General features: G+C 45.1%; 1 protein-coding gene across 1 annotated transcript; it reads right to left on the bottom strand.

The window, feature by feature from the left end:
- Positions 1-28,788: 28,788 nt before the first annotated feature.
- LOC148478417 (torsin-1A-like) lies at positions 28,789-70,379 on the bottom strand. The gene is made up of 5 exons (XM_088455447.1): positions 70,097-70,379; positions 51,348-51,613; positions 47,272-47,447; positions 46,042-46,169; positions 28,789-29,180 (listed from the first exon to the last, which is right to left on the bottom strand). The coding sequence occupies exons 1-5, from the start codon at positions 70,353-70,355 to the stop codon at positions 28,900-28,902; spliced, it is 1,110 nt and encodes a 369-aa protein (XP_088311573.1). The 5' UTR covers positions 70,356-70,379; the 3' UTR covers positions 28,789-28,899.
- Positions 70,380-72,089: the final 1,710 nt, after the last annotated feature.

The raw sequence follows: 72,089 nt of genomic DNA, 5'->3' as shown, positions 1-72,089 counted from the left end.
TGTGGGCCAGACTCAGATGGTACGCCTTCACCTGCAGGAGGAAGGGTGACAGCAGAGAGTTAGTTACTGGGCACTGGCACACTCAGAGTACACAGGGAGACAAGAGAACATGGAGTAGTAACAAGAATAACTGCAATGCAATGGTGGGAGATTCCCTAAAGATGTCCCAAGTTATAAACAAATACATCCCATACACAGGAGGCACTCCAGGAGATATTTCAATATTGAATAAAGACAGACACTCCTCAAGAGATATATATATAATTGGAATATATCTGTTTTATCTGGAGATTTTCATGCCTTTGTTCACATTTCTTAGTTAGCTTATTTTATGGACTTGTCTATTAACAATTATCTATATTTCATTTACAATTATAATGGATTGTGTTTCTGCAAGGTCATTTGTATTACAAGAAATCAATTTTTCCTTACTCAATATTGTGTATAAATTGTGACACTTGAGAAGTAATATAAGATGTAAATGTCAGTGTAATAAGTATTATATTGGTATGACAAAGAGACATATAAATGCTAGGACATAAGGAAAGTGTAAGTGGCCATAACAACACTAAAAGCACTTACCTCAGGTATTGCCAGGTGTTTTCTTGACATAGGGAACATGGCCTCAGGTACTGCCAGGTGTTTTCTTGGCATAGGGGCCATGACCTCAGGTACTGCCAGGTGTTTTCTTGGCATAGGGACCACGGTTTCAGGTACTGCCCGGTCTTTTCTTGGCATAGGGACCACAACCTCAGGTACTGCCAGGTATTTTCTTGGCATAGGGACCACAGCCTCAGGTACTGCCAGGTCTTTTCTTGGTATAGGGACCACAACCTCAGGTACTACCAGGTAGTTTCTTGGCATAGGGACCACGGCCTCAGGTACTGCCAGGTCTTTTCTTGGCATAGGAACCACGGATGACAATTTAGGCAGCAAAGCCCTAAAAAGAGAAAACAGACACATTTGCACCTAAAGGACTCCATGAGACTGTAACAATAACAAAGATGAGTATAATATAATAATGTACATATAGCTACATATTATGGTGTATTAACATTTATATAGTAATAGCTAAAATAAAACTTCATAATAATCTATTCTTATCTATAAATGACACTAATTCTCATCACTTTACATTTCTATCCATAAGTCACATTGTTACTTATTGTTCATGTGATATCTGCACAAAGTACTTACTCAGAGCGTCTCATAGGACCAGTGTTACTGGAACTGGGCGCTTTGTCCTTATGGTCCTTATGGGCTGGCTCTATGGAAAAGAATACAGAAATAGTACAGTTACTACTATGTCTGGTATATGTTTTGTGTCAGTTAGTCAATGGATTATAGTTTGGAAGTGTAAACCCCTATTTGTTCCTATTGTTCCTGGTCAGTTGCTTCCTTTGCCTAATCTGTAACTGTAAAGACCAGCATATGTACATACCTCCCAACCACCAGCATGGTAACTTGTGGTGTAACTACAATCTGTATTGCTGGGATAAGTGATGATGCAGATTGTTAGTGCACAACTATGATAAACTGACCCCTCAATCTTTTCATTACAAGATATATTTCATTATAAGAATACCTGGAGGATGAGGGTCTTTCAGCTGCACTTTGTCCTCTCTTGTAGCCTCAGGGATTTTGTGAGGGGTACATACACGGTTCCTCTCCACCTGCAGGAGGAAGGGTAAACAGCAGAGTGTTAGTTACTGGGCATCAGCACACTCAGAGAAAACAGGGAGACAGGAGTTTTGTGGATGTCCTCACACAGACATGTAATACCACAGGTGTAGCTTTTATGACTGGGGGCTCTATTTACTACAATCTGCATTTGTAATGCAGATTGTAGTGTGATATTACAAACTGAATTCGCATTGCGAATTCAGGCAATATCACAGGGATTGACTACAAATCCCTTGCAGGGACAGAGCTTGCGATAAAGCTCTGTCCCTGCGAATCACCTCCGCACACTTATCACGGTATTTTCTCAAAAATACCATGACAAGTGCCGACGCATGTGCCGACCGACTGCCACTAAGCCCCGCCCCTGGTGCTAAGCCCCACCCCCCATGATCATGGACCACCCCCACGACCCCCCCTCCCTTAATTACACTTACCTACAGTCATCGGTGCTCCGGTGATATCCTCCGTGGCTCCGGTTAGCTGACATCCCATACTGCACTGGGACTCAGTCAGGTGACGACCGGGCACCAGTGCAGGCTGGGAGACCAGTTGACCAGAGGGAGGACATCATGGGAGGGGACTCAGGTAAGTTGTTTTTTTTTACTTTTTTTTTACTATTTTTTTAGCAGAGATCAGCTTGCAGTCTGTTTAGACCACACAGCTGATCACTGGGGCTGGCTCCGGGCTCTGCTCTGCCCGTTAGAGCAGAGCAGGAGTTCGGTAACTGGGGGACACTCTGGATAACGCCACCTCCAGGTGGCGTTATCATCACAGAGCTTTTACCAGTATTTTTTCACAATTTATTTTTAGTAACTTTGGCCAGATCGCATTTTCCATTACAATTATGGGAAATGTGATCTGTTTACTAAAAATAAGTGATAATTAGGGCTTGGAGTAGGAGTTTACGAATTCTACTTCAATTGCCCTGTAGTAACTTTAGGTGTTATTAAAAAATGTGAATAGGGTGTGAAAATAAATAGAGCCCTGATTGAGCCTGTAGTAGATATTTTTTACATATTTTAATCGGCAGCTGAATTTCCAATAGAAAGTAAAAGATCACATTCCAACCAATCTTCTAATAAAACTGATTTGAATGTTCCTAATGTTTGTTTTATTTAATAATAAATCCCTTGTTCCCACACAGTTATGCCCAGTAACATAGATATATATACAATTACCCCTTGAGGGCTGCTCACCAGTGTTTTGATGTACTTGGCCTTGCTCCCGTAGGTGAGTGTGCTGCGAGAGTCTTCATAGGCAGCATCCGCAGGGCTGATGTGTGTGATCATCACCATTCTGCTCCTGCCACTCAGTGCGCCCTGTGATAGATAAAGCTCTGGTTATAGGGGAGATCACTGAGGAGTCCTTACACATTGTAATGAGCAGTTTAAAGATCTACTATTATTGCTTTATACTATGCAGTGGTCGAAGTGGGGCGGTATACGGCGGTATGACATACCGCCACTTCCCGGCCCCACTTCATTTTAGATGTAGAAGAGAATGCACCAGCGCTGGGATCCAGTATGGGATCCCAGCGCTGGAACAGCGGTGGCAATGTGTTAAGATGTGTTATAGATTGTAAGCTTGTGAGCAGGGCCTTCCTACCTATATATCTGTCTGTTATTACCCAGTTTTGTTCTATTAATGTTTACAATTGTAAAGCGCAACAGAATATGCTGCGCTATATAAGAAACTATTAATAAATAAATAATAAATGTGTCCCGCAGGGGACACATCTCAATCGGGGCAGTGGAGGCGCTGACATGTAGCCGGGACAAAGTACCTGGTCCTGGCTGCACTGTAAGCACCACGTACTGGGCGGCTGCCAGTCAATCACGAGGCTCGCAGCCGCCAGCCAATCGCAGGGCTCGCAGCCGTCAGCCAATGAGAAGCTGCCAAATGGCAGCTTCTCAGTGGCTCGCAGCTGCACCAATGAGAAGCTGCCAAATGGCAACTTCTCATTGGCTCGCAGCAGTGCCAGATAAACTGCAGTGAAGACCCAAGGATCCCGGTGGCTCCACTTCAGCAGCGCAGGTAAGAGAGAATTAGAGAGAGGGGAGGGTGTGAGAGAGGGGCAGACAGAGGCAGGCTAGCTATAGTAGGGGGTGAAAGAGAGGGAATCAGTAAGGGCAGGGTGTGAAAGAGGGGAGCAGGCAGGGAGAAGTGTGGGGGTGGGGTTAGAAGTACAATGGGGTGATATGGAAGCAGGGGCCCATGGGGGGGGGGAGATTCAATCTCCATACCCCCACCTCTAAATTACCACTTTGAGCACTGATACTATGTTTGTGAGAAACAAATGATTGCACTAATTACTAATATCATGGTTGATTGCAGCCATTGTGAGAGATAAAACAACAGAACAATTTGTTAGGAACAATATTCCTGATGACTGTGATTCCAGCATAGATGCTGTGGCCACACCCTCTTTACACAGGACCTCAGCATTTACAATAAGCTGTGGCCACACCCCCATACACTAGAGCACACCCCTTTAGTATCAGGGCATAATAAAGTATTTTAATGGCCCTGTTTGATAACTCACATTCATATTCCTTAATGCTTGTATCCCAAAAGGATATCTAAGAAGTGACTAATGCTACTTATATATCAGCCCCTGGGTGTATCTATAATGGGTGCAGGGAATACGGTATACATGTCCAGTGGTCTCACACCGCACACCCTGTACCCATAACTTATACTTAACACTCTACTAATGCTGTAATCACCAATGTAGTCACCAGAAAATGACATGGGTGCCATATTTCCAAAGTCCTGCACATGCCCAGTAGAGAAAGCGCAGTGCCAGAGTATAATTATATGTGTCTGTAAGAGAAGGGGGAGGCCTGCATGGAGACTGTACACGGGGACCTTCTCTCTTATCACTGTCCCTGACATCAGGTACAGCTGTATGATCATATGTGTGTAGGAAATCTCATAGTAATAACATACCTTTAGCAGCCAGGTCAGTTTGCTGTCCCGATAATTGATATGGCCGCCTGGTCTCTTGCGTAGCGCCGTAATGCAGTTCCTTAGGGCCAGAAGGGAGCGGTTTATATAGCCACTTTCTCTCAGGGTTTGGCCAGTGTTCTTAGTCTGATATAGACACAGAGAAGATAATGAGAACACATCTGATCAGTCACAGTGTGGATGTGGTACAAACACAAACTATTGTATAATAAAAAAATGTTCACAATTTACTTCAATTGTGTCCTAAGACAGTGACTCCCATTCACCTTAGTTTTAGTTAGTGATATTGGCCGAAATGCTTTTCTCACTGCATGTAATTTATCCCAAGCTACTAAAGAATAAATTTGGTTTATGTTATTACTTAAAAAATGACTTTAATCAATATTGTATATAAATTGTTATGAGTAAGGTCTCAGTGGGGGGGTCACAGAAATAAATGTATGTAACAAAGGGGGAGGTGGCCGGTAACAGATTGGGAATCACCGCTGTAAGGGGAGAAAGGCCACACTTATGGCTCTATTTATTAACATTATTTTTACTAAAATAAAGTGAAAAAGGGTGTTTTCACACCCTTTTCACATTATTTTAGTATCACCAGTAGTTATTACATGGCAATTGGAGTAGAATTAGTAAAATTCTACTCCAACCCCTAGTATCACTTATTTTTAGTAAAGCAGATCGCATTTCCCATAACTGTAATGGGAAATGTGATCCGACAACAGTTACTAAAAATAAATTGTAAAAAAATACCGGGGGAAGCCCTGTGATAATAACGCCACCTGGAGGTGGCGTTATCCAGGGTCTCCCCCGGTTACTGGGCTCCCACTCTGCTCTAACGGGGAGAGCAGAGGCGGGAGTCGGTACCAGTAATCAGCTATGTGCTCTAAGCAGACCGCAAGCTGATTGCTGTAATAAAAAAGAAAAAAAAATTAAACATTTTTTTTTTACTTACCTGAATCCAGGGACCGGTGATCGGGCCTCCGGTGATGGCTCCTCTCCGGTCAGCTGGTCTCCCATAGTACACTGGGGCCCGATCATCAGGTGATCGGGCCCCAGTGCAGTATGGGACATCACCTGATCGGGAAGCCCGGAGAAGATCATCGGAGGCCAGGAGGATGCAGGTAAGTGTAATGAAGGGAGGGGGGGGTCGCGGGGGTCCACGATCATGGGGGCGGGGCTTAGCGCCGGGGGCAGGGCTTAGCGTCGGTGGGGGGGTAGTAGCGGTGGTCAGACGGCGCATGCGCGGGCTCTTAGTCGCTGTATTTTTTCCGAAAATACCGCAACTAGAGTGCGGATGGGATCTGCAGGGACAGAGCTTTATCGCAAGCTCTGTCCCTGCAAGGGATTTATAGTAAATCCCTGTGATATTGCCTGAATTCGCAATGCGAATTCACTCGGTAATATCACACTACAATCCGCATTCAATATGCGGATTGTAGTAAATAGAGCCCTTAGGGAGTTATACAGATACAAGAAAAAAGAGCTATAAACATGAAAGGCTCTGTTATATCTCCTTCACTACAAAAAGATGCAAAAACAAATGATAACGTTCATAAGAGCTATAATCAAAGGAAAGAGCTTACATTACATGTCACCTCAGACTACAGGACAAGGACTGCCCTAGGACTACTTATCTCTCTGATAATTATACACATAACAGATGTCATTTACATTGTACAGTGCAGATTTGGTCTCGTCATGCACCTACATTTGTGCAATCAGGGCCGTAAACAGCTCTGGGTGGACTATCTGTGCTCACTGGTGCAAAACCAAAGCATTTAGCATAGTGCAGCTTTAGTAAAGTTTTACATTTCTGAAAATATATTGTATGTTCCTATTTTTTATTGTGTGGGTTCTCTCTGGGTGCTCTGGTTTTCTCCAAAATGAATGGACGTGTGTGTGCGTCTGTGTTAGAGTACATATACTGTAAGCTGCAATAGGCCAGGTACTGGTGTGACAGACAAATGTTCTCTCTATAGAGTAGACAGTGACGACTAGTGGTGAAGCATGAACACTGCAGAAGGATAGCAAACTCTTACAATTTTTACCTCTTTTGGTGCATACACACGATCAGATTTTTCCTTCAGATATGAACGATAACGATTTAAAAATCGTTCAGTCGTTCATATCTGAAGGAAAATCGTTCATATCTGACATGCCTGAACGATGGACGATCAACGATGCGCGTTCCCGTTTGTCAGATAACGATATCTGACATCTGATGGGTTTGCAGTCAGACTTGGACGATTCCATTCATTTTAATGCAGTCAAAAATCGTTCAATCGTTCAAATCGTTCAAAACTTTGGTAAAATCGTTCAAATCGTTTAATCGTTCAGTCGTTCATCTGACAAATCTGACAAGTCTGACAAATCTGACCGTGTGTACTCTCCATAAGGCATTGCAGGGGAAATACAAAGAAATGATAATGATATGTAAAATACAAGTGATACCTGGCATGCTCGCTCTGATCCCGCCAGGTCTACCATGTACAGCCGGCCCGTGCACACTCCATCATTGCTCGTCTGCTTTACGGTGACTTGTACAACAGCATGGGAGCGGGATGAGTTCTTATTGGCAGCTGTGGCTGCCTTAGAGCGGCGCTTATTCCCTTTAGTCAGTAATGCGATGGTCTGAAAAAGAAAGTAATATAGATGCACCAACACTCTTATGGTTACACAAAACAACTCATAAAGTTACACTTGCCCATGTGTTATAGCTACAGCAGGGTCACTACACCAGCGATCACATAGTCATGGGCTCTGCTTATTCATTCACACATTAATAGGTTCTTTACAGACAGCAACACATATTAGTCTGTACTTATATAACCTATTGTCATTTGTATCCCCCTTGTTCTCTGCTGCAGAACCCTTGCGGTGCCTTATAAATAAAAGATGATAATAATAATAATAGAGACAGGGGTGACTAGTGGTGAAGCATGGACGCTGCATAAGGGCATAGTTGCCTACCTTTAATACTCTCTTCCCAGGAGAAGCCCAGGTAAGAGAAGCAGCAGGGGGCCGACAGGGGCGGGGCTTGACGATTTGCGTCATTAAGCCCCGCCCCCTCATGGTAAAATTGCCGCGATTGGGTACAATTTACATAGGAGGCGGGGCTAAATGCTGTGATTCATGCAGATTCATGGCTTAAGCCCCGCCCCCTTCACGGAGACCCGCGATCACCGCGGGTATTCTCATTCTGCCCACTTCCTGCGGGAGAAATGCCTACCCTTCCGGGGGTGCGGGGGGTTACCTGAAAAATCGTGAGCCTCCCGCGAAAACCGGGAGGGTAGGCATGTATGCATAAGGGTAGCACAGACTAATGATAGTCACCTCTTCAGGACTGCTGGGGAAGAACTCTGCAATCCCTTCTATCCTGGTGTTGCCGTAGGGATCCTCTCTAAGGTTCAAACATCCAGAGGACGGTCTTAGCAGATCCCGAATGGTTTCATTGTAGACCTGAAAATGTAATGAAGGAATAATCACTCTCTGCAATACAAGGAATAATCACTGTCTGCAATACAAGCACGACAAGTGTGTAATCCACATTTACTCTCTGGAAAGGGCTTGTGTTACTTGTGGTTCTCCAGATGCTGTATATAAAGAAGAAGGTATTTTCGGGCTCATCTTAGCTTCTAGTTCTGCACCAGTCCCCACGCACTCTCAAAAAAGCAGAGTAGGGGGTCTCATTTGCCCCCTCAAACTTTGTTACGGAGCCTGGTGACTACTAGTTATACCCAATTACACATATAGGGGGATCATTTACAGTTGGCCGCATATGTGCTCAGAATGTACATAAAGAGGACTCATAAAAAAGCTTATTTCATGCATTTGTTGGGCCAGAATCATCTCAAGATGCATCCAGCTGAAATACAGCATTTGCTGCAGGTGTATGTCAGGTGTAATAAGTGTGTATAGCGCACAATAACACAGAGATGGTGTAGAGATGTGGATTGATAGTGTTATTAGTATATTATAAAGTAGCATTACCCTATTTTTACATAATTAATAAATGCTTAAGTGGCATGTTCCATATAGTGTACACAGATACAGCGATTACAGATACTATTATTTTAATTACTCTCTCCTTCTGCCTGTTACCATCTTACCCACCTCCTCAGTCTCTCCCTCTCATCAGGCACTGTCCCCTCTGCATTCAAGCATGCCCATATTACCCCAATCCTTAAAAAACCTATCCTTGATCCTAGCACTCTCTCCAAATTAATACCCATCTATCTCCTCCCTTTTGCCTCCAAACTCCTTGAGCGTATTGTAAATAAACACATTAGCATGTTTCTTTCCTCCCACTCCCTGCTTGACCCATTTTAGTCTGGCTTCCGTTCTCTCCACTCCACTGAAATTGCCTTCATAAAAGTCAGCAACGACCTCCTTGCTGCCAAGTCCAAGGGCCACTACTCTCTTCTCATGCTCCTTGACCTCTCTGCTGCTTTCACACTGTGGCCCACCCTCTCCTGCTGCAAGTCCTTCACTCCCTTGGTCTACATGATACTGACCTCTCCTGGCTGTCCTCCTACCTCTCTGACTGCTCCTTCTATCTCCTCTCATGACTCCACTTTCCCTCTACTTCCACTAACAGTAGGTGCCTCCAAAGGTTCTGTTCTAGGACCTCTCCTATTTTCCCTGTATATGTCCTCTCTAGGTGAACTCATCAGCTCTTTTGGCCTCCAACATCATCTCTATGCTGATAATACTCAGATCTACCTCTCCTCCCCTGACCTCCACCCCCCCCCCTCACTTCTCACTCATATCTCCAACTGTCTGTCTGCTATCTGTTGCTGGATGTCCCAGCGCTTTCTTCAACTTAATATGTCTAAGACTGAGCTGATCATCTTCTCACCATCCCGCATAATCTCACTACCCACAATATCATTATTTATGGATATTGTTGTTTCTGTTGTTTCTACATTCAATTAAGTAATGTGAATATATTGCCGTGACTCCATATAACATAGCCGGGATTCTAACAAATCTACTACTATCAGCTGATGGGGTAGATGCACAATCAGCCAATCAGAGGACAGCGCTGCTAACAGTTATCATCACTCTGTGTAGTTGCATCCGACCCTCCAGCTCCGGCAATAGACACATAACCCCAAATCTGCCTTTACGTCATGTCTAATTGTGCTGCAATTTACTTGGCCTATGTATACTCGCCGCTGCCCGTACATGCGCAGTATGTAAATACATATCTTATGCCAACCCCCAGAGTTCCATTCACCTCTTAATAAGACACATAGAGTATAAACCAAGCACATATTCCTCACATACTTACCTCAGCATAGGACACTGACACTGAGAATATATTCTGCCCTCTCTGCACCTCGATGGTCTTATATAGATCTTTCAGAGCGTGAAATATCACTCCAGACTCATGGCCATTGCCCATCATAGTAAAGGTCTTCCCGGTGCCTGTGATAAATATAAAGGTATTAGGCATACACTCACTGACGTTATAAGAAAGAATGGCAGATATGTAATTATACAATGTGTCATGTCAGTAATGAACAGTGACAGACATCATGTGACTAAGCCAATATTCATCAGGATGTTGCTCATCAGGTCACTCTCTCAGGGATGTCACCGCTTGTTAGTGAATGGGTAGATTGTGCACTATTGTATATTTGTTCTGCCCATAAAATGCTGCCTCCACATTTGGTGATGGGTGCACCTATTCCCTGGTCAGTGAGAGTTAGAAGCAACGGTAACCACAGCCTATCACATACTGACAATGTAACTGGTAACTGGAAACATAATTTAAGAAAATCTTCTCTATATAAAAATCTAAAATATGCACATTTGGGAGCTTTAACAACATTGTGACATAGTTATGTGACCCAATACAATTTACCAGTACAGCTATAGTGTAATATATTGTTAGACTATAGACCAAATCTATAATAATATTTTGGTAAATGAGATTTACCTTCTAACTACCACACATGTCACCATTCTCCTGCTATTACCATGCCCCAAATAGAAGAGTTATCCTCAAGAACTATGACTTGTGCCGTTATTGGATGTTTGAAATTTAAATGTTCATCTATTATCCTGTATCTGTCATCACTATACTGAGGATTCAGTGCTCAGACCCGGATTGTGCCATGTACCTAATGCCTCACTTTCTGGAACCACCTGGATAATTACACAGCCCATAAGGAAACTACTAGCTCACAATTACTAACAGTACAGATGGTCACATGTTTTACCACCACTCATTTCACCAGCTCACTACTTTTACACATACAATATAAACAATTAGACGTATGTATTAATAACATTAATGTTACCTGTAGGGCCATATGCAAATATAGCAGCACTGTACCCCGAGATGATATCATCCACTAGGTTCTTCATGGTGGACTGATAGACATGCTCCTGAAATGAGACCCATTTATTGATGCTACATAAGCAATCATGAAATAATGTAACAATATGCCCTATAGTGAATAAGGAGAAATGACAGCTGTACAGGCATTACTGGCTGATGCTACAGTCACATATAATGATAAATTGTTCTCATGCGCTATTTTATTCCCTTACAAGATGAGCAGCGCTGCCCTATGTATAATGGGTGTAGGGTGTGTGGTGCACATGGGCACCTGAATCCAGGGGGGCCCTCACCGCACTCCATACACCCATTGTATGTACTTACCATGCAGCTGCCTCAAAAGAAATCTACCTTGTGGCACCATTTTCCCAGATATGTACAGTATGCCTGCACAATAGGCTCTGGCACAGTACCAGGGGGATGCAATCCCCGAAGCCGGCTGACGTAATCCCTACAGCCGGCTTCCCGACTGCTTTTTCCTGGCAAGGGTTAAATGACAGGCATCTAAATCTAGATGCCTGTCATTTTTCCGACGCTGGACGCAGCGAGCGGACAGCCGCGGGGGGGGGGGAGGGTTAGGTTTAGGGCACCCGGGGGGGACTTAGGGTTAGGCACCCCCCCGGGAGGGTTAGAGTTAGGCTAGGGGAAGGGGGGGTTAGGGTTAGGCACCCCCGGGGGGAGGTTAGGGTCAGGCACCCCTCCGGGGGACTTAGGGTTAGGCAGCGGGGAAGGGGGGGGGGTTAGGTTTAGGCACTTAGAAGGGGGATTAGGGTTAGGCACAGGGGGAGGTTAGGGTTAGGCACCCCTAAGGAGGGTTAGGGGGGTTAGGTTAGTAAGTACTTACATAGGGACGATCGGGATTTCCAGCGCTGTCGGGCTGCTGCTGCCGGGATCTCTCCAGCTGTCTGCCTCACGCTGCCAGGAATTGAACTGCTGGCCATGTGGCCGGCGGTATTTCATACCGCTTCCTTACCAGGGACTACACCTTGCATACAATGGTTTGGGGGGGGACCCATTCAGAGACAGCACACAGGAACCCTCCTCTCATAGAATCTCCCTGAGTACTGTGTTATATATACTATTAACTTTTATTATTCTTTATAAATAGCTCAGGATTACAATCACCTGGGTAGCTGCCTGATGAAACACCTCATTAAAGGTGAACGTCCTCTCCCTGGTCCTGCAGCAACGCAGGACATCATCAGGATCCTCGCCAGGGTCCTGCAGTAGTACTGTCTGTAAGGAAAAAGAAGACACATGGTCACTATATGTCACCAGGCTGTACAAGCACCTCTGCGGCTGGGACAGAAGATCTTATGTCCAGTTTGTATTAATGTATAAAAGCAAAGTCACACATGGGAACGTGATCTGGGATTATAGAGTCATGTTTGTCAGCATTATTGGATTGTCCCTCAACTAGTTTGCTACCTATTGTGGAACTACAGATCTCAGCATACCCTCCTTATTGGAAGGAAATTCCATATGTTACTGTCCATAAATTATTCCCTACTGAACTGAGAGCCCTGGATTGGGCAGATAGGGTGAGATGGAAGATGTCCGGCCCCTCTGCAGTATACACATAGATACATCTTCTCCTCACACTATCTTCAGGGGATATAGCTATAGCTGGTGCAGCCTAGGGGGGTGTGACCATGCAGATAAATAGGAAGCCACAAGCAGAGAGCTCACCACTCCCTACTGGTCTGAGGGGTAACACCCCTGTCTGACAAACATATTCAGCTGGTAACTAAAGGTGCCTACACACTTGGCGATGTGCTGCCAATCCGTCGATGTGTACGATTTCTCTTGAAACTCCCCCGGCAGTCCTGCTCATGATTTGGCACATGATTTCCGATGCGTCGGATTCGACCAGATCAGGTAAAATATTGCCAAGTGTGTAGGCACCTTAAGAAGGAGGAGCAGCTTAGGAGCCCTGCAATGGTGTTTTGCAGCAGGCCCAGCATTTGCATAGTCCAGCAATGGTCCATGATTTCCCCATTTCTTGTACAGAGGGTAACACCTGGCACTATCTGTGCAGCTGGTCATTACTCTGATTTGCTTATGGGTATATGGGGACTGTGGATAGCGTATAAATATGTAGATATTATATTTATAAACACATATATATATATATATATATATACAATGTAAAAAATCTAAGTAAATATGCTGTAAAGTAAAATAATGTCCTTTAAACAACAAATAAATCTAAGAATAATGTATTGATAAGAAAACAATTTTATAATTAACTGTGTTAAATACTAAACTAATTCAGTTGTTTAAACTAAAATAATGTTATTAGCATTTTCTTACCTGTGGCCCGAGCTGGTGTACAATGCATCGGGCGCTGCTCTTGGCCTCTGTCCTATTAAATGGACGGATGCGCAGAGCGACCTGTGAAATAATGAAACAGACATAAGAACAATGCAGGATTATTAACACCAAAATAATCTCCCAAACCAGCCTATTCTGTGCTGAGAGAAAGGATAATTGTCTTGGTCTGACTTGGTTATGTGTAATAAATAAAGGACTATTTTACAGCTGGAGCCAGATGCAATCCCCAATCAGTGAGATGAATCAGTAGCTCTGGATTATGATAGCATCAGAAATCCGCAGGTAGGATAACTGGCTGCAGGAATAAAGTCACCAACCAATCAGCTCCTAACTGTCACTTTACAGGCTGTGTTAGAAAAATGACAGTTTGGAGCTGATTGGTTGGTGCTATTTATCTCCAATTTTATCTCTCTCCAAGCTTTATTAACTCTCCCCCTAAGTGCCTAATTAATCATTAATGAGGGTGTCCCAGAGGTTCTGAACCTATTTTTTACCTTAATTTTTACCTGCTCAAGGAGCCCCGGAAAAATACTTGCGTTGACTTTTACACTCGAAAATAGGTTTTCGGACCTAATTGAATTCCCCCCATAGTGGCAAAAACAAAATCCACTAATATAAAGCAAACCAAAGAGTGATATAGATGCACTTCCCCTGGTATAACAGCATTTAACAATATTTTGCTTTTATTTTAAATAACTTGAAATCAGAACTTTAACATAATTATTAGAAAGCCTGGAAAGCTACTAAGTAAAACACATATTAATATTACATTGTAAATAATATAAATACAGAGAAAATGGGAGTTTTTAAAACTAATGTATCTGACTCTATCCTGAAATTATATGAAATCATATAGCAGTGACCTATTATCATTACCCATCAGTAATACAGTGAGCCCATGGCTCTATAAGAGATACTTACAGTCATTTGATGGTCCTTAGGATGGTTATTTCCCGCCTTCTTCATCTTAAAATCATTTTATCCACTCAGAAATGAGAAGAGAAATATCTGTACTGTCACTAGTCCAGCAATATCAGATATGACACAGGAAGCATCCAGCTGCCTTATTATACCCATCATACCTCCAATAGTGACATCATCAGCTGCCACTATGACATCACTAGGTGCCCTGGCAGGGGGCTGCCATGTATCTCAGGCAGGGCATTGGGGGTTAATAGTAAATACAATGTGATGACTACATGTCAGTAAATCAAAACACATAATTAGGATGAGCAGAAATGTAATCATTACACACAGCAGTGATGTGTATTATCTGTGCGCTGTGTGTGTCTGTGATACATTCAGGCCCATACTATGCATCTGTGGAAACATATACAGAGTGAGGCTCATGTAGAGTTGGACGTACATCTATTGTTTTGAGTCAGATACACATTTTCATAATGCATCTACATACTATAAAATGTGCATATACGTCCGTATTCATATTTTGGAGCCTCTTGTACTTATAATTTCTTGGGTCCTGGAGCAGTGGCATGAGGGAGGGAAGGAAAGGGGGCGTGTTCTCATATGACTGATGCAGACCTGAAGGCAGATACACCTGTCTGGAGATGTATCTCTTGCGGTGGCTGGAGTGCTGGTGCAACCATACACAATGATGGTGACAACCAGCAGTACCAGCTGGTCACTTCTGATTGGCTGATTGTGTGCTGTGCTCTTCAGTCTATTTACTAAGAATTGGATGGAGATAATGTGAACAGAGATAAAATACCCACCAATCAGCTCCTAACTCATGTCATAGGCTGTGTTTGAAAAATGACAGTTAGGAGTTGTTTGACTGGTACGTTATCTCCGTCCACTTTATCTCCATCCAAGGCTTAATAAATAGACCCCTAATCACTAGCATATCAGCTATGTTATATCAGGTCATCAATTCACATTACTTATGCTGGGCATACACCATACAATTATCTGTCAGATATCTGTCCAATCTGGCTGGCTGGAATGAAAACCTGGTAATGTATGGGAGCAAATGACAGCTGTCCATTTGCTCACAAACACTGGAAAATAGCCAAAAATGGTCGTTCAGACAAATTGGTCAAAACACACAAATGTAACCAATTTGAACAAATATTTTTTGTCCTTTTTTTCAGTGTTTAAAACCATATGATCGATTGTCATTTGCTCCCATACATTACCAGGTTTTCATTCCAACCAGCCAGATTGGACAGATATCTGACAGAAAATTGTATAGTGTATGCCCAGCTTTAAACAGACAAAAATAGTCGTTCAGACAAATTGGTTAAATGAAACTAATTTAACTAGGGGTGTGCACCGGACCCTTTTCGTGTTTTGGTTTTGGATCTGGATCTTTCTTCGTGTTTTGGATCTGGATTGGTTTTGCCAAAACCACCCTTCCGTGTTTTGGGTTCAGGGTTTTGTGTTTTGGATCTGTATTTTTTTTTAAAAAAGCATAAAAACAGCTAAAATCACAGAATGTGTTGGTTTTTCTGCTCCTATGTTATTATTAACCTCAAAAACCTTAATTTCCACTAATTTCCAGTCTATTCTGAACACCTCACACCTCACAATAGTGTTTTTATGTCCAAAAGGTTGCACCGAGGTAGCTGGATGACTATGCTAAGCGACACGAGTGGGCGGCACAAACACGTGACCCATCTAGGAGTGACACTGCAGTGGCAGACAGGATGGCAGTTTGAAAAACTAGGCCCCAAACTGTACATAATGCAAAGAAAAAAAAGAGGTGCAAGATGGAATTGTCCTTGGGCCCTCTCACCCACCCTTATGTTGTATAAACAGGACATGCACACTTTAACAAAGCAATCATTTCAGCGCCAGGGTCTGCCACACGACTGTGGCTGAAATGATTGGTTCGTTTGGGCCCCCACAAAACAAGCTGGCAATTAATCTGTCCCTGCACAAACTGGCTCTACGGAGGCAAGATATCATCCTCATCCTCCTCATCCACCGATTCCTCACCCTCTTCAGTGTGTACATCCTCATCCTCACAAAGTATTAACTCGTCCCCACTTGAATCCACCACCACAGGTCCCTCTGTACGTTCTGGAGGCTGGTCTCCCTGGAAGAGCTGATAATTCATTTTGATGAACATCATCTTCTCCACATTCTGTGGAAGCAACCTCCTACGCCTTTCGCTGACAAGGTTCCCGGCTGCACTAAACACTCTTTCGGAGTACACACTGGAGGGGGGGCAACTCAGGTAAAATAGAGCCAGTTTGTACAGGGGCCTCCAAATTGCCTCTTTTTCCTGCCAGTACAGGTATGGACTGTCTGACATGCCTACTTGGATGCTGTCACCGATGTAATCCTCCACCATTCTGTCAATGGTGACAGTATCATATGCAGTGACAGTAGACATGTCAGAAATTGTTGCCAGGTCCTTCAGTCCGGACCAGATGTCCAAACTTGGTCCTGCCTGCCCTGCATCACCGCCAGCGGGTTGCTTAGGATACCTAAGTTTTTTCCTGGCAGCCCCAGTTGCGGGAGAAAATGAAGAAGGAGCTGTTGACGTGTCACGTTCCGCTTCAGCTGACAGTGTGTTCACCAGCAGGTCTTTGCACCTCTGCAGGCTTGTGTCGGCCGGAAAGAGAGACACCACATAGGCTTTAAACCTAGGATCGAGCACGGTGGCCAAAATGTAGTGGTCTGATTTCAACAGATTGACCACCCTGGAATCCTGGCAAAGCGAATGAAGAGCTTCATCCACAAGTCCCACATGCTGAGCGGAATCGCTCCATCTTAGCTTCTCCTTCACTTTCTCCAGCTGTTTCTGCAAAAGCCTGATGAGGTGAATGACCTGACTCAAGCTGGCAGTGTCTGAACTGACTTCACGTGTGGCAAGTTCGAAGGGCTGGAGAACCTTGCACAACACGGAAATCATTCTCCACTGCGCTTGAGTCAGGTGCATACCATCTCCTTTGCCTATGTCATAGGTGGATGTATAGGTTTGTATGGCCTTTTGCTGCTCCTCCATCCTCTGAAGCATATAGAGGGTTGAGTTCCACCGCGTAACAACCTTTTGCTTCAGGTGATGGCGGGGCAGGTTCAAGAGTGTTTGCTGGCGCTCCAGTCTTCGGCACGCAGTCGCTGAATGGCGAAAGTGGCCAGAAATTTTTCAGGCCACCCAAAGAGTCTCCTGCACGCCCCTGTCGCTTTTCAGAAAATTCTGCACCACCAAGTTTATTGTGTGAGCAAAACATGGGACGTGCTGGAATTTGCCCAGATGTAATGCCCGCACAATATTAGTGGCGTTGTCAGATATCTCAAATCCCCAGGAGAGTCTAAGTGGGGTAAGCCACTGGGCGATGATTTCCCTCAGTTTCTCTTAAGAGGTTGTCGGCGGTGTGCCTCTTACTGAAACCGGTGATACACAGCGTAGCCTGCCTTGGAACGAGCTGGCGTTTCTGAGATGCTGCGACTGGTGACGCTGCTGCTGTTGCTGCGTAAGGTGATACATCTACCCAGTGGGCTGTCACAGTCATATAGTCCTTAGTCTGCCCTGTTCCACTTGTCCACATGTCCGTGGTTAAGTGGACATTGGGTACAACTGCATTTTTCAGGACACTGAGGACACTTTTTCTGACGTTTCTGTACAGTCTCGGTATCGCCTGCCTAGTGAAGTGGAATCTAGACGGGATTTGGAACCGGGGACACACTACCTCCAGCAATTGTCTAAATCCCACTGCACTAATGGCGGATACCGGACGCACGTCTAACACCAACATAGCAGTCAAGGCCTCAGTTATACGTTTTGCTTCAGGATGACTGCTGTCGTACTTCATCCTCCTCGCTAAGGACTGTTGGAGGGTCAATTGTTTAGTAAAAGTAGTGGTGTTCCTACTTCCTCTCTGGGATGATGAACGACTCCCAGCAGCAGCAACAGCAGCAGCGGCAGCAGGAGGCGTAGCAATGCAGGATCCTCCAGAGGAATCCCGGATAGGAGAGTCAGTCATGCCAGTGACATGGCCTGCAGGACTACTTCCGATCCTGACTAAGGAGGAAATTGACGAGGAGGGAGTTGATGGTGTGGTTTGCAGGCGCTTGGATACAACAGGACAACGGGATTTAGGTGTCCCTGGACTGCTTACGGTCTTAGCCAAAGTTTCTGAACTTGACAGTAACTTATTATGAACGCGCTGCAGGTGCCATATAAGGGAGGATGTTCCTAGGTGGTTAACGTCCCTACCCCTACTTATTCCACCTTTACATAAGGTACATATGGCAAGACAGTTGTTGTCCGGATTTGGATAGAAATATTGCCAGACCAAAGAGGTGGAATGTTTGGTCTTCTGCCCAGGCATGACCGTGATGGGCTTTTTCATCCCACGGACAACAACTGTCTCCCCCGGAGCCTGATTTAAACAAACCACATCACCATCAGAATCCTCCTCGCCAACTTCCTCCTCAGCGCCAGCAACACCAGTATCCTCATCCTGTTGTACTTCAACAGTGACATCTTCAATTTGCATATCAGCAAGTGGACTGTGGGTGCTCCTTTCAGCACTTGCAGGGGGTGTGCAAATGGTGGAAAGAGCCACCTCTTCCCGTCCAGTGCTGGGAAGGTCAGGCATCGCAACCACCACCACACTTGGACTCTCCTTGGGGATTTGTGATATCTTCTTAGAAAGCACAGTTCTTCGCTGTGCTTTTGCCAGCTTAACTCTTTTGATTTTTTTAGTGGGAGGAGGGCTTCCATCGTCATGTGAAGCTGAACCACTAGTCATGAACATACTAGGGATCGACCTTAGCCGTTCCTTGCCACTCCGTGTCGTAAATGGCATATTGGCAAGTTTACGTTTCTCTTCAGCTGTTTTAAATGTTTTTTTCAAGGTCATTTTCCTGAACTTTGTCATTTGGGATTGTATGTGCCCTCTATTATGACATTGGGCATCGGCCTTGGCAGACGACGTTGATGGCATGTTATCGTCTATGTCATGACTAGTGGCAGCATCTTCAGCACTAGGAGGAAGTGGTTCTTGATCTTTCTCTATTTTATTTTTATCGGAGAAAGTTTGGTCCTCCATTTATGTTATATCGATTTGATATATACGTGCGGCTAAACACAGAAAATATTTCTTTATTTTTGCAGGAGAGTAGTGCACTTTGTGGGTTACACCAGCCTTTAAGAAATGAGCCAGCCGGCTCTTTACTTATGGGACACAGGCGCACGCTTGGCGCTGCTCCTTTGTTGATGCACGTGCGGCTACTGCGCACACAATTCACAAACACACAAAAAATATTATTTTTTTGGTTTGAACTGGAGTGTACTTTGGGGGTTACAGCACCCTTTAATGGTCAAGCCAGCCGGCCCTTTACTTATGACACAGGCGCACGCTTGGCACTACTTTGTTGATGCACGTGCGGCTACTGCGCACACAATTCACAAACACACAAAAAATATTATTTTTTTGGTTTGAACTGGAGTGTACTTTGGGGGTTACAGCACCCTTTAACGGTCAAGCCAGCCGGCCCTTTACTTATGACACAGACGCACGCTTGGCACTACTTTTTGATGCACGTGCGGCTACTGCGCACACAATTCACAAACACACAAAAAATATTATTTTTTTGGTTTGAACTGGAGTGTACTTTGGGGGTTACAGTACCCTTAACGGTCAAGCCAGCTGGCCCTTTACTTATGACACAGGCGCACGCTTGGCACTACTTTGTTGATGCACGTGCGGCTACTGCGCACACAATTCACAAACACAGAAAATATATATTTTTTTGGTTTGGACTGGAGTGTACTTTGGGGGTTACAGCACCCTTTAACGGTCAAGCCAGCCGGCCCTTACTTATGACACAGGCGCACGCTTGGCACTACTTTGTTGATGCACGTGCGGCTACTGCGCACACAATTCACAAACACACAAAAAATATTATTTTTTTGGTTTGAACTGGAGTGTACTTTGGGGGTTACAGCACCCTTTAACGGTCAAGCCAGCCGGCCCTTTACTTATGACACAGGCGCACGCTTGGCACTACTTTGTTGATGCACGTGCGGCTACAGCGCACACAATTCACAAACACACAAAAAATATAATTTTTTTGGTTTGAACTGGAGTGTACTTTGGGGGTTACAGCACCCTTTAACGGTCAAGCCAGCCGGCCCTTTACTTATGACACAGGCGCACACTAGGCACTACTTTTTGATGCACGTGCGGCTACTGCGCACACAATTCACAAACACACAAAAAATATAATTTTTTTGGTTTGAACTGGAGTGTACTTTGGGGGTTACAGCACCCTTTAACGGTCAAGCCAGCCGGCCCTTTACTTATGACACAGGCGCACGCTTGGCACTACTTTGTTGATGCACGTGCGGCTACTGCGCACACAATTCACAAACACAGAAAATAATTTTTTTTTTGGTTTGGACTGGAGTGTACTTTCGGGGGTTACAGCACCCTTAACGGTCAAGCCAGCCGGTCCTTTACTTATGACACAGGCGCACGCTTGGCACTACTTTGTTGATGCACGTGCGGCTACTGCGCACACAATTCACAAACACAGAAAATAATTTTTTTTTTAGTTTGGACTGGAGTGTACTTTGGGGGTTACAGCACCCTTTAACGGTCAAGCCAGCCAGCCGGCCCTTTACTTATGACACAGGCGCACGCTTGGCACTACTTTGTTGATGCACGTGCGGCTACTGCGCACACAATTCACAAACACAGAAAATATATTATTTTTTTAGCACTTGGGGGGAGCACCCCTGATGGACAGAGCACCCCCTGGACAACACTACAGCACCCCTTTAGGACTGGGACACTGCACAGGACTTTGGAGTGGACACAGCCCCTATGGAGAACTGACTGCACAACACAGTCCAGCCAGTCCCTATGGACTTTGAAGTAGTGGACACAGCCCCTATTAACAACAGCAGCACAGCACAACACAGCCAGCCCCTATGGACTTTGAAGTAGTGGACAACAGCAGCACTACACTACACTACACTACACAGCCCTAACTCCCACCCTCCCTCTTCACTGTCCACAGCCAAGTGAGAAAATGGCGCAGACGCGGGTACCTTATATAGGATCCAAAACCCGCGAGACTCGGAAGGCGGGATGATGACGTTTTGCCTCGATTTGAGATCCGAGTCAGGTGGGAAAAGTCGAGCCTGACTCGGATCGGACTCGGATCGGGGGGGCTCGGGGGGGTTCGGATTTCAGAAATCCGAACCCGCTCACCCCTAAATTTAACCAATTTGAACAATCGTTTTTGTCCCTTTTCCAGTGATTAAGACCATATGGTTGATTGTCATGTGATTCTCTGACAGGCATCTGCATAGCAATAGCACCGCTGGCTAAATTATTGGCTGTGATACATTTATGCATTTCATATCTGGTATTATAATGCAGTTTGGCTGGTGCAGCATGCGGTATAGGGGATTGCAATCCTTTGTACTTAGGATCCTGTTTTAGTTTTCGGCCTCCAAACTGCAGGATAGTAAATATTGTGGTTTAAATCTTAAAACCTCATCTAATTTATTGTAGTTGTCAAATCACACAATAAACTGCAGCTTAGTAAATGAATCCCTTGGTCTACAATATGCCATTGTCAGTGCCGTGACCAGCATGGAGGAGCCTCATGTACAGTATGAGCCGAAAGCTTAAATGTCATTGCTCTGTGTACATCATGATATCACCAAGTGTACAGAGGCACTGCAATGTTGCATAAAATGAAGTTGGGGCACTGTAGGTGTAATGTGAACTTGGGCACTACTATGGGGCATAAATTGAACTAGAGCATTACTATTGGTAATAACATTACTAGGCACTAAGATGGGATATACAATTTAATCATATAAGTTATCTAGGGCATTATTAGGCATAACAATAACTAGGCATTACTATGGGGCATAAAATAAATTTGGGCATTACTATGGGGCATAAAATGAACAACTGATGTGGAATGAGGTGTCTCTCTTGGAACATTGGGGTGGGAGCACCTTCAAAATGTTATGCTATGGGGCCCTCAAAATTTTACAAATTCTACTCCAATTGCCCTGTAATAACCATAGGTGATACTAAAATAATGTGAAAAGGGTGTGAAAACACCCTTTTTCACTTTATTTTAGTAAAAATAATGTTAATAAATAGAGCCCTTGGTATCTATCTTGTGCTCAGATGCACTATATAAATCTACATTTAATTTGCTTGTTTTTCTTTTTTTCTCTCTCTCTTTCTCCCTCCCCTTCCCTTTCTCTCAATTTAGGCACCTGGATTTCCGTTGGATGGCTGGACTCTTGGAGGATGACCTGGCCTCTGCAATGCCCTCCACCCTCTTGGCGCTCTACGGTGGCTTAGTTAATTATTTACTATCATAATCTTAAGGATCTTAATCTTCTTGAGAAAATGGTCCCAATTGCATCACTCCCTAAATATTGATAAAGTTGAAGTAGCCTTCATCCAGGAGATGCATTTTAAACGTGGTGCTTCCCCTGGCCTGAAGACCCGCTATTTCCCACTGGCCAAATTCAAAGGTTTTGCTATACTGTTCTCTAAACACCTGAGACTTGGGGGCCTATTCATCAAATGATAAATGGCCCGGTAACCATGCGGAAATGCTAGTTTCAGCACATTTAAGTTACCGGGCAATTCATCATCAGGGGTCCGATAAGACCCCCTGGTATTCAGCAAACTCTGAAAACTGAATGTTTTTGGAGTATGCTTCCGAGAACATCATCAGATGGAGCTTGCTCTCATAGCCCCGCTCCTTCCTATGGGAAAGAGTTCCGAGGATTTGAGCGGATCCCTCCGCCACCTCCTCACTATCTCCTCGGCGGCTGTGCACATGCGTGACCCCAGGTCACGCATACGTAGCCGGGCCGACGGGGAGGAGGTAAGTAATGCAGCTACTTCTGTAGCTGCGATACTAACTGAGGGGACAGCTGGTTTTCGGAGCAGCTGTCCCCGCACCGGAGCAATGATGAATTACTCCGGTGTAATCTATCCCCCTCTGCGAGTTGGATACTTTAGTATCCCTCGCAGCGAGATCAATAGATCATCATCAGAGGCCATATGGCCTTTGATGATGAATAGGCCCCTCAATGATGTATCTGGGTTTCCAATAGGGGATGGCCGTGGACTTCTGGTAAAAGCCACTATCTCCAATCAGAGATTATTCCTTACTAATTTATAAGCTCCAAATGTGGGCCAAGCACATTTCATAGACAAGGCACTTGAATCCATTGATGACTGAATAGAAGGGACACTGAAACTAGGGAGAGATTCTGAATTGGGCTTTGGAGCCACAAATTGATACGTCCTCAGGAACTTCCTTCAAAGTAGCCAGGAAGGTTATAAAAATTTTTTATGACTTTTAATGAATTGACACCTGGAGACTTTTCCACCCAGCAGAGAGGGATTGCACATTTTACTCCCATTCCCACAATTCCTATTATCATATTTATTACTCTTTTAAACATAGTCACTTACATGCTTTCACGGATTCCTCCATTGGCCAAATCACAAACTCTGGCCATGCCCCAATTACCTTACAGTTGCTCCTATGTGAGCCCTGCCTTAAATATTGGGGATGGATGTTTAATGAATAATGAACAATTGACCCATAATGCTTACTGTACAATGCAACTGGAGGCAGATATTTTTTATTACATTTCCCTCAATGATATGGCCGATGTATTTCCCACTACACTCTGGGAGGCTCACAAATGTGCAATCATGGGGAAGTGTATTCAACTTAGTTCCTTCCTCACGAAAAAAAAAAACAAATTTTAATGTAGGGATGCACTTCTAACCCTGATCCGCGACCTGGTACTTGTGCACAGGCCCTCACTGGCCACTTATACCTTGGTGCGGCGTCAAGTGTGCCGGGAATTAATTAACAGACTTCTAAATGACGGAGTTAAAGGGGCTTTTTGGCGCTGTATGTATAGATATTTTCAGTGGGGCAACAAACCTGGTAGAATTCCAGTGGTCTCTAATCTGATGCATATACAATTTTTGACTTAGACTCAGATGGAGAAAATTTACATGGAACCACCAAAACACTATAATGATAAGATGTTCAAGGAAGCAGAAATGTGTCTTCTAAAGTCCATGTTGATACATAAAAATTAGATGCTGTATTACAAGAAATGGGTTTCCACTGTTCAAAAAGAGACCATTGTCTCTACAATAAATAAATACAGAAAAAAAACTCTTTGATGTTGTATATATTGACAACCTACTATTGGCAGGCCAGAATGAAGACATCGGAGACGTAAAGGAGTTACTTGGTCAGAAGTTTAAAATGAAGGACCTAGGTCCAGCGCATTGTTAGGCCTGAGAATCAAGCGAGACCTAGAGAATGGTACCATATCTGTCGAACAGCAGACATATATTGAAAATATACTGGAAAGGATTGGAACGTCGATGCCAAACCTATAGCCACTCCCATCAACAAAAGCACAATATTGACTAAGAGTCACCCAAAGATGAAAAAAAGACCAAAGCTATTGGGCATCTGATGAATCCAAGTGTTGGAACTCGGTCCGATATCACACATGCAGTGGGCAAATTGAGCCAGTTTGCTACAAATCCAGGAAGACAGCATTGGACAGCTGTAAAAAGAATCCCGATGTATTTAAAAGGACCCCATCAATGAAGTTGGAATTCTCCAGGTCCGGGAATTCTACATTGTAGTCATTATGCGATGCCAACTAGAGGGCAGATGACGATGACCGCCATTCCTACACGGGATACTTGTTCCTACTGGCAGGCACAGCGGTTATCTGGGCAAACAGGAAGCAGCCCACAGTAGCATCGTCCACCATAGAAGCTAAATATATAGCAAGCAATGAATGAATTGGCCAAGGAGTCTCTACACCTCAAGGAAACCTTGGGTGAACTGAGGCCCTGAGTCAGAGCCGGACGCTCTGACAGAGCGCTCGCTCTGAATCAGGGCCGGGCTTTTGATTTTTTAGAACGGCCTCCTGGCTGCTCGCATAGCTGTCGGTGACCACCCACAGCTATAGCGAGCGGCCATGATGATGGTCACGATGGTCAAGACCATCACAACCATCGGGCTTGCGACGAGACCCTTGTGGTAGTGTCTCGTGGCCGCAAGCCCCAGAGAGCTTCTGGCTCAAATTGAGCCGGAAGCTTTCCCACTGACATCACTTGTGATGTCAGTGGGGCCGCCCCCAAACGATAGGTGTTCCTTCGGGAACGCCTCCGTTTGGCCGGCCACGCCCCCGGCCCACCTACCAAAGGGGGCGAGCCGTCACTCACCATCGACAGCCCGCCCCCTTTGTTGCGAGACCCGGAGCGACGTAGTGCCCGTCGCTATCCAGGTCTCGCGCATGTGCACGACGGAGCCGGCTCCATCGTGCGCATGCCCAGTGGGCCCCCATCAACCCGGTTGCGAGCGCTCACGACCGGATTTGAATCAGGCCCTGAATGCCATAAACATACAAGATACCATCAACATGGAATGCCACAATATAGATGCTATCGATTTGTCACACAGCACCAAGCATCAGAGAAGCATGTTGAGATAATACATCACTTCATCCGTGAAATTGTTTAAAAGAGATCCGTTTATGTAGTCCACATCGCCAGCGAGGGAAACCCTGCAGGTGTGCTTACGAAAGGAGCCACATCGCACTCACTTATGATGCTTCTGAGAAAAAGTGGACTGGAAGTCACTAGAAATTTTAATGTCTTTTCATGTGTCTAACCCAATTTATTTTACAGGTTGCTACGAGAAAGCTTTAATTGCATGCTTGTGTAACATGGAGAAGCTTGTAACGAGGGGGGGGGTGTTGAAAGAAGAGTGTGTTGTGGAACTAGACATCGCTGCATGCCCTGTCACAGTTTTAGTATGCCCTGATAGTAAAACGGTGGCAGTGCATGCTGGGTTGTGTGGTTCCACAACAGCTAGAGGACCGCTTATTGCCCACCCCTGGTGTAGAGTGACTCGTGTGAGCTCCTATGAAAGACCCGGTTAATACCTGATATAAAGCTGTTCCTGAATCTTGTACCGCTACCCATTTGCAGCAAACACTCACGAGCTGGTAAGCTGTATTGGACCCCACCCCGCTCCATTACCAGTGTACTTGTAACAGTGAGTACGGCTGTACCTGCAATATTTCATTAAACCAACACCACTAGTTAAGTAACTGAGGGACCTATTCATCAACATTAAAATAACGGTTTTGACATTTTCCTTAATTACCGTTATTTTAGTATTCATTAACACACTTAACACAGGAGATATCACTGATATCTCCTGATTAAGTCAATCTGTGTTAATTTCCACACTCCCCATACATTAGTACATTAGTATGGGGATGTAGAAATTATGCTATTCGTCAAATTCCGAAAATGATGTATTTTCGGAATTTGATGGTGTTACTATACACCACTCTTAGGTGACGTACAGCACGTTATACTTACTTGCTTTCAGCTGGGCAGGTCCTCCCCGGATCCCTCCTTCGCTCCCTGGTCCCTCCTCTGGCTCTGGCTGCTGCTTTGACACAGTAGTGTTTAAAAAAACAAACAAACACATAATAAGGTTTAAAAAAAATTAATAAATAAATCTTCAGACGGGAGGTCCAGGGTCCACGGCTGCAGCCTGTATACCAAGCGGCCAGGTAGATGGGAGAGGGAAGCAGAGGGGGGGTAGTGGACGGACACAGAATTACCGCAGCTATAATCAGTGCTGCGCATGCGCCGCTTTTGTGAATGTATCGGCGCATGCGCAGCACTGATTACGGCAGCGGTAAGTTAGAGCAGATAGGGAAAAGTATCTATTTTCTGAAAAGCTGTCAAAAATGACAGCTTTTCTAAATAGATACTTATGGAGAGAAGGAATGATGAATTCCTCCGGTAATTAGGTAGAACTCCATGCGAGTTCTAAACCTAATTACTTCCATCGATTTTTTAGTTATGATGAACAGGCCCCTGAGTTGTTTATAGTTTGAGTCATCCGTTGATGTGTGCCTACATAACTGGACTACTTTGCAGCACTGGGAAATTTCCGGGAGCTCTATTGGTCTCCTAGAAGAGTAAACCATACATTTTACCAGAGAAGTTAGTGGACTAGGGGCTTGTTGACACAATTTTTGGTAAAACAGATCACTGTACATACCTCCCAACTGTCCCGCATCCAGCGGGACAGTCCCGTTTTTCTGGGACTGTCCCACCCACGGGCCTAAGTGTCCCACAGTAGGGGGGAAGTTGGGGGGAGCACATACCGCTGCTCTGCTATGGGTAAGCAGGAGAAAAACAGATGCTGTGCGCATGCGCACGACATCTGTTCACCAGTCTACGGAGAGCCTGGGGGCTGCCCAACATCTCGGAGAGGGAATCGGTATGTAATCGGTATGTAATTCCGGCGGCTAAACAACAAATACTGACAGCGGCAGCCCAACGGGTCGGAATCCTGACTTCAGCAGGTAAGTACTCTAACCCTCCCCCCCTAGTGCCTAACCCTAACCTCCCCCTGTTAGTGCCTAAACCTAACCCTCCCTCCCCGCACCCTAAACCTAATCCTCCTGGGGGGTGCCTAACCCCCCATTTCCCTACCCTAACCCTCCAGGGGGTGCCTGATCCTAAGTCCCCCCCGGGGGTCCGTAAAGCCAACCCCCCGTGGCTACATGCTAAGACACCCGGCTTACCTTCGTTCAGTAAGCCTGGTGTCGGGATTTAGTAGTGGGGCTAATTATAGACGTCGGCATTTCAATGCCTATCTTTAGTCCCGTGTCGGGATAGTGGCGGGCGGGATAGCCGGTATCCTGACTGCATCTCCTCAGAGAGTGCTGGGCACACCCCCATAGTGACATAAACCGGTGAAGCAGTTAAGCTCTGCCCCATTTTCCCAAGGCCCCTTCCCCTTTTTCAATGAAACCCGCCCCCTTTTCATATGCACGCGAAGGGGACCAAAATGTTGGGAATGATTGTGGTCCTGACCCCCACGGTCCAATGCAGCAAGTCTGAACATTGCAGTAGTATGTTTCTCCTATAGAGAAAGCCCGGCCAGAGAGGGATCTTCTGACCTCTAACAGTATAGTACATGTATAGGCTTGCACTTACAGATCCCTAGTACGACTTTGGGCGTGCTTTCCCATTGAATCTTGGCCAGGACACAATGCTATAGTAAGTGATAGAGAGGACACGCAGCATTAAGCAGAATCAGTGCATTACTTTTATGTATACATCATCGGCCCATATGTTCCATCAACATTTTGGTCTTTCTGGAGAACCTTATTCAAGGTAGAGCACAGCAAATATATATGGACATATTTATTTATATAGCACCAAACACAGCAGTATAACATGGAATGGGTATTAACAATGTTGGGGACATTGTAATTCCCGGCATCACATTATGAGGGTTGGCGCTGCGATTAATCAATTCATAGCGAATCATGTCAAAATGGCAACCGCCTACTTCAGCGGAGATGAGGTCAGGATGCCCGAGGGTTGCCCACTCTCCTGGGAGCATCCCCCCCCCCCAATTTTTTGAATCTCACAGAAATTCTGTTAGTGTGGGCAACTATGCTTTAGTTACTGCAATTGAGTAGTTGTATTGTTTATGTGCAGTCTGCAAGTCTTTTACTTGCAGCTTGGTGGAGTTGTCATTTGGCAGGGTTTGAGTCCCAGGATCACTCTGTCTGGAATAAGTTTGCAGCCACTGGTAGAAAAGATTTTGTAGTCCTTTGGGCCATACTGAAGCGTATCTGCCACTGTCTCTATTATATTATTATCCTCATCCAGCCCATATGGTCTTAGTTCTTTCTTGATGCACATTTTCACATGGCGGCGCTCCAGGGGCAGAAAGGGGATGAAGAAATTGATCATGTTCTGGCTAATGAGGCTGCTCTGAAAAAATCCACCTGGAGATAAAGAAGTAACAGAGTGAGAAGGGGGTTCAGACTTTTACCACCAGTAGCTCTAATATTAAAAGATATCTAGAAATATTCTATAATATATGTAAAAGTTCCCATCACACAACTGCCTGCACAGATATAGCCTCATTTAGACGCGGGACAAATTGAGCAAACTTGCCAACTTTAAAATGTTCTCCTCTGGGGTCACTGTGAGGGCGTGGGCAGGTGCTATTCGTGGGTTGGGTATGGGATGCTGGCGCTCGGGATCCTGACAGGGTTAGGATACCGACACCTGTCCACCTTTCCCAACACTACTTCTCCCCCCCTCAGTGCCTAAACCTAACCCCCCGCAGCCAAAACCTATCCCTTCCCCCTTAGTGCCTAACCCTCTCCCTAACCCCACTACTTACCGGTGGGATGCCGGCACCAGGATTCTGACAGGTGTCAGGAATCTGGTGCAGGCATTCTAAGCACCGGCGTCCTGATTACCGGTATTATAACTACATCTCCTCATCACCATTGCACCCAGCCATTCAATATTTAGGGGGTAGGATACAGATAGTGACCTGCTTTTCCAGTAGTCTGAGGGATTCCACAGAAATGTGGGTGTTCCAGGGGAGTAGACAAGTATTACATTGAGCATAATAGTGCAACTGTGTGTAACCCTTCCTTCAGTGTGCAAGGTGGTGCTTATGTAGTAGTGCATCTCCAATTGCACCAGGCTAGCTCTCCAGGGTGTGGGCATGGGTGCCGAGAAGGGGGGGGAGCGGTTACAGATTACCCGGGCCCGGGCTTGCTAGAGGGGACCGTCAGGGCCCGGGTCCGGCGTCGTCCGCCCCTCCCTCACAGCAACTCAGCACTCAGCTTGTGCTGGGCTGCTGTGTGAGACTGCTCGCGGCTGCTGCAGCAGCCGGAGCAGTCTCCTATGACTGTGGGGGGGAGCGATCACATTGATCGCGCCCCCCCCCTCTGCTTAGCACCGGGCTGGGGGGCTTACAGCGCCCCCCTCACCGGCGCGCAAAAGCGATATTTCTTTGATTTTTTTTCAAGGGGGCGTGGCCACGCCTCAAGCGATTGGGCCATGCCCCCTCTTTTACCCGGGCCCGGCCAGGCTCTCTACGGCCCTGGGTGTGGGCAATACCTCAGAAGGGGGTCCCTGCCCATGCAGTCTTTATTATAACAGTAACTCATTTTGGGCTCTATTTATTAACATTATTTTTACTAATATAAAGTGAAAAAGGGTGTATGTTAGTTTCACCTAAATTTACTAAAGGCAAATTGGAGTAGAATTCGTAATGATCACATATTTTTAGTAAGCAGATCGCATTACCCATAATTGTAATGGGAAATGCGATCTGCCTGAGATTTACTAACAATAAATTGTGAAAAAATACCGGGGGAAGCCCTGTGATAATAACTCCAATAATGTCTAACAGACAGAGCAGCCCCAGTGATCAGCTGTGTGGTCTAAATAGACCACATGCTAATCACTGCTAAAAAAAATCGTAAAAAAAAAAAACCTACCGATCACCGGAGGTAAGTGAAATTAAGGAGGGGGGAGGGGGTCGCGATCACGGGGGGGGGGGGGGGGTAGCGGCGGCCGGGCATGCGCAGGCACCTTTTCACTGTATTTTTCCAAAAAATACTGTGATAATTTTTAATAAATCCCTTTGATATTGCCTGAATTCGCAATGCGAATTCAGGCGGAAATATCACACTACAATCTGCATTCTAAATGCAGATTGTAATAAATAGACCCTTAGACACAGATGCAGTAACAGTTTTTGTTGAATACTTTGGGCACCAGACCTTCTTTTATAAAATTATACATCTTTACTTCTCTTTTCCTGCACATGGCTTTAAAGGACACAAATATGGTTACAGCAACTTCTCTCCCACCAGCTGAAATAATTTAGCATTTCAGGTGGCATATGACAATCTTAAAGCATATGGCTGCATTACACTCCATTTTAAAGTACAGTTACAATAGTTGCTTTGCACCTTACACATGCAGGTCCACCTGACTCTTTACTGGCTGGTGCCTGTAGTTCTCCAGCTTCACACAGGCTTCATACTCATGTCTCTTGGGGTCTGTTGCACTCTGCCTCTCTTCGTCTCTCCTAAGACAATATACAGAGCACTTCCCACCCAGTCTGCCTCTATCTGTTACCTATGGGCCAGCAATATACAGATGGTCACACACACATCTGCCTTTCTCTGCACCCCTTCTCCAACACATGTACAACAGTATACAGACTCCTCCAATGCAGCTCTGACACTCAACTGCAGCCCACCCCTCTCCTACACTGCTCCAAAAGAGACCCCCCCATATACAAATGGTCGCTGCCAGTGGACAGACGTTCACCTCCTGAACCCCGGAAGTAGCTTCTTCTTTCTTCAGTGCGCTGTTGCAGTCAATCTCTGATGGGAGAGTTACTGCTTTCCATTGTATATGATTGGGTATACCAGTTCGACAGTCATAATGTCGACATTCAGTGTGTCGACATGTACATGTCAACATGGTCTGAATGTTCTCATTGTGAATGTCGACAGGGCCTAAAAGTCGACATTGATATTGTGATACCCTATACTATGAGTTTATTCACAATGTAATCATACAACATAGTATAACAGTAAAGATGGAAATAGTGAATCCTTTCTTATGTTTATTATACTTTGCAAGAACAAAGAAACACTTTGCAATATTCATATATCAACAATGCATTTCAGGAGACAGTAACACACACACATTAACACTCTTGTTTATTTTATTTTTCAGGAACCTGCAGATCACTAGCGAACTCTGGACATCAAACCTGCAAACTATAAATGGGTAAGTATGCTCTAGTGGCAATTAACAAATGACTAATTTTGCAATTCCCTTAACATCTCTAAAATATATACAAACAACCTCACGTGAGTATGATAAACGGATAAGGTTACATCAAGAATACAATTGCAAACTTGTGTTACTTTTCTAGACACCTTTTTAGGAAAATGTTTTCCTCACACTACTGCTCTTTATAAGTCTTATACAATGCGCTGAAATAGTTAATAGGGTGCACCCTTCGTTGCCCGGGATATGAAGAACAGTTCTTAAACTGCTCCAGCTACAGTACGTGTCTGTATTTAATGCAACACTGTAATCCTCTGTAAATGATCCTGCTGCGATGGTGTTGGTATTACAGTCAGTTCCTTCTCTGCTTAGCAACCTTAGTTCATAGCGGAAGTATTACAAGTGCTGGCACTGAAGTGTCACCCTAACGCTGCTGGTAACTGTTGTACCTAACCTCCAATATGCGGTATCAGGGGGTTACTCTTACTATTATGAATGCAGTCTATAAACTCCATGCTGATCTCTGAAGGGACTGCTGTGCATATGTAACGGTGGACAACTGTAGGCCTCCAGTTAATAGGCGCTAATGTCACTGAGTGTCTATTTGGGAGGTTGCAGCAGCTTCTTACCCCTCCAGTATCAGCTCTCAGCGTCCGGCTCCTTTACAAGCTCAGTCTCTCTCTATTTCCGCAGCTCCGCCTGAGGCACTCCCTTAGGGGTCATCTGACACACCCCTCTTATGCCGATTGTTCTCAGAACCTCCCCGGATGACACAGCTTAGTCCCACCGGATGTTCAAGTCCTCACAGATCTCCGCTGCTCGTCCCGGAGTACGGCCGCAGCCCTCAGGTAAGCATCAAGGCAGCGCAGCGCCTTCTCCTGTCCAGGTACCTCACCAACTGATCACACCAACTGCCATTTTTGTCAAGTTCAAATTCTTGAGCCTGCTACAGTACTCACTGGTCCCCTAACGTCCACCACCACTGAGGGGGCAGTGCAAATAGTCCCTGAACCTTAATGAAACCAGTTAAATCATGCCCTATATTAGACAATGGCAGGAGTCACATTAATATTTTACATTTTCATAGAGGCACATCAGTGTGGGTAGGAACACAGGGTGTTGGTGGGGTGCCACAATATTATGAACATGTCAACATTTTTAACAAAGTTCTGGATACTGACATTCAGAACCATTCGACATTACAATGTTGACATTCCGAATGTCAACTATATGACTGCAAACCGAAGGCTAAAGGGTAGCCCCTCCTGTTTTCAATATTATTCCAGTGGAGAACCGAAGTTTGGGCCTTCAGTATTCTGCGTAACTGGAGAGTAGGCAAAGAAAGTTCTTAGTATATGTTGATTTTAATAAATAAAAATCAATACCGTACAGGTTCCTAATATCCTAAGGATCTTGGAAATGCAATCTGCAGGTTACATCTCTTGGTCTATCTATCGATGCAATAATTGGGAACAGATCTTTGTGTCCTCTGTCAAATGTTATGGGCCTGAATCGGAGGTTGGTGCAGAAGTGCCCACAGCTAGGTCTATTGGCGAACGCCCTTCCCCGACTTTCTGCCATTACAAAGTCCTCTCCTATCATTACAAAGTCCATCCATGTGTTTTAAAATAATACAAAGAAGATGTTTATAACTTATAAATATCTTCTTTGTATTATTCTGATCGTTTTTATAGGCAAAACTCACCAAAATTGCATCACTCCCTGGAAATACAGGGAAAGATGAGGCAGTAAGAGCTCAGCTCCTCTGATAGATCAGACAGGGGTGTATCTTCCTATTGGCCTAGATGGCCCTCACAAGGGGCGCCGTTGCCGACAGCCGTCATTAATGATCTCTGGTCTCCTGTCTCCTCTTACCAGTGTCCCGCAGTCAGCCATCATTAGCAAAGGATCCCTGGTCTCCTTTTGTCTCCTATGCTCTGCTCTGCTCTGTCCTCCATTGACTACTAACGTGTAACATTTAAAATTAGAGAGACTACATTTTTTTTTTTTTACCTAATATATCTCTTCCCCCACAATACCCACCATATACCAATCACCACTCACTGATTCCCATATGTCAATCATGCAGGAGAAGAGTGCCATATCAATCACAAGGCTCTATTTGCAAGGAAATTTGCATATATGCATGCAAATTATCTTGCCCACAATGCATCTAGTTTGTTATTGATGCCCTCTTTTCCTGTGTTGTTGACATATAGAAATTAATAAACAGTGCATTGCATGTAGTAAGTGTTATAACGTCTCCCTATTTCTGCAGGCGTGTAAATTGAACTACCCCCAGTGTAAGTATAGTAAATCTATGTTTCCTCAGTTTGAGGAACTTGCCATGATCCTTGTAGGTTGTGGATATTTCCATGTTGGGGAATAGGACAAGATCCTTATGGACAGTTTTTAGTCTTATGTGCGTTTTAGGAAAGGACCATTGTGGGCTGTCATCCTAGTGAATTATAAGGTGGAGTTGTTAAATAGCATAATGCAGTATAGACAGCCATATTTGAATATATGTAAATTACTTTACCCATAATGCATTTTTTTGTTTTTGAAGCAATGTTTTCAATCTTTTCCTGTGTATTTTTTGCATAAATAAATTAATAAATAGTGGGTTGCAATAGAGTAAGTTCTATAAAAGATATATATATTCTCCCTATTTCTACAGGTGAGTGAATTAAACTACCCCCAGTGTGTCTTAGTTTTTTTTGTACCAGTAGAAACAGTCATTGGAGGGGGGCGCCAGTCCCTTGGTTTGCCAGGGGCGCCCAGACCCCTAGATACACCCCTGAGATCAGACACTGTCTGGAGCTGGGCCACGAAGCAGCCAATAAAACACAGAAAGAGCTAATGGAGGCATGCCTCGCTGTGAGGGGGTGTGCCTTGAGCTCTGATGGACACCTCTGATGATCAGGTGACCAGTCCAGGAAGTTCTCAGGCATCAGAGCTCAGCTCAGCAGTGTCACGGGGTGGTGTGGAGTTGGACCCGGAGTGGAGTAGGATGGAGAAGGAGGTGGTGTAGTCTGATACTGGAAGGCAGCCGGTCGTAGCGGGGTATGACTCATGAATAGGATGAGTGACAGGAACCACGTAGGGCGAGATCTGGCCGAGGTAAGGCAGGAAAACTCAGCGGACCGGGGTCAGCCAGGCGAACCAACAGGTGGCGGGTCTCTGAAGGCGAGTGGATACTTAGGAGCTAGACTAATACCGGTAATGGGAGGGGTGCACTGGAACACACTGTAGCTGCGGCTAAAGTAGCAAGGGAGCACAGGGAACTAGCTCACAGCATACGCTGTGATAGACGTTGCACTGGCAACCAAAGGACTTCTGGACAGCCCTTTAGTACCTTCAGGTAGCGCAGGATAGGTTACTAGATTTCCCTGACCATGCTGCAAGCTGATTGGCCCAAACAGAAATCTGACCAAATCCAACATTGCCGCGCCCAGCAGTCTACAGCGCTTCAGCGCTGTCAGTGTTACCCGCTCTCACCTGCCTCCAGCTGGAGGTTCCCAGTCTGCGCTGACTCGCCGTGCCCAGCACCGCTCTCCAAGACCCTGCACCGCCGCCGGAAGTCCCGCGCCACAGCGCCCGGAGGGGTGAGACCCGCGATCCAGCTAACCTCTCAGCCCTGGACGTGACAGTACCCCCCCTTTAGGGGTGGCCTCTGGACACTTCTTGGGTTTACTAGGATTCTCTGAGTGAAACTTGAGTACCAAACGAGGAGCATGGACATCCTCCGCTTTTACCCAGCAACGCTCTTCGGGCCCATAACCTCTCCAATCCAACAAGTACTGAAGCTGACCGTAATGAAAACGAGAGTCCAGGATTTGTTTAACGTCAAATTCTACGCCCCTCTCAGTGAGAACTCTGGGAGAGCGTGGCAGGACTTTGCAGAAGCGATTCAGGATGTGAGAGCTTTCAATAGAGAGATGTGAAAGGAGTTGGGTATTTTGAGATAGGGTGGAAGTTTCAGTCTGTAGGCAACTGGATTAATTACTTGGCTAATGGGAAAAGGACTGATGAAGCTGGGAGCAAATTTCTTGGATGGAACTTTGAGGCGGAGGTTACGAGTTGACAGCCACGCTAGATCGCCTTCCTTCAGAATGGGCACCGCTCTTCTCTTCTTATCAGCCCCGATTTTGTAACGGTCAGAGGCTTTCCGGAGGGCAGAATGAACTTGAGACCAGATTTGTGAAAATTTCTGTAGCGTAGTAGTTGCAGCTGGTACATCGAAAACTGGAAATTCCTTGAACTCAGGTACTCTGGGATGCTGACCGAAGACTATGAAGAATGGGGTTTGACCTGTAGATGAATGGTAGGATGTTATGAGCAAATTCCGCCCACGGTAGAGTGTCTGCCCAGTTGTCTTGGGATGCGAACATATGGATCTGTAGAAAGGTCTCTAGGCCCTGATTGACCCTTTCTGTAGAACCATTGGATTGAGGGTGATAATCGTGGAGAATTTTAGTTTAATTTGAAAAATGGAACAGAGGGCTCTCCAAAACTTTGCCACGAACTGTACCCCTCTATCAGAGACAATCTCGGTCGGAAGTCCGTGAAAGCTAAAGATATTGATGACAAATAGTTGAGCCAACTCTGGGGCGGAGGGTAGTTTCTTGAGAGGGATGTAGTGTACCATCTTAGAGAATCGATCCACCACTACCCAGATGGTGGTGAAGCCGTTGGAAGCTGGTAAATCAGTCACAAAGTCCATGGATAGGTGTGACCAGGGACGGTCGGGCACCGACAGAGGAAGGAGGGTACCGGCTGGAGCTTGCCTGGATACTTTATGTTGTGCGCACTGTGGACAGGAAGAGATAAATTCTGCAATCTCAGGGTCTCATTCAGACCCGCTCGCGAGCGCTGTACGCTCGCAAGCGGGTTGATGGTGCCCAAGTGCGCATGCGCACGATGGAGGGAGCTCCGTCATGCACATGCGCGAGACCCAGCGAGCGACGGGGAAGTCGTCGCTCAGGGGTCTCGCACCAAAGGGGGCGTGCAGTTGATGGTGAGTGACAGCACGCCCCCTTTGGTGGGCGTGCCGGGGGCGTGGCTGCCAGACGGAGGCGTTCCCATGGGAACGCCTACCGTCTGGGTCCGGCCCCACTGACATCACTAGTGATTTCAGTGGGAGTGATTTTGGCTCTGATAGAGCCAAAATCACTCCAGGGCTTGCAGCCAACGAGACCCTACCGCAGGGTCTCGTCGCAAGCCCAATGGTCGCGATGGTCTTGACCATCGCGACCATCATCATGGACGCTCGCCTAAGCTGTGGGTGGTAACCCACAGCTATGCGAGCGTCCAAGAGGCCGCTCCAATTTTAGGTAGCTCGGCCCTGATTCAGAGCGAGCGCTCTGGTCAGAGCGTCCGGCTGAATCAGGCCCTCGGTCCTCATGGCTGGCCACCAGTATGAGCATTGAAGGAATTCCAGAGTCTTACGTATGCCTGTATGACCCGAAAAACGAGAAGAGTGGGCCCAATGCAACAACTGTTTTTGTAAATCAGGAGTCACAAAGGTTTTCCCACGGGGAGGTTGAATACGAGTAGTAGCGAAGACTTTGGACTCGAGGACTGGGGTTTCTTTGTGATTCTCGGTAGATGCCTCGAAGGAGAAGGACCGAGAGAGAGCATCTGCCTTCTTTAGGTTCTGTGAACCAGGACGATAGGTCAAGGTGAAATTGAAACGGGAGAATGATATCACCCAACGAGCCAGGCGAGTACTGAGGCACTGGATATTTTTCAAGTATAATAGGCTTTGATGATCCATATAAACAGTGATGGGAAACGTAGCCCTCTCCAGGAGATATCGCCATTCCTCAAAGGCCAACTTAACCGCCAACAGTTCTTGTTCCCCAATAGGGTAGTTTCTCTCGGCCAGAGAAAATTTTTTAGAGAAGAGCCCACAGGGATGGAACTTATTATCCTCGAATCTCTGGGAGAGTACCGCTCCCACTGCTTCTGAGGAGGCATCCACTTCTAGAAAAAATGGATTGTTGACATCAGGCTGTCTCAGGACCGGAGCAGAGATAAAGGCTTGTTTTAAAATTTGAAAGGCGGTTTCAGCCTCGGGAGGCCACCGGGATGGATTTGCTCCCTTGCGGGTCAACGCGGAAATGGGCGCCATGAGAGTAGAAAAGCCCTTGATGAACCTCCGATAGTAGTTCTCGAAGCCCAAAAACCTTTGTACCGCCTTCAGTGAATTGGGTCGAGACCAGTCCAAAATAGCTTGTACCTTTTGGGAGTCCATTTCGAGGCCGGCACCTGAGATGATGTATCCTAGAAATGGGATGGAGGGTACCTCGAACACGCATTTTTCTGCTTTGGAGTATAGATGGTTATTGCGTAGACAAGTCAGGACCTCCTTGACTTGAGACCGATGTTTGTCAATATTAGAGGAAAATATTAAAATGTCATCTAGATAGACTACCAGAGAAACATACAGTAAGTCCCAGAAGATTTTGTTCACGAAGTTTTGGAAAACAGCTGGAGCGTTACAGAGACCAAACGGCATTACTAGATATTCAAAATGGCCGTCCTGCGTATTGAAAGCTGTCTTCCATTCATCACCGGGTCGTATCCTAATGAGGTTATATGCTCCCCTTAAATCCAATTTGGTGAATATCGTAGCTCCCTTTACCCAATCGAAGAGTTCTGTGATGAGGGGTATGGGATAACGGTTCTTGACGGTGATGTCATTTAGGCCTCGGTAGTCAATGCAAGGGCTCAGGCCTCCATCTTTCTTGGAGACAAAAAAGAAGCCTGCACCAGCTGGTGAAGAGGAAGGTCGGATAAATCCCTTTTGTTGGTTCTCCTGAATGTATGCCGACATAGCCTTGGTCTCAGGTAGGGATAGTGGATAGGTACGACCTCGTGGGGTAGTTTTGCCGGGGGCCAAATCGATGGGACAGTCCCACTCCCGATGTGGCGGCAATGTATCGGCTGCTGCTTTACAAAAGTCGTCACTGAATGGTAGATACTGACTGGGTATTTGTGTAGTGGTAGCAAGGCGAAGCTTTTTAACAGGTTTGATTAGAGGAAGGCAAGACCCGAGACAAGCATCTCCCCAGGATAGGATTTGCATGGTACTCCAATCGATGTTGGGAGAATGCTTGCATAACCAGGGATATCCGAGAATGACTCAGTGCGAGGCCTTGGGAATGACTAAAAATTGGATTGTTTCCGTATGAAGAGCCCCCACACGAACCTGTACCGGTCGGGTACGAAGCGACACAGTTCCGTTGGCAGTTTGGGAACTATCTACTGCAGACAAGGTAACTGTATGATTGAGGGAGGAAACAGGAATTTGGAGTTTCCGGACGAGCTCAGCAGTGATGAAATTCTCGGCCGCCCCTGAATCAAGGAGAGAACAATTTTAGAGTCATGTAATAATTCCAGAGGGATCGACAAAATGGACTCCCAACCTGGTGTCTCCTGTACTGGTTAGGAGCGAGAGTTTCCCGGACGGCAAGGACAGGCAGCGACCAGATGAGCGGTCTGTCCACAATACATACACAGGTTCTCTCGCCGACGCCTTTGTCGCTCCTCCACAGTGAGACGAGCCCGGTTAATCTGCATGGGTTCGTCGCCCGATGGTTCGGGTGGAGGAGTGACTGGAGTGGTAATAGGGCGAAATCTGAACCGGTCTCCCCTATTCTTCTCACTTTGACGCTCCCGATACCGTAGGTCTACTTTATTACAAAGGGAGCTGAGGTCGTTGAGAGTAGTTGGGAGATCTCGTGTGGCAAGGTCGTCTTTTATCCGATCTGACAATCCACTCCAGAAGGCGGAAATCTATGCCTCTTCGTACCATTTCAAGTCTGATGCCAGTGTCTGGAACTGGATTATGTATTGGCTAACCAGGTGATTCCCTTGACGAAGACGCAGAATCTCAGCTGCTGCTGACGTAGTTCTCCCAGGTTCGTCAAATATTCTTCGAAAGGATGTAAAAAACTCGGAATAATTATCCAATAACGGATCGGACCTATCCCAAAGTGGTCAAACCCAATCTAAAGTGGTGCCAGACAGAAGGGAAATGATGTAGGCCACTTTGGATTTAGGAGACGGGAAATTCGTGGGCTGTAGCGTGAAGTGAACATCGCATTGGTTGAGAAAGCCTCGGCACAATATGGGATTCCCGTCGAACTTGTTGGGCGTCGGGAGGTGCAGATGTGATGGTGCAACCGGAGGGAGGATGGCTGAAGGGGCTGGTGGACTCGGAGCGGACGGCATTTGGGCCGTAACTAGGGAAGCCTGCAGTGTGTCCTGGCGAACCGACATTTCTTTTAGAAATTGAGCCATCTGCCGCTGTGAAGCCTCTAGTCCCTCTAAACGACTGGCGATACCTTTTAGCAGGTCAGCCCTCAAATCCTGTCCACTAGCCGAATCCATAGGGCCAGTGCAAACTGTCACGGGGTGGCGTGGAGTTGGACCCGGAGTGGAGTGGGATGGAGAAGGAGGTGGTGTAGTCTGATACTGGAAGGCAGCCGGTCGTAGCGGGGTATGACTCATGAATAGGATGAGTGACAGGAAGCATGTAGGGTGAGATCTGGCCGAGGTAAGGCAGGAAAACTCAGCGGACCGGGGTCGGCCAGGTGACCAGCAGGTAGCGGGTCTCTGGAGGCGAGTAGATACTCGGGAGCTAGACTGATACCGGTAATGCGAGGGGTGCACTGGAACACACTGGAGCTGCGGTTCAAGTAGCAAGGGAGCACAGGTAACTAGCTCACAGCATACGCTGTGATAGATGTTGCACTGGCAACCAAAGGACTTCTGGACAGCCCTTTAGTACCCTCAGGTAGCGCAGGATAGGTTACTAGCTTTCCCTGACCATGCTGCAAGCTGATTGGCCCAAGCAGACATCTGACCAAATCCAACATGGCCGCGCCCAGCAGTCTACAGCGCAGCAGCGCTATCAGTGTTACCCGCTCTCACCTGCCTCCAGCTGGAAGTTCCCAGTCTGCACTGACTCGCCGTGCCCAGCGCCGCTCTCCAAGACCCCGCACCACTGCCGGAAGTCCCGCGCCACAGCGCCCGGAGGGGTGAGAACCGCGATCCAGGTAACCTCTCAGCCCTGGAGGTGACAGTACCCCCCTTTAGGGGTGGCCTCTGGACACTTCTTGGGTTTACCAGGATTCTCTGAGTGAAACTTGAGTACCAAACGAGGAGCATGGACATCCTCCGCTTTTACCCAGCAACGCTCTTCGGGCCCATAACCTCTCCAATCCAACAAGTACTGAAGCTGACCGTAAAGAAAACGAGAGTCCAGGATTTGTTTAACCTCAAATTCTACGCCCCTCTCAGTGAGAACTTTGGGTGATGAAGTAAACGTGAGTCATTCTCGTGAAGTCATGCCACACACGTCTGTATGCACCAATACTTATGGTGCCTTAGCTCTTCTTGCTGACTTTGGGAAGGAACAATGGGTCTGCTTACCGATTGTACAGCTCTAACATGCCAGTATCTCAATATCACTCATGACTATTACAGTCACCATTCCATTAAGAAGCTTTTGGACGTTAGCATACCCCAGGTTGCATAGCCGCTTATGCCACAATTCCATAGACTATTTGTCTGAGAGGCCATCATCAAACAATACTCCTCTGTGTCTAGAACAGGGGTGGACAATAAGTAATTGTCCAGCTGCTGTTGGAACTACAAATCCCAGCATTCCCTGCAACAGTTTTAGCATGGCCAAATATCAAAACTGTAGCAAGGAATGTTCTACAACAGCTGGGGTTGGCAGTTATTGCCCACCCCTGGGCAATAACTGCCCACCTCCCTAGGACATATAGTTGCTGGCACCGTGTTGCTGTTGCTATCACAGTCCCTCTTTTATTTTGCACAACATACTTAACATTTGCAAACTTGACCTTATAGCTTTTATTTTCTAGGTCGTTTCTGGAAATGAGGTTGGTCCTCAAATCTGGTACAAATAATACATCTTTTATGGCTGTGATTAAGGTTTCACCTTTTATTTTCAGGCTCACCGTGATTATTCCAACTTTTGTGGCTGTGGAGACTCCAATCCCTCTGACTGTTATAGGCTCACACATACTCCATTCTTGATTGCAAATTAAATGTCTTGTGGCTCCTGAGTCCATGTACCCACAAATCCTTCCTGCGACTGTCTGTTACATTTAAAGCTGACTTGTTTCTTTTGTCACGCTTTTTTTGCTGCTCATCACTTACATCTCTCATTCTGCATTCAGAGGCTTTATGTCTCACCTGACATACAAAACACTTGTACTTTAGACTTAGTGGGAGATTTACTAACAATCGTGTTGGGCTGTGATTACAAATTGGAGCTTACCTCCGGAATGTTTCCCATAGCAAATCTCACACAATGCAGGCCCCCGCACAGCTTTGTAAATGCCTCTGCCTGTTAATCAGACAGCGACCACACAGGACCCATTCTGCACATGCGCAGATTCCCCATAATCGGGACTCTGCGCTCACTGCTTAATGAGACTCACAGATCAGTATGATCCGTGTATACTTCTGCTTTTAAATAAGCCATTCAATTGTAAAATATAAAACAATAAATTAACGTGGGATCCCACCTCCCAAGCATAACCAACCCTGGGCTCTTTGATCCGGCGCTGGTTAAAAAAATATGGGGACCCCCGTATTTAATGAACCAGTACCGGGCTATTGGATCTAGTGCTGGTTCTAAAAATGGGGAAAAATGGCATAGGGGGGTCCACCATATTTTTAGAACCAGCACTGGGTTCCACTGGCGGATGGGGGTAATGCTGCAGCCAGGGGACATGCTTGATGTGTCCCAACACTACAGGCTACCCCAGGCTGGTCTATGCCTCACATCCCTGGCCAGTGGATGCGGGGTTGATAGTGTTAAATAACAGCTAAAATTTTATATTGTCTTTTACAGAGGGACAAGAGGTTCCAGCAAGCCTCCTCCGCATGCCGGTAATTGGAGAACCACAAGTACCAGCATGCAGGGCATTAAGAGCCCGCTGGTACCTCTAGTCCCCCTGCAAAAGAAATATTAAAATAATGACAAGAGACACACCGTAGGTTGTAATATTTTATCACTCACACTCACACTACATACTTACCTTATGCCGGTCTGTCCCCTTGTCCAGTAAAATCCCTGTTCACTGTAAAAAACATACTCACCCATCCCTTGGTTCAGGTCCTCTGCGGTCCATGTAGGGGCAGTACATACTGGTTTATGTACTAATCCAATTGTTTGTGGTCTGTGTATGCTCAACAACCGTTCTGTGCATGTGCAGAACAGGTTCTGTGATCTCAGCATGATTGACATGCTGCAGTGTTACTGGGGCTGGGGAGCAGGGGTTCCAGGGCTGAGTCACCGGAAACGGGGGCTTGTCGGCCCTACTTCCTGGGAGTGCCTGGGCCAGGGTCTGCGTCAGTGTATGCGGATTTCCTGGCCTCGCAAGCTGAAGTTTACACAGACTGACCAGTGCTGTCGCCATGGGCTGTACTTTGATAGACCTGTCTTTGTGCATTGAAAATGGAAAGCCCACAGACATTCCCCCCATCATATCACTTCAGCCTAAGATTGTCTATTGATGATTGGAAACCATTAATATTTTGGACCCACTGGCAATGGTTATTCCATTAGATAGTTCTCTTTCAGGTCTCCATTCCTTTGCACGTGCACAGTCGTGGTCTCCTGTCCATTGCGCATTTGCGGTCGGGAGGCCATAGATGATTCAACCATGTTTTCCCCTACTGTGTTTATTCGGGCATCAACGATTGATGAAGAACCCTACATCGGCCAAACGGCCACTGCTGATAATAACTGTATGAGAAGCTGTGTCCTTGCCTCAACAGCATATAGTCCTGGAAGTGGTAGTCACAAAGAACACAGGATTGTTTATTGGTAAGGAAAAAAAGCCACACACAATTCTGTTTTTCTAAATGTTCAGTGGTACTGATGATGGGATTGGGATGGACGTTACAAGTACTGATGACATGTATAACACATGCATAATTATCAAAAGAATTTTGAAAATAGCCGTGATCAGGGGAATACAGCAAAACTTAAATATCCTCCAGGATGTAAAAAGGGCATATCTTACCCCCTTTGTCATTCACAAAAGCAGCCCCCATACCGTAGGTTTCATTGTCAACGTAGCCAACGCCATCCATTAACCATTGTATCCTATGGGTTACTCACCGCAAAATTTTTCAGAGAAGGAACCGAGATGTCAGCTCGCACATGCGCCATCTGATGACGCCACTTATGCAGTCGCTATGCCGCGTGGGCCACAATGGATGTAAAGTGATCTCATTAGCAGTCACTTTACATTTTATACATCCCTGCATATGCTTTTTGGTAAATTCTGAAAAACTTAATTTCATATTGCATCCAGGGGCGTATTTATAATGCACCCATATTATACTTACATCTCCGGAGTCCCACGTCGGCGCCGGTGTCAGCACTGAAAAATGTCTGGAAAATGGCAGCGCCCATTTCCCATTGTTCTGCGCATTCACAGTACAGGGAAAATGGCTGCTGCGGCCATTTTCCCGGTGATCTGCTCATGCGATATAGACTCTGGGCACACTCTAGAGCCCAGTCTATAAGTGGGGCGCTGGTCGTGCACAGCTCAGTGTGCTGCCGGCCGCCTCTCTGAGAGGAGGGGGCCCATGCCAGAGACTGCACACGGGCCCCCTCCTCTCTAGAAACGCGTCGATATGAGGTAAGAAATTATACTTACTAGGTCTAATTTATGAATTATTATAAATATGCCCCTTACTGAGAAAATGAGAATAGTTAGAAAAGCTTTAATCTACTTTCTATGGTCAACATGCAAATAATAAGCCGTTGGTCACGATGGTTATCCCAGCCTTCAAGCTTGTTCGCAGTACTGGGATCGCAAATGCAACATACATGCCTACCCTCCCATTTTTCGCGGCACCGATTTTTCGGTTAACCCCCCGCACCCCCGGAAGGGTAGGCACTTCTCCCGCATTCTGCCCACTTCCTTGTGAAGTGGGTAGGATGGGGAGAATTTCCGAGCCAATCTCAGGTCCCCGTGTAAGGGGCGAGGCTTAATTATGTGATTCTTAATGAATCGCGTCATTTAGCCCCGCCCCCTATGTAAATGTGCGCCAATCGCGGCAATTTACCGCAAAGGTGGTGGGGCTTAATGATGCGAACCGTTAGGCCCCGCCCCCGTCGCAACTCACTCGCGACTCATATCTCCCGGGGAGGAGAAATTAAAGGTAGGCACCTATGACAGTGGCAAACGCAGGATTTCCAGAGGGGGGTTTCCAAATGCTTAATTTTACAGCGAGTGTGGCCTGTCAATGAAGAGGGCAGAATTAGTACTTAACCAGCTTTAATAAGCGTCATACAAAGTGTATTGTGTGTAATAATTCCAGCATATACAGGACCAGCGATCACAGTAAGCCATTAGATGCGTTAGTAGGCCATCTTGCCTGAGCTGAATGTATTTATATTGGATGTAGGCACCATTCCAGACTATTGTAACAAGTCCGGGAGCCTGGAGGAGCAGCAGAAGAACCTAGCACTGCCCTGGACATATATGTAGCAGTGCATCTCTAACAGTGCATGTTTTCCAGATCATCTAGTTGGTGCACAGGTTATTTATTACTGGCTGATACATGTGTGGTGCTAATTATTTCATTTGTGATACTGAGAAGAACATGTAGCACTAGTAACAATCTATTATATTACTATTTCTATTGTGGTCATGGTGAGGGCTGGGGAGGGGGGTTTCCAGGCAGATGGAAACCCCCCCTGCGTTTGCCTATGTATGAAATGCAACAGAGGGTGTCATACACTTCCTGCTGCATTTGCATATTTGCAAGGACAATTTGCAGCTTTGCAATTCCGTCCTCTGCTGAATTAGCCCCATTGTCCTTGGCAGGGGCGTCTTAAGAGAGGAAGGGGCCCATGTGCACTCCCCATGCGGGGCCCCCTCCTCTCTCCCCGGAAGCATGTTCTTCATACAAGTTAAACTAAATGGTTTACTTTTACTTGTAGCAATATCCGTAATGGCCACTTACTGTCGAAGCTGTTGTAAACTTCTAGGGAGATCTCAGATTCCAAATCCTGTAACTTCATCTGTTTCCTATCTTTCCCCATTTTCCAATGCTCCAGCACCTTTTTGTTTATCAGATCACCATTTTGATTGCTAAAAACAGCAGAAAACATATAGATCACATGTATGAAATAGGACTATACATATAATAATATATATTCATATACAAAGAAAGAATTAACTCCATCTCATCGTCATCAAACCTAGTCCTCCAATGATCAGCGTAATCCTTTTTATCATCATTCTCCATTAAACACCTTGCATCATTATCATCATTCTCCATTAACCGCTCAGTATATTATTATTTGGTTGACCACTATTATCTGCCTGACCTCTCACCCTCCATAGAAGATCATACATCAGCCCCTCTAAGTATTTCCATTCTGGATCTCACATAAGGTTACGGTAAATATCCCGGCAAAGGGGATGCCGGCAATTAGAATACTAGTGCTGGCATCCTGACCGCCGGCACCCCGAAGGTAAGTAGCGGGGTTAGGGGGAAAGTTAGCATTAGGGTTAAGCAGTAGGGGTAGGCACTAAGGAGGGGGGCTTAGGTTTAGGGTGTAGGGGGGAGGTTAGGCACTGCAGGGGGCCTTAGGTTTAGGGTGCGGGGAGGAAGGGTTTAGGCAATAGGGGTGGAGGTTAGGTTTAGGCACCAGGGAGGGAGGGTTAGGATACCTACCGACAGGTGTCGGTATCCTAACCCTGTCTGGATGCCGGTATCGGGATTTTGACTGCCGACATCCTGTACCCAACCCTCACGCATGCTGCTGTTTCAACAGATAGGCAATGATCAGCCCATCTCAGCAGATCAGTGTAATTTGGGAGTTCCAGAATGCCAGGCTGGGCCTACAGCGTCCCGGGTTGTGAATTAGATGCCAGTGTCCATGGTCAGAGGAGAACTCTCATTACAGGGTCGTATTCATAGCTTGACATAAACGCAAGCTGCGGCTATTTTCAGCCGCAACGTGCACTGTTCTTTTCTGCACATCCTTGTCTGGTATTGGTGACTTGTGACCTATGAATAGGTTGCAAAAATGCAACTTTATTTACTGATATATTTTGCAATTATTATGATATGTTTTACTGAACAATGATAGATAAAAACACTGTATAAAATATAAATTCTTTGCTGTAATTCTTAAATGAAACCCACTCTAGAGCTATGCAGTAACCCACAATCCTTCATCTGTACCTGAGGAAGAGGAAGATGGCTTTGCGGTATGACACTCCATCAATATTATCATGATAGTCCAGGAAAGGCTTGATAACATTGATAACTCCAGGTTTGAGCTTGTCCATCTCTTCAAATATGAATATGGAGCGAGCACAATGACTGACGTTTCCTCTAATCCACGACTGTAACTGGTCCTGTCACAGAGAGATGGGATTTGATGTCATTTTTATTGATATTTGCTGTTGTCAGATGATCTTTTAATTTTTACTACAGCGGAGAGGGAGAATACAGAAGCTCATTTTTGGGAACATAATATATCAGCTGCTCAGGGCAAGACGAGGTTGGACACGTGACTCGTTTTGCATAACAGAACCTAGACTTACACCAAGGCACAAAAGTTTAGGGAGGAATATGGCAGCTTTGGCAGGAACAGAGGTCTGCACAGGCAGGGGGAAGCCTTGAGGGACAGGGGTGGTTTAAGAGAGAAGAGGGCCCCTGTGCAGCCTCTGTGTAGGCCCCCTTTTCTTTGGCAGCACAGTAGACTCTGGCTTGGTACCAGAGTCTACTGCGCATTCGCAGGTCTCTGGGAAAATGGTGCCTGCGCCCTAACCCTGGGGACATTTCTAGTGTGCATGCTAAATCGCCAGAAAAATGGCCGCCGCAATATTTTCCCTGTGATTTTTGCTGCTCTGCAGCACCAAGCCGCCAGCAGACCCAGGACTCCAGAGAGGTAAGTATAACTGTTGTATATCTGGAGCCCCCCACTATGTCCGTCCGCCTATGGCGCGGCCACATGCTTCAAGGAACGTGGCCACTGAAAAATGGGGACATGTCAACATGACCCACCACCGTTTCTCGTCACTCTGGGAACATTCCTTTCCATTCCATTTGCACCTTAATGCCCCCAGTAGTAGTGCCCCTTATGCAATGCCCCTAGTATTAGTGTCTCTCATGCAATGCCCACTTTAGTAGTGCACCTCTTCTGCAATGTCCCCAGTAGCAGTGCACCATATGCAATCCCCCTGTAGTAGTGCCCCTTATACAGCGCCCCCAGTAGTAGTGCCCCTTATGCAATGCCCCCTGTAGTGCTCCTTATGCAGTGCCCCCGGTAGTGCCCCTTATGAAGTGCTCCCAGTAGTGCCCAATATATAGTGCCTCCAGTAGTGCCCCTTATACAGTGCCCCCAGTAGTAGTGCCCCTTATGCAATGCCCCCTGTAGTGCTCCTTATGCAGTGCCCCCGGTAGTGCCCCTTATGAAGTGCTCCCAGTAGTGCCCAATATATAGTGCCTCCAGTAGTGCCCCTTATACAGTGCCCGCAGTAGTGCCCCTTATACAGTGCCCCCAATAGTCCCCAATATATAGTGAACCCAGTAATGCCGCTTATACAGTGCTCCAGTAGTGACCCTTATATAGTGCCCCTTATGCAGTTCCCCAGTAGTGCCCAATATATAGTGCCCCTTATGCTGTGCCCCCAGTAGTGTCCAATATATAGTGCCCCTTATGCAGTGCCCAATATGTAGTGCCCCACATACATAGATATGTCCACTGCTCCCGCCCCTCTCGGCACCATGACGTCTCTCCCTTCACTCAGTGTGGAAACCGAAAGGCGGAGCTCGTGAGTGAACTCCAGTTTGGCTCCGGCCCTGGGTGCAGCAGCCAATAACAGTCTGTCTGACCCTTATTGGCTGCAGTGTTAAAACAAACACAGTCACCGGCAGCGGCGTGTTTTTATTTTAGTGTGTGGTGCTAAGGATCACACTTCCCTTGGCTGCGGCCGGTGGCGCCTCCCGCTCTGCTAGGTTCAACAGTACCCAGGGCATCGCACACCCTGCACCCATTATAGATACGCCATTGGTGAGGGAGTTGCTTACAAATTATAGAGAGGCCTATTCTTCATCAGGGGCCAGATGGCGTTGCCGCAGTGGATACTCAACTACCAGAGCAATTAAGTATTTCTCCATTGTAGGCAGAGCTGTTCCAAAAAGCAGCTGTCCCCGTAATTCCTAAACCTTCTACATACATACGACATTGCCGATCTGGCTGACTGCGCATATGTGACCTAAGTTTATGTATGCACAGGGCATGCAGTGCAGAGGATCCCTTTTCACAACCCTGGACCTCCTTCCCATAGGACATGGCATTGGTTACCACAGGCAAACTCCAAGAACGTTCAGCTTTCAGAGTTTACTGAATACTTGGCGGTCCCAAGGCATGTGCCCATAGCAACCAATCAAATTCTAAATAACATTTCTCTAGCCCCTTCTAGAAGATAATAGCTAGAATGTGTGTGGTTGCTATGGGCAACATCTCCGCTTTTTAGTAACTATACCCCATAGAGTTTTGCAGTGGCTCAGAGCTGGTCTCAGGGTTTTAACCATTTGCCTGCAGTGGTCGCATCCTATGTGACCATGCCAAACTGGGATTTACCTGAAAAGGTCGCATCTCATGCAACTGTGGACCTGACTCACTGTGGAACGCAATATTTCGTACGCACGCAGTTCAACTGCGATAGTATGCTAATCCATAGCGATTGCAATGCAAAGTCAGCACTACATAAGGACACCCACTGTACATTTCACACATCCGTAATTCTTAGTAGAATAGCAAAACCATCAGTACAATCGAGTACCATCGCAGCCTCACGCACACTTGCACAGGCTCTGACCTTACTAACAACCACGTACGCTATCAGGCCTCAGGCTACATATGGCATCGCAGTAGATAATTTATGCACGTCCCTGCAACGGCTGGCGTGCCTGCGTTCGGCCGACCACCCCCCCCGTCACCACCCAGAAACGGCACTTCCTGTCAATCACTCTGCGATGGGTTTGCGTAGTCACTGCAATCGCATACCCCAGCGAAGTGGCCGGTTCATGCGCAGTCCGAAACAATCAGCAGATTGCCTGCGCAATTGCAGCTGCGTACGGTAGGGAATCAGGCCCTGATCCAGAGCCGGACGCTCTGACAGAGCGCTCGCTCTGAATCAGGGCCGTCCCTGCTCCTTTTTGTTGCGGCCTCCTGGCCGCTCGCATAGCTGTGGGTGACCACCCACAGCTATAGCGAGCGGCCAAAATGATGGTCGTGATGGTCAAGACCATTGCGACCATCGGGCTTGCGACGAGACCCTGCAGTAGGGTCTCGCTGCCGCAAGCCCTGGAGTGCTTTTGGCTTTATCAGAGCCAAAAGCACTCCCACTGACATCACTAGTGATGTCAGTGGGGCTGGCCCCAGACGGTAGGCGTTCCCATGGGAACACCTCCGTCTGGGCAGCCACACCCCTGGCACGCCCACCAAAGGGGGCGTGCTGTCAATCACCATCGACAGCACGCCCCCTTTGCTGCGAGACCCATAACGACGGCTTGGTCGTCTTTATTCGGGTCTCGAGCATGCGCACGATGGAGCCGGCTCCCTCGTGCGCATGCGCACTTGGGCAACATCGACCCGCTTGCGAGCGCTCAGTGCTCGCGAGCGGGTCTGAATCAGGCCCTCAGTTCCTGTGTCAAAATTGCCCACCAGTGGCTGCCAGCATTACCATCAAAATTACCCTTAAAGTGACCACACACACGGATCGTTCTGCAGGATCAACATTCAGTTTGGCCACACACATTGGGGAGTCACATTGGTCCAGAAATAATAATAATTATAGTAATAATAATAATAATGTTATTTATATAGTCCAGAGGTTCCCAAAGTTGGTCCTCAAGGGCAGGCACCTAACAGTCCAGGTTTTAAGGATAACCATGCTTGACCACAGGTGACTTAATTAGTACCTCAGTCAATTTGATTGAACCACCTGTGCTCAACCATGGATATTTCTAAAACCTGAACTGTTTGGGTGCCTCGAGGAGTGTTTGGAAACCTCTGATATAGCACTTTTCTCCTAATAGGACTCAAAGTGCTTTGCATTTGCATTTTAAACACAAACATAGAAAATACAGTAAGCGTAACAGCAATAGCCATTTTTCTTCCAGACATTTTGCAGTGTGTCGCCAGCATTAGAGAAATATATGACTTAAAACAGTAGAACACTGAGAAATTACATTTTGTTAATACTAATCTACTAATGCACAAACTCATAATAATCTTACGCCACCTTGTACAGAGAAATCAGGTCTCTTTTTGGGAAATGGATATCAGGCAAAAATAAATGAACTGATTTGCTTTTCATTCCCAACTTGTATATATTCTTCACAATGATTTTGGTGACATGGCTTTTCCCAATGCCAGTCCAGCCATGCATGGATAATACCAGTGGCTTCTGAGGGTTCTCCTGGCTCAGGAATCTAGTTACGGCTTTGAATATGATTTCATGAGCCAAGTGCTGCCCGAAAAGTTCTGTGTTCAAGTCTTGAAGCATATCTGAAATGAAAGAAGAATCGGAAATCACAGACTGTTTCATAACCTCCAACATTAATAAAAAATAGATCCGGACAAAATAGTCCATGTCCAGATCCACACAACACAAGCCACAGTATTTATCCAACTGGCCACACTTTCATCCACCTCCCATCCTTTAGGACACACCCTTTTTACCAGCAAATAAACAAGGCTGCCCAATGAAAATTGGGACTTTTAGGGGATATGCAGATTTGGACAATTAGTTGCTATAGGCTGACTGTTTTGTTGTTCTGTTTCAGCTCAGACTTTTGGAGTACAGATTATATAACATAGGGGGGTCTATTCATTTAGAACATGAGGTGGCTACTGAAAAATATCACTATATATCGCATCACATCATTGCAATATATAGCAATGTTTAGTAGCCATTCATGTACACTTACCTGTCTGACGTCTTCCTGCAGTATCCGGCCCCTCCGCAATCCTGAAGACAAACATATCGGGAGCCAGATATATGCCAGTATTCTTATGGTAGTACACACTGGGCGATATTACTGAGCGACTGCACGATTACGACATCGTAATCGTGCAGTCGCTCAGTAATCGTGCACAAATTGTGCACTTTTATGTCGGAAACGACCAGCGATGCGCACTCCCGCTGGTCGTTTCCAACATTGTCCATCGCCTGAACATGCAGCACAATCTGACGATGTCGTCAGGTTGCTGCATGTTGGGGAATGGGGGAGAGAGCCCGGCGCTGAACGATATCGTTAATGATATCGTTCAGCGGCTGTGCTCAATGTCATGAACGACATTGAGCACAGCCTGCCGGGGACACACTACACGATATCGCTCAGGGAGCATATCGTGTAGTGTGTACACACCATTACTGTGCATGTGCCGGTGTCCTAGAGCAGCAGGTCAGGTCAGACCTGCTGCAAAAAATGCTGGGAAAAGGGTGGGGCCAGTGCCGGGATGCCAACAGGGAAGTATGCAACGTCCCTGCTCTGTTTGGCCTGCAGCACAGATTACGCCATCTTCAGATGGCGAATCTACGCAGGGGAGGAGCGGAAAGCTGGGCTTTCCGTTCCTTTATGAATTGCACTCACCATACAAAAGTATGGTGATGCGATTCATACACAAAGCGGGGGTGCCGATAAGGAAGAAATACCCTTCTCCACTGTAACCACCTGTATGATTTGCCGAAAGCAGTGAAAAGTCCTGTTTTCAGCTAAACAGGACTTTTCACTGCTCTATGAATACACCCCATAGTTTTATACAGTAGTCTGTAAAAAAAAGAGTATTCTTGCTTGATTGCACATATATGTGTACATTATGTATGGATTGTAAATAACTTTTTGAAGATGATTCTCTTATAATATTATTTCAGTGTCTTTGAGTACCAAATGCCCATAGCAATGAACTATATTTTTACCTATCACAAACTACCTGTTATCTTAGAAGTGGATTGGCACAGTCTCTAACAAAATGGCTCCTCTGGGAAAACTTGCCAAGATGGCCGCCAATAGGGTATCTGTGCATACACAGCGCCATTCTTGCCACTGTGTGACAGCTACATGGTGGCGGACAGCTGCCTTCTGTGACACCTGCAATGATACCCGCTACAGGGGCGTATTTATAATGGTTGCAGGGTCGTCATTTGCGCATGCGCAGTACAGGGAAAATGCCTGCCGTGGCCATTTTCCCGGCAACCTGTGCATGCGCTATAGACCTATAAGTGTGGTGCTGGCCGCGCACCGCTCAGTGCGCAGCTGGCCGCCGGACAGAGAGGAGGGGCCTGTGCCGGAGACTGTGCAAGGGCCCCCTCCTCTCTTGAAATGCCCCTGACCTGCTATATACTGCTGTTCCAGCACCTGAACCACTAGTGGTTGCTATGGGCAACATCTCCGCTTTTTAGTAAATATACCCCATAGAATTTTGCACTGTAACAGTGAGTACAGCTGTACATGCACTACTGTTCAATAAACCTACACAACCTGGTTAAGACACCTGAGTGGTTCATTGTGTAACCATCTTTTTGTATATTCTAATAGAGTTACCAGATTACCACAACATTTGTTAACCGTTATAACTTTATTTCTAGTCAGTGTCTCAACCCAAGTTTTTATGATATGTATGGGCCTACTCAGGAAAACCCAAATATTAGTGTAGTGTATTGTAACAACATATATTTATATTTTTTTAAGCAATGTCAGTTATGCTGGGCATACACTACCTGATAAAATGTCTGTCAGACCGACAGACATTTTATCTGGCAGCCTGCCAGCTGCAGATGTCGCCGGCATACACTGTGAGAGAAATCTCACAGTGTATAGCCCGACATCCGCGCTCCGCCCCTGGGGGAGGAGACATTTCCCTGTTCCTTCCGTAGGAAGGAACACAGGAAATGTCTGTCTGTCGGCCGCGCTGGGCATACACTGCCCGATGCGGCCAACAGTTTACCGGGAAATATCGCATCGGACGGGCATGCTGGACAATCCAGCATGCCCGACCGAGCAATATTTAACCCTCGGTCGCCCCCCCACACGCTACAATTATCAGGCAGATCGCCCCGATATCAGGCAGATCGTCCCGATAATTGTAGCGTGTATGGCCAGCATAACTCACAATCTTCACGTTTTTTTCTAGGGTCTGCTTTAGATACCGCAATATCTCAGGAAAAGACAGGTAAGTAACAATATACAAATGGTATACTTTTTTCTTTGTTTATATTTTAAAGATAACAAGGTGTTTACATACTATGCATTGTTGAAGCTGGATGATTGGCTGAGACCAAATCTTTTAAATCAATATCTGGCGACGCCATCTTGCATCGCCTCTAATGATGCCATTTTGCGTCGTCAGCACGATACCATTGTGTACGACGCTATACTTGGTTATTAGCGTCGTGTGTCTGCTTAACTACTGCATATTGTTGAAAGTCTAATCAAAACCTATACGCACATTAGATAATACGTATAAAATATACAAGACGAACAACGCACAGTTGCGCTGTACATCAAAGCCTACAGATAAGCACAAAACACAAGATGAGCGAAAGTACACAATATTCTCACACTCACATATGCACGCACTTATAAAAAGGTTCCCTCACATTAAGCTTGATATTAGAGGTTTTATTAGAAAATGCTTATGTTGTGAAATATAATGTACTGTATATGATATTTAAGGTGCAGAAACTAGTAGACAAGTCATGTTTGGTACCATTCTAAATCCCTGTTTATTCGCAGATCTCCGGTTCTATCGGCAAGGAGATCGCATCATGCGTCCGCAAGTTATGAATTATAGGGAATTAGTGATTAGAATGTATACCTCTGTATGTAGTGTCTTTGGCTAGTTTAAACCAAACACAAAGAAACTTCTGAGGAACTGGGACATACCCCTAGTGACACTGTATGAACTGACCTATGACCTGCATCGTACCAGAATATCCAGGAGCAAGAACCAATGGAAATCTGTCAACTAGTTTCTTTGTTAGAGCTGAACTCTGTAAGGTATATAACCTGAGTACTGATTATAGTATACAGCCATTCTCCTTGGATGACCGCAGGCTTCTGCTCCTCTTTGTGCACGCTGTCCACAACACTTAGCGGGTCGGTCGGTTGTGCACAACGGGGAAGGAGTGCGTGAATGTAGCTCTACGGGAACATTCACCGGTCCACATTCTCTAGTGACAAGCTGCTTAGCATTTTCCCAGATGGGTGCTAAGCAGACTCTAGGAATGGTCGACAATGCGCTGCTTGTGGAAGGGCCGACAGGTTCGACAAGGCATATACCGTATATACTCGAGTATAAGTCGACCCAAATATAAGCCGAGGTACCTACTTTTATCACAAAAAACTGGGAAAACTTATTGACTTGAGTATAAGCCTAGGGTGGGAAATGGCAGCAGCTGGTAGTGCCCCCAGTAGTAATTCCCCCTGGTTGTGCCCCCGGTAGTAATCCCTCCCGGTAGTGCTCCCAGTGGTAATCCCCCCTTTCAGTGCCTCCAGTAGTAATCCGCCCCTGGTAGTGCCCCTAGTGGTAATCCCCCCTTTTAGTGCCCCCAGTAGTAATCCCCCCTGGTAGTACCCCCAGTGGTAATCTCCCCTTTTAGTGCCCCCTGTAGTAATCCCCCCCTGGTAGTGCCCCCTGTAGTAATCCCCCCCTGGTAGTGCCCCCTGTAGTAATCCCCCCTGGTAGTTCCCCCAGTGGTAATCCCCCCTTTGAGTGCCCCCTGTAGTAATCGCCCCCTGGTAGTGCCACCAGTAGTAATCGCCCCCTGGTAGTGCCCCCTGTAGTAATCGCCCCCTGGTAGTGCCCCCAGTAGTCCACCCCCCAGTAGAGAGAGACGTAATAAGAATTTAAAAAAAAAATCACTTACCTGAAACTCCCGCTCCTGGAACCCCCAGAGTACTAAGGTAAAAGTTCCCATAGGTAACCTTAAAAACAGCAAAGTGGTAGGCGTCCATCCTGTCTGGACAATAACAGTTCCCAATGGAAATCCGGACGGAAATGGTGTAGTACCCACAAGGGATGTAGCAATGCATTGTCCATGGATGAGAGCAGAATTACATTCAATAATGACAGATTTTCCCGACCCTAGAAAAGAATTAGCTAAGTGCCAAAATTTTTTAAAAGAGTTAGGTAATGCTCATGAGCCAGCCAATAAAGATTGGCGAGTGGTATTACGGGCATGTCTTCCATCCAATACCGATGTGAAAAAGTTTATCACAGATTATTGGATGGAGATGGTCCCTTAACTGATGAGAATAACCAAGATAACATTACACGCATAGTCACCCAATTGGCCATATATTTTCCAGTGGTAGTGAACTGGAGTAAAATTTTCACCATAAGGCAGAAGGAAAGTGAGTCTGCAGCAAATTATTTCACCCAAGCGCTGCAGACAATCACCCAATATAATGGTATAGAGAATATAAAAGACAACACACACCACAGGGAAATAGCTGTCACAGTACTCATGGATGGTCTTAAAGATAATCTAAAGATCAGGGTTCAAACCTCTCAGCCTAACTGGAGAGGAATTACTGTAGATGCTCTCAGGGAGTCAGCTATAGAACATGATAAAAACATCCTCAGGAAGAGAGAAACACAAAGTGAGAAGCTAATGGCTGTTAGCATTCAAGCTTTAGAAGGAGTGTGCACACAGCCACAAAACCCATACCACACACAACCACAAACTCTCCACGCACAACAACCTACACAGCGACAACCTTTCAACATAAGAAGTTACAAATGTAACCAGAAAGGACACATAAGTAGAAACTGTCAAGAGAAAAATTGGGGGACAAATAATAAGAAAACACATAGGTTCACCCCAAAAGGAAACCAGCAGAATTCTCAGCAATCGCTTGCTCACATAGTGGCCGTGAATGCTTTACTGGAGAATGATAGTCAGCTCTAGGGGTCAGGTCATACCTGTAGTCTACAGCCAGTCAGGTTAACTGAGAGTACTAGGGAAGAACCTACAATGACAGTAGATATAGCTGGTACTAAACACTCTTTTCTTGTAGACACAGGGGCGACCAGATCCATGTTAAATTCTCCATCAATTTACAGGTGACCAACAAGACAGTACCAGCAATGGGAGTAACGGGTAAAGTGCAGCATTATCCTTTAACCAAATCTGCAGAGGTTACTATCGGGCTGCTGCAAACCAAGCATTCCTTTCTTCTGGCAGCAGCGGCTCCTACTAACCTACTGGGAAGGGATTTGTTGTGTAAAATGGGATGTGTCATTTACTCTACCCCTGATGGTATATTCCTGGATATCCCAGAGAAGGTTGCGCATGAGGTAAGGGATATATTGGACACTCCACAAAGGTTAATGCTTCACTCTACCATTTTAGAACAAAGCCCATCCCAAGTAAAAGAGATGTTATCTCAAATACCAAGTTCACTTTGGACTAAGGATGGACAGAACACTGGATTGATGGCAAATGTATCTCCTGTAATGTTAAATTTAAAAAGTAATAGGCAAGCTCCAAAAATCCCTCAATACCTGTTAAAACCAAAGGTAGAGCTAGGGGTTTATCCTTGAGAGGTTGTTACAACAGGGGATTTTAATTCGTACTGCTAGCCCAGCTATTAGTCCCACTTTTCCAGTGAAGGTTTGTGGGAGGGACTATAGGTTAGTACAGGACCTTAGGGGTATAAACAAAGTAGTTGAGAGCCAATTCCCCGTAGTGCCCAATCCAGCTGTCATCCTCATGCAAATTCCACCATCTGCAACCCATTTCACTGTCATTGACCTATGTTCTGCCTTCTTCTCTATACCTTTTCACCCTGACTGTCAATATCTCTTTGCATTCACCTACAGAGGGGTACAATATACATGGACACAATTACCCCAGGGTTTCATAGATAGCCCCAGTATTTTCTCTCAGGCCTTACATGACTGTTTGCAATCTTTTCAATCAGGCAATGGATCTGTTCTAATTCAATATATAGATGATTTGTTGTTGTGCTCTGATTCGTTTATGTCATGTTTAAATGATACTAAACTATTGTTGCTTCATCTCTCACAGACAGGACACAAGGTTGCTAAGGACAAATTACAGTCATGCCAGACTAAGGTTAAATACTTGGGACACTGTCTAACCCAGGGGCTATGACATTTGACAAATTACAGAATACAGGCCATACAGACCGTGACACTGCCCCAAAACCAGCAGCAAATCCATACCTTCTTCATGTGTAGATACTGCTTGACGTGGATCCCAGGTTTTTCTATTTTGGCATTACCTTTGCAGGAATTGGTGTCATCCTCAAAACCCGACCGTGTCACACACGTTGAGGAAACAGAGCAGGCTTTCCTTAACCTTATGGACAGTCTGATGAAAGTACCTGCATTGAGAATACCAGATTATGAAAAACCTTGTGATTTATATTGTACGGAGGCTGATGGCTGCGTAGCAGGTGTCCTCACACAAAAACATGGTGATGCTAGTATACCTGTAGCATACTACAATGCACAATTGGGCACTGTGGCAAGATCACTCCCAACATGTTTAAGAAGTGTAGCAGCAACCGCTCTTCTGGTCAGTAAGAGCGAGGATGTAGTATTAGGTCATGATATGATTGTTTATACACCATATGCTGTATCTGCATTGCTGAATTCTGCCCAAACCAGACATGTTTCTTCAGCTAGGGCTCTTTGGCATCTTTGAAATTTTATGACAACAGCAGGCACACCAGTTGCACACTCACACCACATAAAAGGACTCTTGACAGCGATCCAAAGGCAGTAGCTGTCATCAAATGTAAAGCCCATACATGTGAAGAAGACCCGGTGTCACTGGGCAATAACAGAGCAGACGAAGCTGCCAAATGGGCAGCAGGGTTAAAAGTAAACATGCAAATTTATAAAATGATGGTTTTCCAAATGATTGACACCCAGAAATTAATTGAGATGCAAAATTTGTGTTCAATACAGGAAAAGGCAGTCTGGAGATCAAATGGATGTGGTCAGGAGCCCCCTGGACTCTGGAGAGATGGACAAGGTAAGCCCGTTGCTCCCAGGACATATTACCCAAGCCTGGCTGAGGCAGCGCATGGTCTGACTCATCTGGGAAAACAAAGTATGTGCAAGTTGGTCAGAGCATATTGGTGTGCCCCAGGCTTTTCTTACCAAGCTGAAAAAAGGGCAATGTCTGCCTAACCTGGTTGAGGAAACACGTTGGGAAGACAATACCAACTGAGCCATCTCATATCCCTCCGACAGACGGTCCTTTTCAGGTAATACAAATTGATTTCATCCAATTACCACCCTGCAGGAATCTCAAGCATGTATTAGTTTGTACCGATGTGTTTTCTAATTGAGTAGAGGCATATCCAGCTGCCACTAATACTGCTGTTTTTACTGCTAAAAAGATTGTTCAGGAATTTGTATGCAGATATGGTATCCCTAGAATCATAGAAAGTGATAGGGATACTCATTTCACTGGAGATGTTTTCCAGAACATGGGTAAGATAATGGGTATTAATAGTAGACTTCACAGCCCCTACCGACCGCAAGCCAGCGCAATGGTGGAGAGAGTGAACAGTACTATTAAGAACAAACTGAGCAAGATCATGGCTGAAACTGGATTAGGATGGCCAGAAGCCTTACCGCTAGTCCTCCATAGCATCAGGACCACCTTTAGACCTCCTCTTAATCTGTTCCCCTTTGAGATACTGTTTGGGAGACAACCTCACTTGATTATAAGTCCACAGGATGATTTGAAGAGCAATAATGAGGTTACTGTGAAATATCTTATAACAATGAGTAAACAGTTGAAACAGCAGCAACAGAAATTGAAAATGTTGTTACCTGACATGCCTGAAACAAACTGTCTTGATGTTGAACCTGGAGAATATGTTATGATCCGAAATTTCTTACGTTCAAGTTGTTTGACAGATCGGTGGGAAGGTCTGTATCAAACGTTACTGACAAGTACGACATCGTTGAAAGTAGCAGAGAGAGATACCTGGATCCATTCCACTCACTGGAGAAAGGTCAACCACCCGGAAGACATACAAGGCGGAGTCGAGACAGATACCGTGGACCTGTCGATTGCGAGCCTGTTCCGGGAGAGTTAGAGACTGCAGTGGAACACCTGAGCTAGGGAAATTTGCAGACCACTATTCCAGCAATTGAGTGGCGGGCTGGGTTTGTGTTTCCTTCCAGGGTTCTCATCATACTCATTTGTTTCGGGATTTTCTGTTTCTGTGACGGAGGACAGATGACGGAGAGGGAGGTTGATGGTGATATCGATGGAGTGGGGTCAGGAGAAGGATCGATAAAATGATCAGGGCGGTATATGGCAAAACTCAGTACAGTAATTGTTAAGAGATCTGTTATCCTAGAAACTTGGAGTCAGTGTGAAGGGCTATTGTCTGAGGAATACTGTATGTGTGCGAACTGTGGATCCCTAATTGATGAAAAGTGCATCCAATGATGCCAGTCCAAGAATAATCTGTATTTGGGCAAGCATCCTTTAGAGGATTATCATTCTTTAGTGGGTAAGGTCTTAAACCAGACTGAATGTTGGGTGTGCACTCACGTGCCTCAGGGACAATATAATGTAGGTTTAGTACCATTCCCATTAAATGTCTCGAAGGTTCATGGATTACAGAAAGGGAAAACGCTGGACGGGAAATTTCTTAGGTCCAAACCTTCAAATTTTAAGCTCCACCAGTATCAAGTAGATAGATCTCTCTTATGTTTAAACATCACCAATTTCAATAAACCAGGAAGTTGGGAGGTGACCGGGAACAACCAGCCAATGACCTTTTCATATAGAGCTGATAACGAATCACTAGATGAAAAACTTGTACGCGACATTACTACCAGTGGGTGATATTTCTGGTATAGGTATACTCGTAGTCCCATCAAGGAAATGGTTGGCAGAGTACCAGTATGGTACTGTGCAGATAGTATACAACCGGATACATGTACCAGTCAAATGGGAGAACCTGGGATAGGATCCTTTGTCAGAGAAATGTGTTTAATGGTAACTTATGTACTCCCAGACGATGTGTATTTTATATGTGGAAGGAAAGCATACAAGTGGCTCACTCCGAGTTCTGAAGGTTTATGTTATCTAGGAAGGGTACTTCCAGAGGTTATGACCCTTACAAATGGTGAAATGCTGGGTATTCATAAAAACACACCATCCCCATATCTTCATACAAAGTATGAACACAGAGACAAAAGAAACATGATACCTGGTGAAGTACATACAGCCACACAGTTGATTACCGAAACAACTGGCTTCCAAATTTTGGTAGCATTAGATCCAATCAGGATCACTCAGGGTATTTTAAATTTTAGATACATCCAAGACCTTGCTAAATTAATAGATAATATCACTGAGATGTATGATGACACCTTCAGGTACACAGGTAAGGAGCTACAGGCCTATAAGAAAGAACTTGTGCAACATAGACTAGTGTTAAACTATTTAACAGCTGGTACTGGTGGATACTGTGTGACTCTGGCCACCCAAATTGGTGTCAAGTGTTGCACATACATCACAAATAATAATAGTGATCCCAAGGAGGTGATAGACCGGAAGATGGATGAGATTCTGCAGCTGAAATGGGAATTTTGAAAGAACCATAATACCTCATTGACTGAGGTGGAGGAAAAGGTAGAAGAGTGGTTCTCATGGTTGAACCCTGTAAAATGGTTCTCCGATCTAGAGTGGGTCCAGGAAATGGTTGCTAGTGTAGGTAAGCTCCTGATCCTTATATTGGTTGTCATCTTAGCAATTGGCTTATGTGTCAGATGTGTTCCTACTGTGTTGAAGTATGAAAAATGTACTGCTAAGGCAAACAGGGACAATGAATTATGATGGTGGTTAGTAGTAATAGTATGGATATCAAGGTAAATGAAGAACTGCATTACAATCCTGAACTAGAATGTACCATAAGATGATGAAAGGTGGATAGATTTAGCATAATGCAATCGGGAAACCGGCTGTCTTAATCCCGACAGCCGGCTTCCCGACTGCTTTATCCCGGTGAGGGTTAAATGACAGGCGTCTATATATTGCCGCCTGTCATTTTCCCGACACTGGGAGACCGGCGCCTGGCATCCCAATCGAAGGGACCGATCGAAGGCATGCCGGGCGCCGCGAGCGGACAGCCGTGGGGGGGGGGAGGGTTAGGTTTAGGGCGCCCGGGGGGGACTTAGGGTTAGGCATCCCCCTGGGAGGTTAGGGTTAGGCTAGGGGGAAGGAGGGTTAGGGTTAGGCACCCCGGGGGGGCTTAGGGTTAGGCACCCCCCAGGGGACTTATGTTTAGGCGGCGGGAAGGGGGGGTTAGGGTAAGGCACTTAGAGGGGGAATTAGGGTTAGGCACTGGGGGGAAGGTCAGAATTAGGCACCCCTAAGGAGGGTTAGGGTTAGGGGAGGGAATTAGGTTAGTCTATACTTACCTTAGGGAAGATCTGGATTTTCACCCATGTCGGGCAGCCGCTGTTGGGATTCATACCGATTCCGAGCCAGGAGGTAGTTCTGTAACCGAAATTACCAAATGCCCTGAACCAGGAACTAGCTCTGTAGTGATCATGTGTCTGGAACTTGGAGCTATTTTAGTGCATTTAATGAACAACTGCCTCAAACCAGGACCTAAAATAGTTTCTGTAATCACCAACTGTATCTAATATGTTTGAGTTTTATCAAAATAAAATAATCATAATAATAATAATAAAGACGTTTTTTGTGCTTTTTTTTTTTAATACTGCCAGATAGCATCTCTCTCCTCATGAAGTACAATATGGTCAATGACCATTTTATTGGGTACAACTTTCTAGTATTAGGTAGGATTCCCCTTTGACGAGAGAGCAGCCTGTGGCATGGATTCATCAAGGTGCTGGAAACAATCCTCCATGTTGATATGATGGCATCACGCACTTGCTGCAGATTTGTCATTTACACATTTATGTTGCATATCTCCAAGTCCACCACATCCCGAAGGTGCTCTACAGGATTGAAATGTGGTGACTGAGAAGACCTTTGGAGTACACTAAACTCATAGGCATGTTTGCAGAACCAGCTGGAGATGACGTGTGCTTTCTGACACCTCATCCTGCATGAAGTAACCATGAGAAGATGGATAGATTGTATCTACAAAGAGATGCACATGGGCAAGCACAATAGTCACATGGGCTTTGCTTTTTAAAGATGATCAATTGGCATTACGGCTGATTGTATGCCAAGAAAACATTCCCAACACATTTGCACCACCACCAGCCTGAACATTGACACAAGGCAAGATGAGCCAACTGGTTTTGCCAAATTTTGATCCTACCATCTGCATGTTGCATCAGGAAAGTAGATTGGTCAGATCAGGCAACATTTTCCCAATCTTTAGCCGTCCAGTGGTGGTGAGCCTGTGTCCACTGTACTCCCAGGGGTAAATTTACTAAGAACCGTGTCTAGCCAAGATTGCATTGCCATGCGAGTTTGACGATATTTTTCAGGTCCGAGGATTGCCAGCCCTGGACTGACCAGTTTGAGGATGGTCTTACATTATGGCAGGGGGACCCCACTCTGTGTGTCTCCCTGCTTTAGTGTAGGCCAGTGGTCTCCAACCTTAATTGGGGTGGGAGCTACTTGAGAAAAATGAGACGTCTTAAAGAGCCAGATTTTATTTTTGAAAACTAAAATCTGGCTAATAACCACATTTTTCATAGAAAAACAACAATGCATTGATTAATACATTGATAAATATCACTGTATTATTAAATGCATCGTTGTTGTTCCATGAAAAAGATTTTAGTTTTCAAAAATAAAATGTGGAGAGCTGCCAGCGGGGAGCAGAGGGGCTGCTGGGTGGTTTGTGTAGGAGGGACAGGCCCCACACCCCTTTCAAAGTGCCTGTCTCTACCTCTGATGCCTGAGAGTTGTCAGCGGGGCTCAGGGGGCTGCTTGATGGACTGTGCAGGCGGGACAGAGGACGGCCAGGTCCCACACTCCCTCCAAACAGTGCCCGGTGTCTCTTAATGCTGGGCTACTAGCAGTGTTCATCATGCACTGCACGCCATCAGCCCACTGACGCAAGGAGAGCACCTACCGTGCTACCGCCATAAGGTGAGTCACCATGCTTGCCGCCACGAGCTACCGGTGGCTCGCGAGCAATGGGTTGGCGACCGCAGGTGTAGGCCCCCAGGCTGGATCAGCCCGTTGCTGGTTATGAGAAATATGCTTTTTTTGTGGAGGGGGGAGATCCCCCCAAGAGATTTCTAATTTTTAACCCTTTATTTAACCTATAACACACAGAAGCACTGCACGGATCACAATGACCTGTACAAGGCTCAGTGGAGTCTATTGAGAAGGAGTCAATACGGCTGAACATCAGTATTAAAATTGAATCAATATAGACAGGCAAACGCAATCCTTAGGAAATCTGTGGCGTAAAAAACCTCATGTGAGTCCCTGCGATGCTCAGTGTGAGACACAATTCTTAGTAAATGTACCTCTCTGTTTCATGTTCTCAGCTGACAGGAGTGGAATCCATTGTAGTTTTCTGCTGCTGTAGCTCGTCCACTGCATGGTTTGGAATGCTCTGTATTCTGAAATGTTCTTCTAATCTTCTACATATCACTGATGTAACACATGGTTATCTGAGATACTATCACCTTCCTGTCAGACTTACAATTCTCCTCTTATAATAAATGACATTTTTGCCCACAGAACTGCCGCACATTATGTACTGTTTTGTGCACCCTTCTAGCCAACTCCAGAAACTGTTGTGTGTGAAAATCCCTGCAGATCAGCGGTTTCTGTGATACGGAAATCACCCCGTCTGGCACAATCATTCCATGGGTAAAGTCACATAGATCACATTAATTCCCTAAGCTGGTGTTTGTTCAAAACAACATCTGAACCTCTTGATCATGTTATCAACCTTTCATGCATTGAGCTGCTGGCACGTGATTGGCAGATTAAATACCTTCATTAATGAGTAGGTGTACAGTACAGGTATAGCAAATACAGTGGCTACTGAGTTACATATGATTATGAATATACTGTAGTTTGCAACTATTCAATTTTCTATCAATTAAAACTAAAAAAGTTTTTTATTTTTCAACCTAAAATACTAGGAACATGGAACATATAATTTACCTGTAGGCTGTTTTTATGGTAGAAAAACTGACATCTATCACACTTGAGTATAAAGTATTTTAGGTTTTAAAAATATCGAAGAAAAAGAAAAAAGAAACTCTGTGATGTGAGCACTCTCAAATTGTTGTAGTAATAATATATTTTCTAAAATTTAACTTTTAATACATAATTTTAATATAAATTCTATCACAAACAGGCAAAATATTAATAGTATATACAAAACACACTTTTCCCATTAAATAAATATACGATACTCTCTTATTCTAAACAGGGATATAAATAAGAAAGGTGAACAGTGGTTATCTGGCTATAAATGTAATGAATAACAATCATATGTTCTCAAGAAAAAATAATAATGATCAAGGTACCTCTAATTAGTATCCTCAATTGGAATTGTCACACATTATTATTAGAAAGTATGAGTACCCTGTTATATACACACAAGGCGAGATATTAGAACAGATATAATTGCACATAATGCCTACATAGCTAATAATCGTTTGTCCCCATGATAAAAATGGTTATAGTCAAAAGTATAAGGTAAGGATGGTCAGGGCAAAGAAACTGCTAAATTGGATTCTGCTGCTCCTCACCTGTGCATATAGGCTATCTATGAGGAGTGAGAGATCTCTAAAAAGCAGGCTGCCCTTACAAACAACAGAGTAACAGTGATGTTGCTCAGGTTTTCATTTCTGCTGTTGACGGTCTTACAAAACTGCATAGGACCCTCAATGAGAGAATTACTCACCCTGAGATTATCAGCGGTTAATAGAGAAATACAAAGACAGTATTGATATCGTGGTTTGTCAATAAGTATTGGTCTTTACATACTCATTATAAACCATTTTCTATTAAATATTACTACAAGTGGTAATACAATTCAGTCATACCCACTATCTGATCTTGTACCTAGTTGTCAAAAAGGAGGCAGAGTAGATTAAACACAGTCTATCCTAACAATATTGATAGGAATATTATAATCTGATCATACAATGTTACTAGCCTAATAGCGTTCTATTCCATTTCATGTCTCCTCAGAGACATATTAGTTATGTATCGATTCTTTGGTATAAAGGATACTTTTGTGTCAAAGAAGGTATTGATACTATTACTAGTGTTTGTGTTTAGTGCATACGGCTGAAAAAACTACTCAGCCAAATTAGTATCCTTCAATAGATATACACATACACCTGTAGATAATATGAAAATCAAATTAACAATGTCAAAACACGTGATACTAGTATATGATAATCACATTAAGTGCACAAGACACCTGTGTAACTATGGCTAGTCTTCAAAATAAGTAATGCATTGAGTCAACTAGTTAATGTCTGAAATATGACATTAATAGAATATAACAGTTTTCACAAATAAATAGTTGAATCATTCAAAATAATAAGTAGTCAACATACATTACAAAAATTCACTGCCTGTCTATTATGACACGGTTCAGGCTGCTATTATATGCATACATTTAGAAATAAAAATATCAAAAAATGGCTAATACAGACAACATCCATATATCTGATGCATTAAACATATGTAAATGACCGCAAAGTCCATAAACATTGGAAGTGCATAATATTAAACCGCTTATATCAAGTGCCTGCCATTAGTAGTGTACATAGACCCTGCATATATCTGGCAATTAGCCATAATCATACTATACATGTGATAGGCAAGAAACTGGGGAGACCTGACCACCTTACACCTACTACTGGCGGTGATAGCCGATATGCATAATGTAGACCTATGTCCGTAATTATAAAGATGGGGATACAAACTGTATGTCGGGGTATCCCGTGCTGCGCAGCCACGGGAACCCTTGCTGCCGTTGCCCGACGTGCGTTTCGCCGCTCGTGGCTAGGTCACGGAGAGAGTAGTGAGGTTTTAAAAATAGTCGGGACATGAAAATGACACAGTGCAGCATTAAAATTACCCCCATGACATGTCTTAAACAAATTTTAGTTGATTTATTATATTTTAGACCCTACAATGTGTATTTCATTTGTGCTCTCCAACCTGCTGCATTTATTATCTAGTGGCAAACAAAAATTGCCAATGGTATGAGCCAAAAATTGCCAATGGTATGAGCCAAAAATCGCCAGAAAATAGCTCTGGACAACAAGATTGCCTAAACTGCATGCAGCCTGAGCTACAGTATCTGTCTGGCCACAACATAAAAAAAAGCAATTAAACAACTTAATTAAGAGTCTCAAACAATTAATAAATATATTGTTGGGGCAACTGTTTTTTATTAATTTATTGTGGGGGGCATATTAATAATAAATAATAGTAGAATAGTATTTGAATTAATAAGATAATATAATATTAAATAAATAATAAAGTACCAGTATTATTTATTAACCAAAAATCAGGGGCAATAATATTTTTATGTTATTTGGGGCCATATTGACTAGTCTTAATGGATTTGATGAATCAACACAGTGAGCGTACTTAAGGACTGCATTTATTCTGTGTCCCTTTCATGAATTTTTTTTAGTTAAATTTGTCAAAGTGCCGCCACAATTACTATAGAAGTGCAAATGCAAGTTGAAAAAAACATTCCATAATTAAGTACAGGGATGAAACTTGATTGTCAGCACCACAATTTTTTGGTTTGTAAATTATCATTTACCTAGAGATTTTCTGTCCAACCATCCAACTAGTTGATTGGTTGGAATGAAAATCTGGTAACGTATGGGAGTAAATGATGATCAGCAATCTGCTCCTAAATGCCAGAAAACAGATGAAAATGTCGTCAGACAAGTTTGTTAAATGTTTGATGTAAACAATTTGTTTAAACAACAGTTTTGTCCATTTTCCGGCATTTGAGAGTAAATTGCTGATTGTCATTTGCTTTCATACCTTACCAGATTTCCATTCCAACCAATCAACTAGCCTAATGGTGCGTACACACGGTACGACTTTTATGAGCGATTTGAACGATATTGTTTATATAGTTCACTTTTTTGCAGTCACCAACCTGACAACGACCAACGATGCGCGTTCCCGCAAGAACGATAACGATTTCTATGGTCTTTCATGCATGCAGGCCAACATGGACGATTTTGTAAAGATTTGCCTGTAAGATAGCTTCACTGAAATATCTATCACAGATATCTACCAGTGTATACAACCAAAATCGTTTGACCTGCACTACAGAAAGTTGGAGGGAAATCTATCAACTATATCTATGGTTGTTCAAGTTGTCCTGTGTGCATGCAGCATAAGTTTAATCATTTAATTACTTTTTTTCTCAACTTGATTAACAGTAATAAAAAAATAGGAAATATTGTCTTAAAATAGAATATATTTAATTATTATCAAACTGTATTCAGGTTGCTCCACTTTTATAAAGTATCATTATTATCCATATTAATGTAACTGTATTTAATGGACAGAGGGCCTGATTCAGACCCGCTCGCAAGCGCATTGCACTCGCAAGCGGGTCGATGGTGGCCTAGTGTGCATGCGCGGCGTGCGCGAGCCCCAGAGCGAGCGCTTTTTGCTCACTACAAAAGGGGCGGCTGTCGATGTTGATCGACAGCTCGCCCCGTTTTGTAGGCGTGGCCGGGGGGTGGCTTCACAAACGGAGGCGTTCCCAAGCGAACGCCTGCCGTTTGTAGGCGGCCCCACTGACATCACCAGAGATGTCAGTGAGAGAGCTTCCAGCTCTATTTGAGCCAGAAGCTCTCTGGGGCTTGCGGCCACGAGACACTACCACAAGGGTCTCGTTGCAAGCCCGATGGTCGCGATGGTCTTGACCATCGCGACCATCATCATGGCCGCTCGCTATAGCTGTGGGCGGTCACCCACAGCTATGCGAGTGGCCAGGAGGCCGCTCCTAAATAAAAAAAACAGCGCCCGTCCTGATTCAGAGCGAGCGCTCGCTTTTTGCGAGCGCCTCTGAATCAGGCCCAGAGCACAGCTTATTTGTGTCATGTCCAAAGGCAAAAATATAAACAGACAGTAAGAAGCTGTAAAGATAAATCAGTGTGTTTAGTAAAAAGTGCAGGAGTATAATCTTCAGTTGGAAAACTTTTATGACTCCTTTGAATGGATGATAGGATGTGAGTAGTATCGCTCATTACTATAACAAAGCCAGTCTGTGTTAGGGTTATTTATACAATTGAAAATACATACGGTGGGACAGTAGGTATGGCTGCAGAGACATAGGGACCAAGCCCCTTCTGGGATTTTTTTTTTTTTTTTTTTTAAATCCATTTTTTTCCTTTACACAAAGACAAATGTCCTGATTGCAGGACCATGGGGCAGTCCTACAAACACGAGGCTGCCCTCCAAAAAGCAGAGTGGTTGAGAGGTATGAATCGTAATGAATTGGCAAACTGACACATTTGATGAGAATGTTGGCCAATGTTGAATGGTAAGAATGGCATTAGATGCATACTCCACATATATATAAGACCAGGGCAGCATCTATAATCTGTGTGATCAGTAGCTGAATGCCCCATCATTAGTATACATTAATGATGGCCATCGGAGGGTAAACTATCGATGGTCACAATTGATGGTACAATTGATGGTCAACATAGATGGTATGAAACCATCGGCTGTGAACCATCAATTGTTTCATCCACTGATGGTCATCCCATCTTTAATACTGGCCAGGAAGCGGACCAAGCAGGGAGCGGGGGGTGCGGCTTCGTGGCTAAGCTCCCTGTCCCCACACATGGAGAAAAAAAAAACCATTGCTAGGCTCTGTGCCATTGGATCTCTGCCATCGATGGGAAAACCATCAACCATCAGTGGTTAACTATCGATGGCTGACGGCCATTCTTAGTACATGTGTCCCACCCACCTCTCACACACCCCAAAGGACTCTGCCTCTCACTAGGGGGTCTTACCTGTGCTGTTATATGGCTTTTCCTCCTCACAGCACTCCATCAGGCTGCAGTACAAGCCCTTGGGGGAGAAAAGGCTTGAAATGGCCACCGTAGGTTTCAGGAGTAGAACTAGCGAAATGAGCAGGATACCTGTCCTAGTTTGTAATCCATGAGCTGCAGCCATTATAGATTCAGATAGTGACCCAGGCTGTCTTCCCCAGTACAGGATCCCTGCCGTCTCCTGGGAGAAAGTAACATTTGCGTGTACATATTGATGCATAGTTTATTTAGGTTGTGGCCTCAGAGAAGGGAGCAGCAACTAACGCACAAATAGTTTCGTTTCTGCAGACTCATTTTACAGTATAGGACACATAGGGCGTAGATTGCTTAGTCTGTACAGTTCCTTCCTTTTTTGTACTTATGTTGGAAAGGAAAATAAAAGGGAGGATCAAGGGCAATGGGGAGTGTGTACTTTGTTAAAAATAAATAAACTGAATGTATATGTGAACTAAAAAAAATTGAAAAACTGACACAAGCGCTACCTCTTTAACCAAAACAGGTTCATAATGGATGATGATAAAGATGGTAGAATTACTTATGTAACTATGTCTGGTACATAGAAAACAATCATAGGGTGTACACTATTTATTGACATGAAACATATAAGTATAAAACACAATACATATGACACATAAAAACTTCAGCTTGGTAGCTCTGATATAAAATAACTATGTCACCAAGAAATCACAAATGCATGACATATATAATACATATAAGTCCAATCTCGGTGTTTATAATATAAGGTGGCTGCTTTACCAGAATTATGCAGGTCATGGGCATAGATGTAAAAAATTGCGGAGAGGTAGTCCGGGTCCCTCAAATCCACAGGTCCATTGATTCTCCACAATCCTGGTGCTGCAGTAGATCTAACTCCCTCCTGCCAACGCGTTTCGGTACTCCGTGTACCTTTATCAAGGAGAATCAATGGACCTGTGGATTTGAGGGACCCGGACTACCTCTCCGCAATTTTTTACATCTATGCCCATGACCTGCATAATTCTGGTAAAGCAGCCACCTTATATTATAAACACCGAGATTGGACTTATATGTATTATATATGTCATGCATTTGTGATTTCTTGGTTATTTTATATCAGAGCTACCAAGCTGAAGTTTTTATGTGTCATATGTATTGTGTTTTATACTTATATGTTTCATGTCAATAAATAGTGTACACCCTATGATTGCTTTCTATGTACCAGACATAGTTACATAAGTAATTCTACCATCTTTATCATCATCCATTATGAACCTTTTTTGGTTAAAGAGGTAGCGCTTGTGTCAGTTTTTCAATTTTTTTTAGTTCAAAGTTTATTAGTCCTTGGGGGGACTGAGATCTGACTGTTAGCTGCTCACTTTTAGGTGTAGCGCTGTATAAGAATTCCCGTTTTTCTTGTTACTGAATGTATATGTGGTATGTTCATATCTGTTGGCAGGGCCAGTACTGCCATTAGGCAAAACCAGTGGGTTATCTTGTTTAGGGACGCCAAGACACTGAGTGCCCCATTTATTAATGATTGCATTTGCAATGCGATCAGGGCATGTCAGTACCGCCCATGATCGCATTGCAATATGCGATCATATCATCCGGATGTATCATCCGGGACGCTGACTGCACATGTGCGGCGGCCAATGCTGTTGCGGTCCCTCCTTAATACATCCGGGGGATACTTAGGGGTATATTTACTAAAGTGTGGATTTTTAGAAGTGGATTTGTTGCCCATAGCAACCAATTAGATTCTAGCTAAGATCTTCTAGAAGGTGCTAGACAATTGATAAGTAGAATCTGATTGGTTGCTATGGGCAACACCTCCACTTCTAAAACCCGCACTTTAGTAAATATACCCCTTAATGTTTGAGGAAACCCCCGAATTGCACGGGTGTTTTCAGGGATTTTACCTCAAATATTCAATGATAAAGGGGCCCCTTACTGAGTCACAATATGTTACTCCCCC

Source organism: Taudactylus pleione, unplaced genomic scaffold (genome assembly GCF_031769625.1).
Source record: "Taudactylus pleione unplaced genomic scaffold, aTauple2 ptg000656l, whole genome shotgun sequence".
Taxonomy (NCBI): domain Eukaryota; kingdom Metazoa; phylum Chordata; class Amphibia; order Anura; family Myobatrachidae; genus Taudactylus; species Taudactylus pleione.
The sequence above is the reverse complement of the archived record's forward strand: the minus strand, read 5'-3'. Positions and strand labels throughout refer to the sequence as shown.

Coding starts and splice junctions, on each gene's coding strand:
- LOC148478417 (XM_088455447.1), bottom strand. CDS start 70,355: ATGCATCAATATGTACACGCAAATGTTACTTTCTCCCAGGAGACGGCA. Junction 51,614..70,096: donor AAAGCCATATAACAGCACAG/GTAAGACCCCCT, acceptor CTTTCATTTCAG/ATATGCTTCAAGACTTGAAC. Junction 29,181..46,041: donor AGTTTACAACAGCTTCGACA/GTAAGTGGCCAT, acceptor CTTTATCTCCAG/GTGGATTTTTTCAGAGCAGC.